General features: G+C 34.9%; 3 protein-coding genes and 1 pseudogene across 5 annotated transcripts; 1 reads left to right on the top strand and 3 right to left on the bottom strand.

Moving 5' to 3' along the window:
• Nucleotides 1-8,575: 8,575 nt before the first annotated feature.
• Nucleotides 8,576-10,894, bottom strand: LOC142627405 (F-box/FBD/LRR-repeat protein At1g13570). 2 transcript variants are annotated; one of them, XM_075801258.1, is made up of 4 exons: nucleotides 10,757-10,894; nucleotides 9,405-10,262; nucleotides 9,115-9,273; nucleotides 8,576-8,992 (listed from the first exon to the last, which is right to left on the bottom strand). In XM_075801258.1, the coding sequence occupies exons 2-4, from the start codon at nucleotides 10,215-10,217 to the stop codon at nucleotides 8,699-8,701; spliced, it is 1,266 nt and encodes a 421-aa protein (XP_075657373.1). In that variant the 5' UTR covers nucleotides 10,218-10,262; nucleotides 10,757-10,894; the 3' UTR covers nucleotides 8,576-8,698. The 2 variants fall into 2 exon arrangements, with proteins under 2 accessions (XP_075657373.1, XP_075657374.1); XM_075801259.1 differs by lacking the exon at nucleotides 10,757-10,894 and adding an exon at nucleotides 10,621-10,699.
• A 15,174-nt stretch (nucleotides 10,895-26,068) lies between these two features.
• Nucleotides 26,069-37,630, bottom strand: LOC142628305 (U2 small nuclear ribonucleoprotein A'). Its single transcript, XM_075802401.1, has 8 exons — nucleotides 37,398-37,630; nucleotides 37,260-37,300; nucleotides 36,975-37,104; nucleotides 36,664-36,869; nucleotides 35,714-35,887; nucleotides 33,468-33,518; nucleotides 33,164-33,334; nucleotides 26,069-26,353 (listed from the first exon to the last, which is right to left on the bottom strand). The coding sequence occupies exons 1-8, from the start codon at nucleotides 37,477-37,479 to the stop codon at nucleotides 26,348-26,350; spliced, it is 861 nt and encodes a 286-aa protein (XP_075658516.1). The 5' UTR covers nucleotides 37,480-37,630; the 3' UTR covers nucleotides 26,069-26,347.
• A 12,109-nt stretch (nucleotides 37,631-49,739) lies between these two features.
• Nucleotides 49,740-50,778, bottom strand: LOC142627743 (uncharacterized; annotated as a pseudogene).
• Nucleotides 50,779-58,212: 7,434 nt separating this feature from the next.
• On the top strand, nucleotides 58,213-62,886 carry LOC142626861 (hsp70 nucleotide exchange factor FES1). 2 transcript variants are annotated; one of them, XM_075800567.1, is made up of 8 exons: nucleotides 58,213-58,595; nucleotides 59,211-59,302; nucleotides 60,006-60,156; nucleotides 61,119-61,246; nucleotides 61,423-61,581; nucleotides 61,661-61,846; nucleotides 62,184-62,390; nucleotides 62,462-62,886. In XM_075800567.1, the coding sequence occupies exons 1-8, from the start codon at nucleotides 58,346-58,348 to the stop codon at nucleotides 62,480-62,482; spliced, it is 1,194 nt and encodes a 397-aa protein (XP_075656682.1). In that variant the 5' UTR covers nucleotides 58,213-58,345; the 3' UTR covers nucleotides 62,483-62,886. The 2 variants fall into 2 exon arrangements, with proteins under 2 accessions (XP_075656682.1, XP_075656683.1); XM_075800568.1 differs by having other exon boundaries at nucleotides 58,218-58,595; nucleotides 62,445-62,886.
• The last annotated feature ends 9,203 nt before the right edge of the window (nucleotides 62,887-72,089 follow it).

Consider the following 72,089-nt stretch of genomic DNA (forward strand, 5'->3'; position numbering starts at 1 on the left):
CCCTCGGAAATGGTCCTACTATGTCCAATCCCCATTGAACGAAATGCCACGGGCTGGAGAGAGGGTTAAGGGTTCCTCCAGGCTGATGAATGTTAGGAGCGAACCTCTGGCACTGATCACACTTTCTTGCATAATCCTGAGCTTCCTTCTGCATATTGGGCCACCAATATCCTTGAGTTAGGGCCCTATGGGTTAGGGACCTTCCTCCGGTGTGGCTTTCACAAATCCCCTCGTGCAGTTCTTCCAAAAGTGCCTCCGTTGACTCGGGGTACACGCATAACAGATATGGTCCGAAGAACGATCGTTTATACAGCGTCTGATCCTTGAACAACCAGAAACGCGTTGCCTTTCGACGGATCTTGTCTGCTTCAGACTTGTCGTTGGGCAGAATGTCATTTTTCAGAAAAGATACCATAGAGTCAATCCAACTAGGTCCAGGCCTTATTAAGTGGATCCGAACTGTAGAAACAGTAGTAAGAGCTAGCTCTAGCAAATCTTCAACAAGGATAGTCCTAGGCAAACTCTGAACCGAGGATATCGCTAAGGTAGCCAAGGAGTCTGCATGTGTATTTCCACTTCTAGAAACGTGTGATAGGATAAAGGAATCGAAGCTAGATTGTAAACGTTTGACCTGGGCCAAGTATTCTTGCATTCTTGGGTCTCTAGCCTCCATGGTCCCAGTAACCTGACCGACCACTAATTGAGAATCCGAGCGCATATGAACTCCCTTTCCACCCATCTTATACACCATGTTCATGCTGACCAGGACTGCTTTGTACTCGGCCTCATTATTGGTAGCCGAGAACGCCAACCTCAGAGATTTTTCAAAGATAATTCCCTTGGGGGATACCAGGACAAGTCCGATACCAGACCCTTTCTGGTTAACGGCCCCATCAACATACACCTCCCAAGTCGGGGTTCCTATACCCGTGATCACGCCCACTGATTTTTCGTCCATGTGTGATTCTTTTACAGCTTCTTCCAACAATGGTTCGGCGAACTCTGCCATCAAATCTGCAAGAACCTGGCCTTTTATTGAGGTGCGCGACATGTATTTGATGTCAAAAGCTCCTAAAATAGTTCCCCATTTAGCCACCCTTCCAGAGTAGTCAGCACTACGCAAAACTGACTTGAGAGGGAGTTGGGTCAGAACTACAACGGTGTGGGACTGGAAGTAATGAGGAAGCCTCCGCGTGGCATGAACTATGGCTAAGAATGCTTTCTCCAAAAGTAAGTAACGCACCTCGGCGTCATTCAGCGTTTTACTAACGTAGTAGACTAGTCTTTGCACCCCACCGTCGTCCCTTATGAGGACTAGGCTGACCGCATGGACGGCCACTGCCAGATACGCAAACAGGACCTCATCCACTTTAGGTCGAGACATAATAGGTGGCCGGGAAAGATATTCCTTAAGTTGTTGGAAGGCTACAACGCATTCCTCGGACCATTGGAACCCCCTCCACTTATTCAGAAGTTGGAAGAAAGGCTTGCATCGGTTAGCTGACCGAGAGATGAACCTGCTAAGTGCAGCGATCATTCCGGTTAATTTCTGAACTTCTTTAGGATTTCGAGGTGGCTGTAAGGTCTAAATAGCTCTGACTTGTGCTAGATTCACCTCTATACCTCTATGAGTAACCATGTAACCCAAGAACTTCCCAGAACTCACACCAAAAGAACACTTCGAGGCGTTAAGACACAACTTGTACTTTCTAAGTACCTGAAAGGTGTCGTCTAAATCCTTCACGTGTGCAGATATCGTCTTACTCTTCACTACCATGTCATCCACGTATATCTCAATGGTCTTTCCAAGCTGCAACTCAAACATTCTAGTCATCATCCTCTGGTAAGTAGCCCCAGCATTCTTCAATCCGAATGGCATCACTTTATAGTGATAATTCCCTGTTGGAGTAATAAAGGCAGTTTTCTCCTGATCTTTTGCTGCTAGTGGAATTTGGTGATAACCCTGGAAGGCATCCAAAAAGCTCATCCGAGGATGTCCGACGGTGGCATCCACTAGCTGGTCGATGCGCGGCATTGGGAATGAGTCCTTTGGGCAGGCTTTGTTTAAATCTGTGAAGTCCACACATACTCGCCATTTCCCACTTTTCTTTTTGACCACAACCGTGTGCGCCAGCCACTCCGGATAGAAAACTTCCTTAATAGCCCCAGCCCTCTTGAGCTTGAGCACCTCTTCCTTAACGGCTTCAGAGTGCTCCCTGGAGGAACGCCGAGGGGGCTGCCTTCTAGGAGGAATAGCAGGATTGACGTTCAAATGATGACAAATGAAGCTTGGGTCAACCCCCGGAGCCTCATAGGGGTCCCAGGCAAAAACATCGACGTTGTTCTTTAGAAACTCCACTAATTCCATCTTCTCCTGGTGTGGTAAACATACCCCAACCTGGAATAACCTTTTAGGATCATCCGATATCAAAAACTTCTCAAGGTCTTCGCATATGGCCTCTTCTACTGTCACCACGTCGAGCGCATCCAGAGTCGTTAATTGCTATAAGTCTTTCACAGCCGAGGTCGAGGACTGCGTTTCGGTCTGATGCAGCACTGCGGCCGATATGCATTGCCAAGCCATCAATTGGCTGCCGAGAATCTCTTTAATGCACTCCCCCGAAGGGAACTTAACCTTAACATGCAAGGTGGAGGAAACGGCTCCCAGAGCGTGCAGCCGGGGCCGAGCAAGGATAGCTGTGTATGGGGAATATGCATCGACCACGATAAAATCCGCATCGACCACGATAAAATTCACCTCGACCGTCTCGGAGCTAGATTGCACGAGCAGCCGAATCTGTCCCTTTGGTATAACGGCTTTCCCTTCAAAACTTATTAACGGCGAGTCGTAAGGGGTGAGGTCCTCTAATTTCAACTTTAGCCCCTTAAATAAGTCAGGATACATGATATCCATGCCGCTGCCTTGATCAATCATTACCCTTCTCACATCATAATTCCCTATCCTCAGAGTAACTACTAGGGCGTCGTCATGGGGTTGGATGGTCCCAACCTTATCCTCCTCTGAAAATCCCAAAACGGGCACACTTAGCTTCAGTCTCTTCGGCTTGGAGCCCCCCTCCTCGGCTTGGGAGTCCGAAATGGCCATCACCCTAGTAGGACATGAGCCAGTCCTGCCAGGCGCAGCGAAGATAACGTTAATCGTTCTCAAAGGAGGCCGAGATGAGTTATTCCTCTGATTATTCGAGCCAGACTGACTACCCTGCCTACTAGGTTGGTACAGGTGCTGCTTTAACTTTCCTTCGTTAACAAGCTGCTCCAAGTGATTCTAGAGGGTCCAACAGTTCTCGGTAGTATGACCCACATCTTAATGGTACTGACAAAAGAGATTCTGATTCCTTTTAGCAGGATCCCCCGCCATCTTACTGGGCCATCTGAAGTAGGGTTCCTTACGGACCTTCTCCAGTAGCTGGTGCACCGGTTCTCAGAATACAGTATTAACTGTCTGAGGTGCCGCCGAGCCAGACTGCCTGGAGTAATCTCTTCTCGGCTTGTTGTTGTGATACCTGTCCGACCTGAAATCCCTTCTCTCCTGCGGGATAACCTTTGCCTTACCCTTCCCCTGCTGTTGGTCTTCCTCGACCCTTTTATATTCGTCAATACGGTCCATAAGACGACGTACACTCCGTAAGGGTTTTTTGGTCAAGGACTTCCTCAAGTCATGATCAGTTGGAAGGCCCATTTTAAAAGTATTGATCACCACCTTATCAAAATCACCATCTATCTCATTAAACATATCCCAATACTTGTCGGAGTATGCTTTCAACGTCTCGCCCTCTTTCATAGCCATAGACAACAGTGAGTCCAACGGTCGAGGAACTCTGCTGCATGTAATAAACCTTGATGCAAATGCTCTAGTCAGTTCCCCGAACGAACTTATAGACCCTGATTTGAGACCGTTGAACCACCTCATAGCAACAGGTCCCAAGCTAGAAGGGAAGACTTTGCACATCAAAGTCTCATTGTGAGAATGCACAGCCATTCTCTGGTTAAAGTGGCTCACATGTTCCACCGGGTTGGTTCGGCCGTTATAAATGGTGAAGGTGGGCTGGGTGAACCTCCTAGGGAGCCTCCCATTCTCAATCCTGCGTGAGAATGGCGATTTGGAGAGCTAATGCAACGCCCGACTCATGGCATTGTTCCCTAAGCCCCTGAAGGGGAGCTTCCTGCTCCTATGACCCGATAGGCTATCCTCTTCGCAAGAGGATGTTCTGTTGGGGGGCGACCATGACCTAGAACTGTAACTACTTCCCTGGGATTTCCCGAAAGAGGTACTGGATGAGGGTGAAGCACGCCTCCGCCTGACGCGACGCAGCTTCTTCTTAAGGTGATCAATCTCCTTCTGCATGGCTTTAGCACCATCTTCATGGACGGTACTGGCCCCTCCACTGTGAGTATGACCCGTTCTAGGATACTCGGTATGAACGCTACCCTCTTCGGCGCTCAAGACGCTCGAAAAGATCCTCAGGTTGCGATCCCTGAGATTCTGCATGGTGTGAGCCTAAGCCTGCCATGGTGTTCGAGTTCTCCCACCCTAGATTCCTACAGACGGCGCCAATTGTATGTGCACAATTGCACCTAGACCCAAAAACATACGTAGGCTCAGGCCCAATTAGCCTTAAACAATTAAATTTGTAGAGTGTAGGTTCGCAATCTAATTCGATGGTGCTCGAAACTTGATGAACGGGCCAAAATATTATAGTATTTATAAACAATGGACAAATAGAGAAAAATGAACCTCTTCGGACGTAGGCTGAGGACCCTTTGTATATTATTTCTCTTTTTCCTTATAAAGGTTACAGCTTTTAGTCCTTCTTAAGTTCTTTTCCAAAAGGCTTCTCCTCTCTGCTACCCCCTTCTCCCCTTAAATACTTCCTTTCCTTCTCCTTTTATCCACGTGTCACCCAAAATTTTCTTCTACCACCTTCTTGAAATCTTTAAATACTAGCTAGAAGGCTGAACTCTACTGTTCAGGGGTCACTTCCCCATTAATGCGGCCAGGGAGGTAGGTGCAGGATCTTTAATGTGGAAGCAGCAGCCTTTTCCTGAGATATTTCTCTTACACAGCCATGTCTAGAGGGTATTTGGATTCCCTCTGTAACCTACAGTCTTTCCAAAACTCTGCCCTGATTTTTCTAGTGAATCTCCAAGTAATCACTGGTCTGTCCGAGGAGTGACTCTTCCTCGGATGAATCCTCGGGCCCTCGGCTTGTGAGCCAACTCATAGCCCTAAAAGCCTTTAGTCAAGAACGAACTAGCGCCCATTGATAAAGCCCAAGGCCCAAATACCCACTTAGGTTCTTTCACTCCCCACACTTATTTTTTTACAAAAATATATGTATATATATATATATATATATATATATATATAAATAGATTATTGACTTTACATATTCATCTTTGTCAGTTTTAACATCTATATATATTTCTTTTTTATTTACGATTTTCCTATATTTTTTTTTACATTCACTTATTTATTAAATATTTACATTTTCTTCAACTTTTCTTCTTCCCTTACCTTTTCATCTTCCCACTACCCTCTATTTTAATATTGCTATTCATATTTCCTTTCATCTTCCTTTATTTGTATCTTTTTATCTCTTCCCTCTTACTATAAATTTGTCACTCTTTTCCATTCTTTGCGTAGTTCTCTCTCTCTCTCTCTCTCTCTCTCTCTCTCTCTCTCTCTCTCTCTCTCAATGTGTTGGTGAATTTTTATTTTTTATTGCATCTCTGCTTTAAGTTGATAAATTTTTGTGTTTTTAAGAACTCCAATTTTGGTTGATACGATTTAGTTTTGTGTTTTAAGTTATTATTATTATTATTATTTTTCTCTTTGATTGTTAAATTTTATCCGATTACATTATAAAAAATTAAAGATAGTAGATAAAAATAAAATAGTATTCCATTACATAGCATAATTTGGATAATTTAGTGTTTATTGTTATATTTTTTCTTTTTTCTTTTTTTTTTCTTCTCTTCTATTTTACTCAATATTGAAATTCAACTACATCCTCCTTATCATTAAATTATTTATATTTTCTCTCTCTTTTTATTTTTTTTAAAAAAAAATGTAATATTTTATTTAAATTCAAACAAAAGAAAATTGTGCTCATCAAATTGTACTCATTTTTTTTTAACATTTACACTTTCTCCAACTTTTCTCCTTCTCTTTACCTTCATCTCCCCAAACATTTTACCTTCATATCACTCTTCCTCTTTCCTTTTATCTTCCTTTATTTTGTTTCTTATTATTATCATCCTCTTAGTATAAATTTGTCATTCACTCTTCCATTCTTTACATAATTTTCTCTCACAAAAAAGTGGTTATTTCCTACTCTTTCTCCCACAATTTTTTGGTGGATTTTTATTTTTATTTTTCTTGCATCTCTATTTTAGTTTGATAAAGTTTTTTTTTTCTCATATCATTTTATTTAACATTTAAATTCAACCACATCCCCCGTATATATCATTAAATTATTTATATTTCCACTCCTTTTTTATTTTTAAAATTTTCAAATGTAATATTTTGCCTAAATTAAATAAATAAAATTGTCCACATTAAGTGGAGTAATGCTAGGGAAACACTCATTCTACCTTCATCTCCCCAAACATTCTACCGTGATATCACTCTTCCTCTTTCCTTTTATCTTCCTTTATTTTGTTTCTTATTATTATCATCATCTTAGTATAAATTTGTCATTCACTTTTCCATTCTTAACATAATTTTCTCTCACGAAAAAGTAGTTATTTCCCACTCTTTCTCCCACAATATTTTGGTGGATTTTTATTTTTATTTTTCTTGCATCTCTATTTTAGCTTGATAAAGTTTTATTTTTATTTTTTTTCTCATATCATTTTATTTTACATTTAAATTCAGCCACATCCCCCGTATATATCATTAAATTATTTATATTTCCACTCCTTTTTTATTTTTAAAAATTTAAAATATAATATTTTGCCTATATTAAATAAATAAAATTGTCCACATTAAGTGGAGTAATGCTAAGGAAACACTCATTCTACCTTCATCTCCCCAAACATTCTACCGTGATATCATTCTTCCTCTTTCCTTTTATCTTCCTTTATTTTGTTTCTTATTATTATCATCCTTTTAGTATAAATTTGTCATTCACTCTTCCATTCTTTACATAATTTTTTCTCATGAAAAAGTGGTTATTTCCCACTCTTTCTCCCACAATATTTTGGTGGATTTTTATTTTTATTTTTATTTTTCTTGCATCTCTATTTTAGCTTGATAAAGTTTTTTTTTCTCATATCATTTTATTTAACATTTAAATTCAGCCACATCCCCCATATATATCATTAAATTATTTATATTTCCACTCCTTTTTTATTTTTAAAATTTAAAATATAATATTTTGCCTAAATTAAATAAATAAAATTGTCCACATTAAGTGGAGTAATGCTAGGGAAACACTCATTCTCACATCTAATGCATGAAAGGAAGAACGAAATACAAAACAAATCAAGTTAAAAACACTAAATTAAAATTTAAAAAAAAACTAATAATGCATATTTAATGTCATAAAATAATCATCAAATTTTGAAAAACGATAGGTTGCCAATGGAGAGAGAGAGAGAGAGAGATGGTATAGAAAAAAACCAATACAAAGTAATAAAGATTAGATAAAGAAAAAAAAAACCAAACTTCAATTAGTAATCGTTGATTGGAAAACAAAGAAGTTGTAAGGAGAAGTAAAAAAATAAAATAGAGATTACCGTATGACGAATATTAAAAACTTTACAGTGTAGTAACATAAGTCGTTAAATTCACTTAAAAAATTAAATCAACAATTAAATACAATCATAGTATTAAATTTAAATTTAAAACTAATCAAACTCTAACTATGGAAACCATATTAATCATAATTAAAAAAGAGATGTTCTTTGATAGTAGAAGAAATTACATAAGAAATAAAGTTAGAAAATTTAAAAATCCATTTTTTGACATTTCATTTAACCTTATTTATAATATATATATATTTTTTTTTTCATTCACTATTACTTTCGAAAATCTAATGAACAATGCTACCTCTCATTTATTGTCTTTGTTATGAAAATCATCAGTTAGTAAATATATGATAATGGTAAGAAACGTTATAAATGAGAGCACTAAAAATAAAATAAAATTAATTAGCCATTATCATTATGGAGTAGTAGTCTATAATTTTAAGCATCCAAAAATGTGGAATATATAGAGTTTTCTTAAAGGTATGTGTAAAGATTCACTATATGTGTGTATAAAGGTAGAAAAAGGTATATTTAAGGTTTTTATTAACTTAAAAACTAATGAAAAGCCAATGGTTAATAACTAAAATTATAATATTAATAAAATATTTAATGAAACCATTCTAAAAAAATTATAACGCGCAAGTATGCAACTAGTATAAATAAATAAAGATGTGCACACTGCACAGTTCTACTTGTTGCAAGATAAGTAAGGGCAAAAATCTGTATAATTTATCTTCAGAGCTGTTAGATTTAACTTTCTCTTCAACAGCAACAATTATGCAATGTATGGCTGATGATTTAATTGGATCTAAATAATATTAACATTTTTATTTCGATGATAAAGTTACACAAATGTAATTGGGAATCAACTCTGCCAAAGAGATTGAATGAGAAACCAAAGAAGCATTACATGAGAAAACCATGTTTAATTCTGGATGAATAGAATTTCTGCTCTAGGAGAAGCCCGCCGAAACCTCACCAACTCAATCAACATATTCAGTCTTCCCTCTGTAACAAATGAACAAGGTGCAATGCTCATTACCTCAAGCACTGGAGAATTTTCAAGCAAAAACTTGATGAATTCCATTTCATGAGGTACACCAGACATCTCTGTCATCTTTACAGCTTTAAGTCTCCCAAATATGCAATGTGAAGGACATTCTTTCTCCCAAAAATCCAAATCAGTTGCTTCCATAGCAGCTGGCGTGTTTGAGGAGCTCTAATAGAAATTAATGTATAAAAAAACATGTTAGTCATAACAAAAACTATTAACAAATGTTTCACAAAACAAATACTAAGACATTCACCAAATAAAGCCTCAACACGTTCAACATAGCTTACCGAGATTTGAAGTTCCTTCAAGTTAGGAGAGTTCGTAATCAAGCGAAGAACAACTAGTATCTCTTTCATATCTTCAAAACTTACTTGATATAATTCAATAATCTTCAAATTAATATATTTAATTGGAAGTCTTCCTGGGTCATCACCTACAGTCAAGTACTAGAGACGGGAAATAAGAAATCATTAAGATAGTTTCGTTTAAAACCTCTAAGTGTCCCTGATAATAAATTTAACTCAAAAGAAAGTAATGGAAGACACACTAGACAAATAAAAACATAACATAGTGTTACCTTTGTGAAGTAGATACGCCCAATGAGCCTCTCAAGATGTGGTGCACCACCAAGAAACTTGATGAAATTACAACTGGAACTTTGTTCCATGTGTTCAGCAATGTCCTCAGTCATATACATAGCAACAGACATTGCGATCAGAAGAGGAGTATTTTCGAGACAAATGTCTTTGAATTCACCTTCAAGGCACAAGTATTTGAGATTTGGGGAACGAATATTAAGCGTTAAACTATCAATGTATGATAATGACAGACTCTCAAGAAGAGGGCAACTAATGATAACACTTTCAATTGCATCAGAGGCAACATAAACTTGGTAAAGCTTAAGGCTCTTCAAAAAAGAGAATCCCTTAAAAGTGGAAGGTGGATCCAGCTCACAACGAGACAGCTCCAAACGGGTTAATTTTTTACAATTAAAAAGACATGAAGGTACCCTAATCCACTCATTTTCATCCAATTCAAGAACTAATTCTTTGATATCTTTCCTTGAAAGGAAAAGTATCCATTGATCTATATCTGGGCAGCTCGTCAAGAATGAAGTACAAAGCTGGAACTTGTGAATTGGTCCTTGATGGAGAAATAGAGCCCGAGTAATAAAGTTTATAAGCTTGTTCTCAACAAGAATTCGGTCATTAGTTGAAGTAACACATTTTTCGTCGAATGCAAGATGGGTGAGTGTAGCCCATCTATACCTCCATTTACTTGACAAAATGCTTGTCCTTACTGCCTCTACTATTGGTAGCCGAGTGAGAATACTCTCTATAATGCTTTGAGGTAAATCACTAATCAAATCCAAATCCGGAGAATCACCCATTTGTGTGTCTCAGCCAAAATGACAATCGAGCAATGCCAACAAAACCTATAAGCAATTGAAAAAAATTTAACCCAAAAATCAACTGCCACACTGCTATGTTTTCATTATATTCCAACAAAATCAATAATTTAAATAAATAAATAAAAACCATTTCATATCAAAATCATTAATGCAATATATCTTCTACTATTCCATCATTAGAATCTGAGGAAACAAAGACCCACTACCCAGATGTCTCCAATATGAATATTTCTTTGTTATATAAGCAATTGGCAACCAAATTCATCAAGAGCACAAAATTAATAATGTTCGACTTCTATAGTATAAGTGCTAATGAATTTGAAACTCAAATTCAGCCCCATAAAGAAAAAGAAAAAAAAAAACAAAAAGAATTAGATCTTACACAAGAACGAGTCATTAAAGAGAAAAGAAACCAACATTTAGACGAAAGCGAAATAAACATTTCCGTAGATAAAAAAATAATTCTAAAAAAAAACATTTGAAATAAAAAAAAAAAAAAAAAAAAAGCAATAGATTACCGAGATTGGAAGAAGAAAGTTGTTCTTATCCGGAAGAAGAATGTCAAATTTTGCTATGTGAAGACAACCGAAAGTTTGTAGTTTGGAAATAACGCGGAAAGAAAGAGAAGCGACGGTGTGGATTGTGGAACGGAATAAACACATTTCAGTACTTTTACTTTTTTTTTTTTTTTTTTTTTATAAGAGTACTTTTACTTTTACTTTTACTTCTTTTTTTTTCTTTTTTTTAATAAGAGTACTTTTACTTTTAAGTTAGGCACAAATGCAAAAACAACCTTCGGATTTGGTTTTTTTTTTCTTTTTTTTATATAAAAACACACGTTTCAATTATTTCTTTTAATTTAATTAAGTTTTTATTCTTCTCAAAAAAATATGTGAAGTTTTTATATTCCCCAAATTGACCCTATAAGTAAATTTTGTTATCCTTTTTGGATAAAATAAAATAAAAAATCACATGATCATCACATAAATAATAACATGAATAAGTTAGTGCTCGTTTGTTAAGAGCTGAAGTTAGTTAATGGATTGTTAGGATGAGCTAAACCAATTTTGTTATGGCTGTTATTGGTAGTTAGTTAGCTGATACAGCTCGTGTTGACATAGAAACAGTTGGTAGTTAGGCATTGTAGCTTCATTGTAACTAATTTTGGCATTATAAGTGTATATAAAGAAGATTATACACATTGTAAAGGAATTATCTAGAATGTTAATAAAAATACTTCTCTCTATTCAATTTTTCTCTCTGTTACCCTTTAATTCCCTAGTAGGCCTAGTTCCCTCAAAGAACTACTCATCTTTCTCTTTAATTCACAAGACTTGGTTGGTCTTATTAATTGGTATCAGAGCCAATTTTATCACCATGACAGAAACCCGATCTTTATTTCCTCTCAATGAAAAAATCAACACTTAGCCATTAGCAATAGGGCAACATGATCAAGAATTTTGCAATGTTCATAAGAAGTCAAATGTAGTCACTAGTATTTTTGCAAACTCTACTAGAAACTGTGCAAGGACTCACTGAAGTTGGGAATGGATGGTAGCAAAGAACTGCACCCCCACCAAGAACTTCATCACTAATGGTGACAGATCATCAAGAATCTCCCTTAATAGCAATTTCCAAGGTAGTGAGATTAGAGTTTTCACGATTTAAGGGTGAGAATCCATTAGGTTGGGTCTACAAGGCTCATTAATTTTTTCAATTATACAACACCCTGGTCAATTAATAGATACTCTTAGCCTCATATCATATGGAAAATAAAGCTTTGATTTGGTTTCAAAATGCATAAGAGGTTGGCTAATTCACTAGTTGGGAGGCTTTTGTTAGATTATTACATGTGAGATTTGGTTCTTCTACCTATGGTGATCCTATGCAAGCTCTAACAAAACTAAAGCAAGTAGGTTCAATGTCTACCTACAAAGGGCAATTAGAAGCTTGGTCTAATCGAATTAAAGAACTATTTGAAAATCCTTAGAACTTAAGTGTAGCATTTGGACTTGCAAAGATCCAAAAAGAATATCTTCAAGCTAGTAAGAAGGTTAAATCATAGAATGAAAGTCCAAGGGCATCAATTCTTGGTCCACCACCAATGATCAAGAACGATGATAGAAGTGCCAAATTACCAATTCAAAAGCTAGCCCAATCCCAAGTGGAAAAAAGGAAGAAGAAGGGTTTGTCTTTTCACTGTCATAATAAGTAGTTTGAAGGTCATCAATGTAAAACCCCTGGAGTTTTCTTATTGGAAGGGTTATAGCAATAATTAACCAGTTCATTTGAGGAAGAAACAAAGGATGAGTCCATAGAAGAAGCTACTACTCATTTGGAGAGTCATGGTAGAAGGGATTACTGAGATCACTCTTTATACTTTGTTTGGTAGCCCATCTCCAAGTACAATGAGAGACCTTATTGTGTATGAGGCCTTTTCCCCAGCGCAACCTAGGGAAGAACAAAACCTTGAGGGACTAAGAGAGTCTTCAAGTTGCCTAAAGAGGACAATATCATGCACACGGGGGGTGGGGCGTAACAAATGGTATTAGAGCCATGCCCTAGCCAAAAGTGTGGGCCCCACACGCGAGGACGCGTGTGCCCGTAAGGGGGGTGGATTGTAGTGGCCCAAAAAGGGGGTCTTGCATTTCATGAAATCCCACATTGCCTAGGGAAGCACATGGGGATGTGCTTATAAGGAATGCCCTCCCTTTGTTATGTATGAGGCCTTTTCCCCAGCGTAACCTAGGGAAGAACAAAACCTTGAGGGACTAAGAGAGCCTTCAAGCTGCCCAAAGAGGACAATATCATGCACACAGGGGCAGGGCGTAATAGGCTATTTATATTTATATGCATTCTAAGTTAGAGCTAAAAATAAATAAATAAAGCGAGTAACTCATAACTAATTACATTGATGAAAAAAAAAATTACATTGGGCTAATTTCATTGCTTTGATGAATTAATGGCTGCATGTCCAAATAATACTCATTTTAGATGGTTGAATCAATGACAATGAATTAAGAGATCATATCCCAATTCCCCCTGGTCTGATCTGAGTTGGGAGGTGGGATTGTGGTTTGAGAATAAAAATAGGTAAGTGTTTCTTTGTCCAAGTTATTTAGTATGTGCACAGTTATTTGTTTTTGTTTATTGTTTCAGCTAGTTCACTCTGTTTAGATATGGTTTGTAAGACACAAGCAAACAACAGCATTATGAGTGAGACTAACTATTTCTGTACTTTGGATAAAGTTGTTGACCATTTGATTTGTTTTCCGATGTCTACAATCAACACCATACTTTGAAGGCCTTTTATTTTTGTTTATTCATTTATATTATAATTTGTTGGTAAGCAAGAGATTGGAAGCTTGACTTTTGACAAAGATGATCAATTAGCTAAGGAGTTTGTTACCGCTACTGCAAAGATAAGGATGTCTTATTTTGGAATCTCTTTGCATAGCTTTTTTGAAGCCAAAAGTATTGCTGTAGAAAAATATTTTTTTGGTTTTCCTTTTGAAATACACTTAGCCTTTGATTTTGTAAATTCTTGTTATCATGTTGTGATAGTGAAAGCAGTGGTTTTACAGTTTTGGTTTGTTTTAATTCATGTTTTTTGACTTCTTGTTATTTGCATATGGAAAGTTCCTTAGAGCATTCACAGTAGTGGAGCTAAATAGCTATATTGCTATTTTAGCTCCACTCAAACCACAAAAACCCACCTGCAGCAGTGGAGGCAAAGCTAAAAAATTTTAGCTTTGCGCTACAGTGCTCATGTATCAATACATGAGCACTGTAGCTGAAAGTTATAAAAAAAATAATATTTTATTCGAGCCCCGATTAAAATAATTCAAAGCCTCTCTCTCTCTCTCTCTCTCTCTCTCTCAGTCACTCTCATCTCTGTGTGCACTGAAGCTTTCAACTCTCTCAACTCTCATCTCTTCTCTTTCAACTCTCTCAACTCACTCAAGCTCACCGCCGCCGGCCCGTCACCGACCCACGCCGTCCGAAGCTCTCAACTCTCTCAAGCTCACCGTCGCCGAGACCCACGCCGTCCGAAGCTCTCAACTCTCTCAAGCTCACCGTCGCCGAGACCCACCAGCTGAGACCCACCGTCACCGACCCACCAGCTGAGACCCACCGCCGATCAACCCTCTCAACCTCAGACCCACTCCGTCCCAAGCTCTCAAACCCACACCGTCACCGACCCTCCAAGCCGCCGATTAGTTCAGACCCACGCCGCCGATCCTTATGAGTTTGATCTGGGTTTTTGGTTGAGTTTGACCGCCGATCCTTCTGAGCTCACCGCCGATCCTTCTGGGTTTTGCTCCATTTTTTTTTCCTTTCTTTTATCATTGTGCCTCTCTCTGTCTCTCATTCACTTTCAGAAAGAAAAGTTCAGAGGATTGAAGAAATGAAGCAAACAAAGAGGAAAAAAAAAATACGTGTATTTGGATGAAACCAACAAATAAGATAAATAAGAAAAATAAAATAAAGAATAATAAGAAATTAAAATTAAGTAATGTTTTATAATATTTTTGTAATAAATTTTAAGCGGTAGATTATTACTATTTAATATTGGTGAGAAAAAAATAATTTTTTTGATGGTGGCGGTTGCAGTGGTGGTGGCAGTTGTAATGGCGGTGGTGGTAGTGACAGTGGTGATGACAGTGGCTGTGATTGTTGTTTATTGTAGAGAATATATTATTCTATTACGTGGCGGCGGTGACGGTGGGCGGCGGTAGCGATTGCGGTGGCGGTGGAAGAGTCGGTGGCGGTGGCGGTAGTGGTAGTGATAGCGGTTGTGGTTGGTTGTGATTGTTATTTATTGTAATGAATATATTATTTTATTGTAGTAGATATATTATTTTATTGTGAGGTTTATATTATTTTATTGTGTTGAAAGTTAAAATAGATCTACTGCTGCAGCATGTTTTGTAAAATGTATAGGTAAAATAGATAAAGTAACTTTTTGTGAAGCTAAAAAGCTAAATTTTTAGCTCCACTGCTGTGGATGCTCTTACAAATGTTAATGAGCATTTAGCAACAGAGTTCATTGTCATCTATGGTTGGTTCAAGAAGAAAAGATGATTTAACTTTTGACAACCCCCAACTAGTAGAAAGATAAAGGATGCTTTTGCGTGTGTGTGTGTGTGTATTCTGTTGTGGGTAAATTCATGGTTGTCCATTTGAATTATTTTGCTATGGTTGGCTTGTTATTAAAAGCTAAAGGGCAAAGAAGATTTTGTGGTTGATTTGTTCTAATCTGATTAGGTTATTTATAGGATGGCATATTGTCTTAGAGAATCCGACAAAGAAGATGTTGTTGATGCCAGTAGAACCTTGAGAAGGTGTGGAGTTGGTGATGATCTTGATGAAGGCATGTAACAAATTATGCAGCAAACCTTGAGAAGGTATGTTTTCTTCTTTGTGTTTAGTATTTCTTGTCATTTTGTTCTCAATGTAGGCTTTTTTTCCTTTGAGATTGGTGTTGTGAGCTTCCTTCTCCAGTTACTAGTGGGACTATGGTTACTGTTGAGGATCTAAAACAAGAACTCTCCAAATACCTTGTACGCAAGGATTGGCTATTGTAAATACTCTTAAGTGTACTATTTAAAAAAGGTTTTGTATAGCATGTAGTGATTCTTGTTTCAAATTTAAAAATGCAAAGGGCATTAGACAGAGTAGTTGATTTATGTTGATTTTTACTACTGATACATTCGATGGTTCTCCTATTTTTGGGGAGGGGGGGGAATTGCAGTAAACTCACCTGTGGTTTGGGACAAAATCACTTTGCCTACCCGTGGTTTGAAAAGTGTCACTTTATCCACCTGAGGTAAGCTCTGTTTGTCTCCAGTTACCCACTTCTGTTAAAAAACAGGGATAAATTTGTATTTTTGCTACCTTTTCATGTCTCTCTCATCCTAAAACATAAAAAACTAAAAAATCAAGGGAAAAGAACATCTAAAAGCTAGGTTTTGCAAAAGTTGAAAACATTCAACCAAAACAATCATCCAACCAAAATTAAGAACAACCAATCTTGATAACTCCATTTTCTTCTCATCATTAGTACAATAAAAATAATCCAACCAAATGATATTTCTTTGCTTTGTGTGTGAAAATGCAAGAAGCAAGATGAGATCTCTTTCAATAAAAGAAAAGGGGAGGGTAAGTGTTGATTTGGGGATATTGTTAGAAGCCATATAGCTACCAAACCCAGTTTCTTTATTAACAATGTCTGCACATCTCTGCAATGCCATTATTTATTTTGATTCTAGCAAGGATTCTAAGTACTTGTCACCTTGTTAATTGTTGTGGTTGTTTTACGATAGTGAAATTTGGAAAGCAATTCTTCAAGCCATTTAGAAAATTTCACGTGAATGGAACTAATGGGAATGTCGATACATGGAGGTCTGATTTTAAGTATAATAACTTGTACAATTGCCTTTCCTTTTTGATATTTTAAAACTAAAGTTTTTCATGCACCAAGAACAACTGTGTTTGAAATTGAAAACCTGCCTATTGTTCGGTTGTTCCACACCTAGAAGGCTAGAACCATGTATGGCCCGACTCTTTGGCCTTTCATGAAAAGTTCAAAAAAAAAAAAATTATTCATGTCTCATACTCTATCAAAGTTTAGATCAAATCCACAAAACCCAACCTTTCTTAAGAACTGACAATGTTATATCTGCCCTCCTCATGTACAAGATTATAGAGTTAGGAATCGAACAATTACCAAAAATTTTTAAAAAAAAAAATTTTGGTGGTGGCTATAGAAGCAATTGGCCCAACTACAAAAATTCAACCATAGAAGCAATCAACCCAACTACAAGAACAATATTATGTTCTTAAATTTTATAAAACCTAACTTCTAGGGTCCGTTTGAGAGTTTATAAAGGAATGGAATGGGATGATCATTAAAAGAATGAAATTGAATTGAATGGAATGGAATGGATTAAGTAGAGAAAAGAATGGAATGGAATGGAATTTAAAAATCTTGTTTGGATGTTATAAAATAAATGAATAGAATGGAATGGAAAGTAAGTAACACCGTTTGGAAGTGACATTGGAAGCAATGGAATGGAATCATTTTATAATAACATTACTATTATACCCCTCATTTTAAAGAAAATAAAAATAATCAATGAGAACTTATAATTGCTTTGAAATGTTTAGTATTTAGTGAATGATGTGAAACTAGTTAGCCACAATTGGGTCTGTGTTAGATTATTGAATTACAATATAGTTTTGTCAAGGTGAATAGATTGCATCACGCTAATCAATAATTTAACAGATGAAGATAATGGCATGAAAAATTGACAATAGCACAATTTCTTTATTTCAATTTGCAAAGTTTTTTTAGGGGCCGCTAGTTTTAGATTGGATCGTTTTTGGCTGGTGTGCTTTACAATGGATTTGATAATTTAATACATCTCCATCTCCCAATTTCTTTAAGGAAAAAAGAAAATTTTATTGTAGCTAAAAAACAAGTTATGTATATTTCTGTGTTGTAAAGCAATTCACGCATCACATATTTATTCTCAACAAAATAAATATTGTCATTTCTCAACAAAAAAAAAATATTGTTTAAAAATGCAAACAAATATCTTTAAAAAAAAAAACTCCAGTAATGAGTCTTGCCAAAACAAAACAAAATAATATAATCCATTCCAAAACTAAGGTTGGCCAAAAAATCCCACACTTTTTTTAATTTTTAGGCCTAGACATCAATGTCAATAAGACACTTTTGCGCTCATGATCTAGGCAACCAAAGAATATCTCCTTATATGTTGGATTTTCCATCAAAAATATGTCGGCCTCAGTCTTTGATATTGGATCTAAGTCCAATACGCCCAAAGCTGCGTGAACTTCTGCTCCATATGACTTTGAAAAGCACTTTGCCATAACCTCAGTCTCCCTATCAATTGCCTTTGATACATTATCAAATGACTGGGAAATTACATTCCCGAGTTTATCATCTTATGCCAGTTCATCTTTTCTTGCTTTTAGAAGACATTGCATCTTGTGATTACACTCGAGAACATGCAACATTAATTTCTGGTGACCTCTAATCATCTTCCACTTCAAAGTTCTCCAAAGAAACTTCATTTTGAGATATCAAATTATCAATCTCATCAATAGTGGTCGATGTAGCATGCCTAGCACGTTTCTCCTTTGCAGTTTCAGCATGATCACATTTTGCTCTATCTTTAGCCCAAAGTTGTGCCATCTTAGAGTAGTTGGGTATAAGTGTTGTCATCCACTTCTTGGCTGCAGGTTTAGATTGTTACAAACTAAGACAAATGGTTAAACAACAAATATAATTATGTAATACAAAATTAAACTCACAAAAAATGATAATTTACTGCTATGAGTGGCTCCCAAACTTCTGGTTCAGCTGTCCACATATTTAAAGAATCATTCCATCCAAAACCACTCAATCCATCTTTAAATATGTCATAGCATTCATGAAAATTCTTCTTCAGTGTCTTCTGTCAATTTTTCACCTTATCCTTGTTAATCTCCATGTCAAATTTTTCAACCAACTCTTTCACTATGTCATCATATGCCTTAGAGGTAAAAATTCCATTAACTCTACCACCTATGATCACCTGATGTAAAAAAGCATCCACTAAAGCATCATCCATAACACTACTTCATTGTACTTCTTTGCTTGGATCTCCACCATTCTTCTTTGATATCTTACCCATGCTATAATTAATAGAAAAAAAAAACACATAAAATATTGTGTAAATATCAATATTAATTATCAAAAGATAGAAAGCAATATCAAAATAAAAAGAGAAATTTGCATAACATTTAGGTCTAAGTAATTGAAACATAGCATAGTCTTAAACGACATGACAACAATAAACCCAAAAGCTATCACAATTGGACATAGTTTTGCCACATGGCTAATGCTATAGAATCTCTTATAATAGCTCCTTGCCTAGTATCCTCATCATCTTCTCTTGGAGTAAGGGCCACACGTTCACGATGAGAATGCAAAACCTCTTCATCAACTTCAACAATAAGACTTTCATCAGGATCGACACCCATTAAATAATTATGAAGTATGTAACATGCTAAAATGATCTCATTTTGTGTGTCAACACAATAATTAGGCTTTGTAGTACTTGCTATGATAGGAAATCTCTTTTTAAGTACACAAAATGCTCTTTCAATAGCAGTGCGCAATAACGCATGTCGCAAATTAAACAATTCTTTGGCATTTTTAGGGGGACAAACAGAGTACTCTTTTAAATGATAACTCACTCTCCTATAAGGTGCAATCAAACGACTTCTATTCATGTATCCTGCATCAACAAGATAATATTTACCTAATAAACAATAACAACCATTAATTATATACTACAAATTTTTTAATTATAAAGAATACACCCTAATACGTATTTGAATTAAATTTACCTTGTGGGATTTTCAAGTTATCGTTTCTAGTTAAAACACTCTTTATTATTCTTGAATCTGAAGCAGTTCCTTCCCAACCTAGTAATACGTATGTGAATTTTAAATCAAATGAGCATGCCGCCAACACATTTTGTGTTGTGTAACCCTTCCTACCTCGATATCTTGGTGCATCCTCATTAGACACTTTGACATGAACATGTGTTCCATCAAGTGCCCCAATACAATCCTGAGATTAACATTATCTCTCAAAAAAATTTACCTTAAAATATATTTGTACTAAACTACTATCAAATATAAATTATATGGATGATATATTTACCTTAAAATATGGGTTGAACCTACTACTTTATAGTATTTCAAGTGGCACTTGGGTTCCATCAGGTTGTCGCAGGAATTGATCCTCTAACATAATTATTGATCTTAACACGTTATGAAAATGGCGACTAATGGTCTCACCTGAACAACAAAAAAAGGACATTGTACGAGTCGTTTGATTATGTGCTAGCATGTGAAGAAACTTGCCAACTTGCTCTTCAACCGTGGCACGTTGTGTGTCTTGAAGATCACCATCTCTCCGCAAAATGTCACACAAACCTTGAAAAGCTTGTGGACCCATGCATATTACATCATAGCATTTTTCATTATTCCTAAGTCGAGACATTAGTTCATCACGAACTTTTTGTCTTTCTATAGTTGATTGTGTAGGAATGTGGAGAACATGTTTTCTTTTTAGTCGTTGCCTTTGATGGATAATGTAACACAAATAACGGTATGCAGTATGAACCGAGGCTAGTTTCCGCATAAAATCTGAAAAATTATGGTCTTCAGTACCTCATCATTCAAATCCATCTAAGTAAAAAAATAGTTATGTTATTAGTCCAACTTAGAAAATTATGGGCACATGTTCTAAAAAAATAGTTACGTTATTAGTCTAACTAATTATGAATGTGTTACAACTAATCTAAAACTAAAACTATTAAACTATAAACATTAATTTTGTCTGGGATTCAAAGTGTTAAATTATAACATTATCTCTCAAAGCACACGTACATTTATTTCTTTGAGAGATAAACTTATAACACTATCCCACAATAATTTCATGTTATGCATTACCATGATAAAAATAAGCACAGTACTAGTCCCAAGCACTGTAGCCCTACTGTAGAAAAGACGTAAATATTATAGGAAAAATTGGCCCAACAATTCATCCATTCATCAAAGTACCCAATGCAACTAATAATGATTCTTTCACCACTGTTGTCTTGCAGACATCCCACAATAACACTAGATTCACAACCATGGAAGCAAAGAAAAAGAGGGGTTTTGTACTTTTTCTGAGGACTAATATGCCAAATACTTTAATAGTAGCAGACAAAGTGGTATAAAGTGTATATCACAAAGTGGCATAAAAAATTTTATATTTAAAAATAATCTACTCCAACTCAATAAAGCAATTCTAAACTACTATTATTTTAATTAGAATACTTTTCATTTTACTTTCTTCTCATTTAAAATTTTTTTTTACTCTTGTTGTTTTCTTAACCACACACCTGTCTTTTGTCTAAACTTGTACACTTGCTTTTGTTGAAATTTTCTCTTAACCATACACATGGTGAAGCCTTGGAGATATTAACTAATTGGATGGTTCAATTAACAGAAGTAAAGAGGAAACAGAGTAAAAAGCAAATCAGTTGAGTTCTCCAGCACTTCTCACTTTCAAATTTACAGCAGTTCTACAACAGTTTTCTAGTAGTTCTCACTTTCAAATTTCTAAATATAATTTTTTTTTTAGCTGTACAGGTAACTTTCTTCGTTTCTTTTCCTTTCATTTTTAGGTGTACAGAATGCTAGCTTTTTTTTTTTTTGGTTTTTAGGTGTACAAAAACACTATATATCACTCTCATGAATGACTAGCAAACAGTTCATTAAAAAAAAAAAGACTAGCAAACAACCGAAAAGAAAAAAGAAAAAGATAGACATACTTGGCTTGAGCAATAACCGAAAATTGCAGCAGACAAAAGAAAAAGAAAGACCAGCGGCAGCAGCTTCACTTTGTAGAGGACGGGCAATATCGTGCAAGAATGATAGCTATATTTTTTTACGTCTGAATGAGAAAAAAATGGCTGATATTAAAGGGGTATTTTAGGGATTTTAACAAAAATTTTATTAAACCTAAATCCATTCCCTCTCATTCCTCCCAATTTTGAGAGGAACAAAAATTTGAGATTTTGAGGGAAAATGGAGGAATAAGCATTCCCTCCTAACTGTTCTATTTCCTCCTACTTAAACTCCCAAACAAGGGAATCGATTTTTCATTCCCTCCATTAAAATTCCCAAACAAGGAGAGGGAAGAATATTCTAAAAATATTCCTTTTATTCAATTCCATTCCATTCCCTCCTCCCAAACGGAGCCTTAGATCTTTTTTTCTCTTGATTTTTTTAGTTTTTTATGTTTTAGAAGGGGAGAGATATAAAAGGGCAACAAAAATACAAATTTACCCATATTTTTAACAGAGGTGGGTAACAGGAGACTAACGGACCTTACCTCAGGTGGGTAAAGTGACACTTTTCAAACCATAGGTAGGTAAAGTAATTTCAAGTGAAACCACAGGTGGGTTTAGTGTAATTTTTTTTTTTTTTTTTTTGGTTACAGTGGATGGTTTCAAGTTCCAACATCATATTGGGCAGTTCTAATATCATATATAACTATTCAACTGTTACATTTAGTGATTCCCTTATTTTTTAGTCACATTAAATGGTTCCAACATTATAGTACAAACATTACATGTGACTATACCATTATTACATTCAGTAGTTCCCTTATTTTTTTAGTCACATTAGATGGCTTTAATGTCACATTGGATAGTACAAACATCACATATGCCACGTACCATTATCACATTTGGTAGTTCCCTTAACTTTTAGTCACATTGAATGATTCCGAGGTCACATTGAGCAATATCTACATCACATATGACTATATCATTGCTACAGTCAGTGGTTCCATTATTTTTTAGTCACATTAGATAGTTCCAACCTCACATTACACACTACCAACATTACATATGACTATACCATTATCACATTAGTTAGTTGCCTTATTTTTTTTAATCACATTGGATGGTTCCAACCTCACTTTGAGATGTCACGTGTACTATCAAGTGGCTTAAATAAAATTTATAAAAATGTTAATTTAAATTTTCTCACTAATGTGCTTCTCTCATATCTCTCTCTCTCTCTCTCTCTCTCTCTCTCTCTCTCAAGAATTATAATAATCTCTTTTTAGTGAGAGACAATTTTAGATATAGAATAATGTACATTATAATACAATACAAATAGATATTGAACAAATCTTAATAAGTGGTGTGATTAATCAAGTTTATTTATCTCTAAAAGAAATTATGTTCATGTTTTCACATGCATCGCATGCTAAGTAAATTTGCATACCGGTAAATATAATGAGAGCAAAGTAAACTTTTAGCCCATAAAATTTGGGATTGTTTTCACTTTGACACTTAATATTTTAAATAAATTTCATTTTAACCATTCATGATTGATTCTGTTTACATATTGACCTTTTATAATTCAAAATTTTCATTTTGGTCCTTCATATTTGATTCAAGTGTAATATTAGACATTCGTGTTTAATTTAGTGTTTTGTTTGGCCCTTCATCAAAATGAAAATTGTGAAATGTAAAGGGCCAAATAGAAATAAAGATGAAGGACTAAAATGAAAATTTTAAAACTCAAAGGCCAATATGAAAACAACCCAAAACTCTATGGGCCACGGGTATAATTTAATCAAATAATGAATTAACCTGGAGATTTTATTTTCTAAAACATGTGAAACAAAAAGTATTCACATACATGGTTATCAATATACCAATCCAAATTAAGATCCTAAGATCCTACACCCCTAAAACTTTTTTAATCTCACTAGGATCTCTACTTATGTGAAATCTGTGTGGGATCCCAATCTCATAACAATACTAAAGATCATGTGCTATAAAGGAAAATTCAAAATTTTCTTTTTTTGCTTATTTCAGGCATCCATATGGAACCCAAAGGCCCAAAACTAATAAAAAAAACGTAATAAACAAATTGGCACAGTGGCTCTAGCACAAATTGATTAAAACAAAAAATAAAACACTAAGGCTCATGTCAGTCGTCACCTTAACCTATTAAATAAAATCACTGAAGATAGAAGAGAAAAGAAGAGACTAGACTACTAGAGAGTAGAAGGTGAGGGCAAAAAAACTAAGAACAATGACGCCACTGTGAGAGAGACCATTGACAACAAAGGTGTTCATCTTTTTGTAATTCCGCTAACAATGACGAGAATGTTATTTATAATAATCAACCATACTTTGAATAACACATTCAAGATAACCAAAACTTTGGTCTTGATGATTGAGTGTGTTTGTGGTGTTGTTTGAAATATTGTTGTTTGTTTTTTGTTATTTATGTGAGACATTTGGTTTAGGTATTGACGTTGTTATTTGCTTTTGAGATGTTTATGTGAAATATTATATATGTTTGGAGATGCTTAACTTAAAACTTGGTATTTGTAAGTTGTAATTTTTTGAACTTTGAACTTTCTTTATGTATTTGTAATTTGGTACTTTGCCTTTTACTAATAATTTCATTAATTTGTATCAAAATTTGCTTCTTTTTCAAGGGTTTTTTACTAATATATATTATGAATTATAATTATATGTATTTTTTAATATTTTTTCTAATCAGAAAGTAATATTTTACGATTCTCATGCCGCTCCTATGAACCGATCCCTGAACCTTCTTACCGATCCCGTAAAATATCTCAATCCTAATAACCTTGCTCTAATCCAAAAATAAAAAAGCTAGGCTTGTCAAAAATTGCATTGTGACATTCACAATGATAAATAAAAAATAAAATAAAATAAATTACCCTAAGCCACTTTCAACAGCTGACCCACCCCATTATGCCTCTAAAATTCAAAGCTGAAAGCCCTTTATAAATGGAAAATATTAACAAATGACTAAGAGAGCATTTGTCAGTAAATCATTTTAGAAAATTTTTTATGAAAAAAGAGAAATAGCAAAATTTAGTTACAAAATTGATTAACCTTACTTAATAAAATTCATTATTACATATTTTAAAAATCTAACTATTAAATTGCATGTTCTTTGCACTCTTAATAGTTAATACACATCAAATTTTTTGTCAATCGAATATTATTTAATATATGATCTATTATCCTATATTTTATGCATAATTTCAAACTACAAAAATTGCAATTTAAACAATTTATTGATAACAACTATTGATCTTTAATTTTTTAGAAATTTTGCAAGAATAAAGAATATAAGAAGAAAATGTAATTCAATGATAGATTTGTCAACATTCACCTCAAATAAAAAGATATTGAATAAGTTTATAACTTAAGATTACAACTAATTTTGTAACTAAACTTTGTCCAAAGAGAAAAAACAACTAAAATTTAAACAACTTTTTCAACTTCCCATAAAAGTGATATAAAAACTTTTTAAAAATAGTTTATTAACAATTACCTTAAGAACATCCGCTAACGTAGCTCTTTAGCTCTTTACAAATGAACGTAAAGAACTACAATTGCCACTCCACCCCCAACCGTGCAGTAGCTCTTTTAAGGCCAATCTAATTGAAATTCTTCCCTTTATAAATTGGGGTGAAACTTATGTGTAACAAGAGCATAGAAGCACTGGATGGGGGTATTCGAACAAACACACGACCATTTTAGAAGTGTCATGTCCATGTCACCTCCAATGCATAGAACTGATAGAAGCATAAAAGAGAAGCCAAACCCTATAAATTGTCTTGAGGCCTTTCCTTTGACAGAGGAAAACTCCACTTGACCAGAGAACATGATAATCACAAAACCAAGAATCAAGCATGCACGTAACCTCGAACTCTCAAGTATCAACTCCAACTATTTAACAACCTTTTAAATCAACTTCAAAATTGTCACAAAATACTCTCAAGGTCATACGCAAACTAACTCATTTGCCACCTTTCACTAACTAAAACCTGCCAATTCCAACCAAATGCTGTCTAATTAGAATCAGAAGATAATTGCTTAATGGCAAGTTGAGAACATAGTCCATTGATGTAGGACTATAACTGAGACAAGCTGAATTAAGCAATGGATCAAGGTCTGTTCCATTAAGTTAATCCTCAACCTATCAGCAAAAATATAGTTCTAATAATAACAATAATATAAATGAAAATACATACATACATACATACATACATATATATATATATATATATATATGGCAACAGTCTGGCTGACTCAACTAGACTGGGTCGCCCTTTGTCATCAAATAAGACCGGGATTCCAGTCTGAAACCCACACCATCCAAAGGCAGAAATGTACTGTAATCAGCTCTAGACAAAAATAGGTAAACCTGTATAAATCCCATCAAATTCAGGTAGGAATCAATACATGGACCCCTCAGGAGAAAGAGAAAAAGAAGGGGAGAAGGAAAACATCAAGAATAACTCAATGAGGGAGCACTATTTCAGGCTTAGCATGTGCACATAATCATGAAATCTAAAGTTCTCAGAACTATCCTAAAAAATAAAAGTTCAACTGTTAAATAAGCATCAAGGAGTGAAAAAGAGACGAGAAGCTTTCTTGAGGAGACTGCAATCCAAAGCCACCCTTCTACTCCTGCAAGGACAGGAAAATGGCATTAATACTAGAAGAGCTTAACAACAACAAAAATACTAGCTAAATCAATGATCATTCAGGTGAAATAGTAACAGACATTGCCACCAATATACCATCTGATCCCCCAAAACTCCTGAATTGTGCACTCAGTGAGGAATAAAAAGCAGCAATACACAGATCAGTAATGCAATTAAGTTCTATGGCTATTATCAAGGAACATGGAGATTAACCTAGTTCCAAGTTTTTTCAAACCAAATAAATAAATAAATAAAGGCGCTCTTGGAAGCCATTGCAAAATATCTAAAACTCATTCTAAAACACCAGGAAACATAAATGAAGATTGAAGTTTTAAAATGTCAAGGAACTTTATAGGGATAAGGAGAAGAGGCAACCATTATGGAGGCATATCAGTTACCTTTGATGGGCTAAGTCCACCAATTGAGAAAACACTAGCAATCACAATATACAAACAAAATTCGTGCAACCAGCATCTATCAAACTAAAGCATTCAATAAGCCATTTGACCCACCAATCCCTCAATATATCTATTTTTAACCCCACGAGGAAAAAGGCATGCCTCTTTTTTTTTAATTTTATTTTTCAATAAGTAATACTACCTCTTTCCCAATTTGTTATTCCTGTTTAGAAAACTCTTTTTTTTAAGGGAACATCATTTATTGTCTTGTCTCTTGAATAAAAAGACAAGTTTCCAAAATTACCCTTAAACAAAGTTCTCAAAAAAATTTATCATTTAAACTGCTTGTGTTTGGTAGGGGCATAATAGGAAATTCAATAAATTAATGATTTTTAATTTTAAAAGCAGGACAATTTTGGGAAATCCCAAAATGGAATACAACAATTTGGGACAAATGAAGTAAATTTTATTGATATAGAGAAAAAACTTGACGTCCACAGTTCTACAAAGTTCTCCTAAAGAATTACATGAAAGATAAATCACATTCTAAAAGAAATTGATTATATAAAATCTACAAGCAAATTTGTATCACTAGTTTCCAAAGTGTGGGATCACTTGAACAATGATCTCAAAAACAAAGATTTTGTGCCACAACTAAGATCTCCAGTACCTTAAAAACACAATTATTCCTCTCCTCCATATGTCCCATGATAAGAATAAAGGGGATAAATTCCAAGCAAAAGAGCTTCCGTATTTACCTAACCAATTCCTCCATGTTAGAAGTAGCTCCACAACGCTCTTAGACATTCCAAATTAAACCCCAAACATAGAAAATAAAGTCCACAACTCTCTTGCAACTATGCAGTTGCAATAAAATATTACCCTACCCTAAAAATAGAATGTCACCTGGAAGGACTTTCCCCCATGTTGCTGTCCACACAAAGAATGCAACTCATTTTGTAGTCGTAGTTTGCCAAATACTCGTCTAAGGAAATCTCCCACCACAAGACCCGTGCAAAGCCTCATAATAAGACCAAACATCAAACTTACTGTTACCATTCAAACTCCATCTCAAGCGGTCAAGGCTCACTCAAGATGTTGGAATATAAGGTGTCAAACATAGTCAATTTGGTCCAATACCCAATAATTAAAATCACACCCAAATATGATATTCCATGACCATGGCCGCCTTGCATTTGGAATCTCCAAATAGGAGAGAACAGAGCCATCCCTGTCCCTTTTTATTGAACACAAATCTGGATATAATTCTTTCAAAGCTCAACTCTCACACCATATGTCATGCCAGAACCTCAAACTATGACCACCTCCAACCTGATGATGAATGAAAACAACAAAACTCTCCCAGTCTATCCCAATGCTTCAACATAAGCTGCAACCATGTGTGCTTCTAATTACTCTGTTGTCTACTGACCCCAAGCTTCCCATATTTCATGCCAACAACTCTTCTCCAAAGATGATCCCCATTCTTGTGTAAATTTAGATTCTTTTTGATAAGTCTTGTGTAATTTTAGATTCATCTCCCATCCTCCTCTACACCAACACCCCCCCCCCCCTTCTCTCTCTCCAAAAAGAAATTTCCACTACAATCTCTCCAACGATTAGCCACATAAGTAACTTCCAAACTGTTATCACCTTGTATGAAAATCCAAACAAATTGAGTTTTAAAAGCCAATTATCAAACAAATTTTCAGACACACCAGTCAGAGCCATTGGACCCATGAAAGTCTCCTTTTTTTTTGGCTAGAGCAAAGCCATGTCTATGGAAGGAGCTAACTCTTCCAGATTTAAAACACTATAATAGAATACAATTATGCATTTCAAAAATGTTGGCATAGAAAAATTTTGATAAAGAAACATCATCTAATACCAAAAGAAACAAAATAAGGTAACTTTTTTATTTTGATACAAGATAGAATCTACTGTAGCCTAATCTAAGTGTATATGTGTATGAAGCTCCCTCCTGGAGACTTGAACCTCGGTCCTTGTCTCCCACACCCCACAAGCACTTATACTTGTAGAGTGACCATCGCACCAAGGGTATATTTTTTTATTAGCAAATTTCCTAAGGCACAAGTTCCTAGGTGCCAAATTACAGTTTTGAATCCAATCTGTTTGGCATCAGCTTTTAGCATCAGTTTTTAAAGCCTCTTTTTTTCCACTTTTTCTCACTTTTTTCAAGGTATAAGTATACTTTAACACACTTTCAACAAAAAGTTTTCAGCAAAAGACTAAATAAGTTGTTTTCAAACGGACACTCATTTGAAATGATCAAATTTACATGAAGTCACATAATGACAAGGCTATCAAGCAAGAGACACCAGACACTCACCATTAACAAATTCCTAGAAACCACAATATATGTACTCTGTTCCCAAAACTAATTATGACAACTATGACTAGAACTTTAACACACTTTCAACAAAAAGTTTTCAGCAAAAGACTAAATAAGTTGTTTTCAAACGGACACTCATTTGAAATGATCAAATTTACATGAAGTCACATAATGACAAGGCTATCAAGCAAGAGACACCAGACACTCACCATTAACAAATTCCTAGAAACCACAATATATGTACTCTGTTCCCAAAACTAATTATGACAACTATGACTAGAATCTAGCATAGTTATTAAATCCATACCAAACCACCGGTTAAACCGTGAAACCCGTGAACCAAAGCATTATCCGAAATGGTTTGATGTAAAATACCGGATATGCAATGACCCATTTTATCAAACCGTGTAAACTGATGGATTGCACAAGTAAATCTTTTTAATCTGCGGATAAAACGAAAAAAAAATGTGTGTATCTTTGAAAAAACTCAAAAACATTGAACTAAACTACTTAAGTCATTGAACTTTGAAGTCATCAGTTTTTTTTTATAGGTAACCAGAGAACTATTATTAATGAGTAAATAAGGAAGATTACAAGTTAATCATGATGATGAACAGCAAGAAAAAGACAAAACAAACAACAAAAAGAAAAAGAGGGCAATCTGGAAACTAATCTAAGGGAAAACGTAAACTCAGAGAGAAGAAAAATCAGTAAAACCCCAACAACAAAACCACTCAAAAAGACTACACTGGCATAAAACCTTTAACTCATCCAACATCTTCTCATTGTGCTCAAAGGAGTGATGATTTCATTCCAACCAAACAATCCACATTAAGCACCTTGGAATCAAATTCCAAATTTTCGAATTATGCTTCCCAAGCCATCGATGCCAACAAGATAACAATTCCACTACCGATCCTAGCATAACCCAATGAATACCAAAATCCTGAAGCATAAAAGTCCATAGGGTATGTGTAACAGAACAATGAAGAAGAAGGTGGTCCACCGACTCTCCATCACAACAACACATACAACACCAATTTGCCAAATGGCGACCCCTAAGCATGAGATTATCCAAAGTGAGAATCCGATCATGAGCAACTGCCCACAAAAAGAAAGTCACTCGCTTAGGAACCTTTGGTTTCCAAACACCCTTCCAAGGAAACAAAGAATTCGAAGTACCCTGAATTGCAGGGTAGTAAGACCGGGTGTCAAACTTACCATCAACTTTGAGCCACCAACAAAGTGACTCTCCTATCACCCCAAGGAATATAGGTTTGGATAAACTGAAGTAGAGAATAAGATGTAGCTAGCTCCCAGCCTTCACAAGCTCTATAAAACCTTAAATCCTACTCTAACGGTACCTCCTTCCAGAGTCCATAAAACCTCAGAGATACGAGCATCATTGGCAACTGAACACACATAGAGCTCAAGATAGAGATCTTTTAGAGCATCCACAGCAGTAGAGCTAAAAATTTAGCAATTTAGCTTCACCAAAAGTTACTTTATCTATTTTACCTACACACATTCTGCAGCAGTGGATTTATTTTAACTTTCAACACAATAAAATAATATAAACATCACAATAAAATAATATATCTACCACAATAAAATAATACATCTCACTACAATAAAAACACCACAATAAAAAGGTAATGTGAACACAAAATAAAAAATTAATTTTTTTTTTAGCTCTCATGAACAGTGCACATCTATCTATAGATGTGCACTGTAGCAATAAGCTAAAAAAATATAGATTTAGCTCCACTGCTGCATGCTTCTTTTTGGTGTTTTGGTGGAGCTAAAATAGCTATATAGCTATTTAGCTCCACTGTTGCAAGTGCTCTTAGGGTATTATCACCAATCCACCTATCATGCCAAAAGCGAACACGAGTGCCTTCACCCACTACAAAAGACAGATGCTTAGAAAATCTCTCCTACCCTTCATGAATACTTCTCCAAAGACCACATCCATGAGTCCTCCTACAAACTTTAGTAATCTACCCCCCTTGACCCTCACCATATTTTGTGGAAATAACTCTCCACCAAAGATGGGTAACTTCATGACCATACCTCCACAACTATTTTCTTAATAAAGCTTAATTAAACACGCCTTTTCCAAAGCCACCAAAGGATATTTGAAACTCCCCTCAAAAGACCCCCAAAGAAAATTCATCCGAATACTTTCCAATCTAAAAACCACAACTTTAGGAAGAGTAAAAAGAGATAAAAGTACGTTGGAGGACTTGAGAGAGTACTCTTCAGTAACGTGAGCCTACCACCCTTAGATAAATAGAGACTCTTCCACCCTGATAGTTTCTTCTCCATCTTCTCCAAAATAGGATTCCAAATCGAAGTTGTCTTAAAAGAAGTTCCCAACAGCATCCCCAAATATTTCATAGGCACACTGCCCACTCTACAATGAAGAATATTAGTCAGTGCATCTAGATTATTCACCTCTCCAACAGGGACAATCTCACTTTTCCCAACATTGACCTTCAAACCCGTAAAAGCCTGAAAACAAGACAACGCCAACCTTATGGACAACATCTGTTCCCTAGAAGCATCACAAAACAACAAATGGGAAATACGCACACCGATAGTATTCACTGCTCCCACAAGAAAACCTCAAATAAGATTACTCTCCTCTGTCTTCCTCAAAAGTCTGCTTAAAACCTCAATTATCAAGAGAAACAAAAGCAAGAATAATGGGTCTCCTTGTCTCAACCCATGAGAACTTCCGAAAAACCTTCAGGGGATCCATTTACCAGGACCTAAAAACAGATAGAAGTAACACAAACTTTAATCAACCCCCTCCATTTCAACCCAAAAACCATCCGACCCAACAAATAAAACAAGGCCTCCCAGTTCAAATGGTCATATACTTTTTCAATATCAAGCTTGCAAACCACACCTGGCAAACGGCTCTTCAACCTACTATCCAGGCATTCATTTGCAATGAGCACTGAATCCAAAATCTGTCTTCCGCCAAAAAATGAATTTTGAGTCTCAGAGATGAGATTATCCAAAACCACCCTCAACCTATTAGCCAACACCTTCGAAAGCAACTTGTACAAACTACCCACCAGACTGATAGGGCGAAAGTCCTTAATGTTAATGGCATTATACTTCTTAGGAATTAAAGTGAGAAACGAAGCATTAATAGACCGTTCAAACTCAGAGTACCAATGAAAATAATCAAAAAAATCCATGACATCCTTTTACCACAACACTCCAACATTTGTGAAAAAAGCATCAGTTGTATTTGGAGACTTAAATTATTTTGTTATGTTCTAAGGTTTAATGATTAAGCTAAAAATTTATTTTGAATTTCTATGAGATAAGTTGTTTCAAGACTTTTGGACTATATAACTTGGTTATTGGATGATTTATGCGAATGATGTGTTTTTTTTTTTTTATTCTCGAACTTTATGCCATATGATGTAATTTTTTTATTGTTATAATTTATTAAGTTAGCTAAATGAAGTATTTTTATTTTATTTTAGCTGTTTTTTATTATTATAAATATATTATTTAATTAATTAATAAACCTACAATTTAACCAATGAACCAGTTAACCAATTCTTCAGCTGGGTCAACCTCCGGTATGGTTATCATAACCATGGAATCTAGATCAAAATGTGGTAAGCTATGACAATTGCAAGGGCAGATGATATCAGAATTATCCTCCTACTAAGACACATGTAATTCTTCATCCAATTTATGAGACAGTTGCTTATTTTCACATACCTATGTTCTCCAGTCCTACAGTTTTAGAAATTCTTTCAGACCACTATAGTAAAATGCTGAGCGGCCAACTGTTAATTTGATATCCTTAGCCTAGTTAATCACAACAGACACCTGACATTATCCTGTCATTGAAGCATTATGATCTCAAACCAATGGGGAACAAAATAATACAGGTTCTCAAGGTCATTGCACCTCTCAAGGTCTCACACACACATTACACTCAGTGGTACATTAGAGATTAGAGTGGGAGAATGCACACACACACTCCAAAAGCCACAAGACAAAGTCATACCTGTTCCATGGCTGTAGGTTCACTATCCCTCTGTTCCTCCGAATCTTCTGGCCCACCATCATCCTCATTCTCACTATTGGAGACCATATTCTCATCCTTCTCTTTAACGCCATTTGCCCCAGTCTCAGCATCTAATTTCAAATCGGAAGGAAGCTGACCTGACTTTAATGCCTGCTCATCAAAACCAAGTTAACTTGTGCCTTGCATTCTTTCACTCTTCATTACACTCAGTGTAATGTTACTAGCATAAAAAGAAGACAGTCTAAAATAAAAAAGTAATTTCAATTAATCAAAATGTAAGGACCTTTTCAAGTCTTGCAACCTCTTCAAGAGTCTGGGAGTTCACAATGGCAGCCTACATACAGTGAAAAGACGTTAAAAATTGGGAAACCTTGATTATAATCTTAAACATGAATCTAATGACAATATACAGAGGCATATACAAACATTATATGAAAATAACATTGTAACAAGAAGTCTCAGGGAAAAAACTTGGCTCACTAATTCAAACTAAAGTTGAAAGATGTCTACCTTTACTAATTATAGATTTGAACAGTTTTGGCCAATAAAAGTCTTATGTGCGTGACTGTGTGATTGTGAAGGAATAATATTGCTAAGAGTTCAAATTCCCAAAATCCACAACCACTCAAAATTTCAAGTACTAGGAATTGTAAATAAAATAATGTCAAAAAGGTTTTTTTATGATTAAAAATAATTTATTAAAACAAAAGACTAGGAGATTATATAGGATGTGTAACTTGCTACTCCTAAGCAATTACAACCAGAAATTCAACAAATCTAAGAATCTTAAAACGATATAACAGGGATGTTGCCCAATACATTCATCCAATCATACAAAAGATCATAACAGGGACTGTTTAATATTGTGAATTCGGTGTTCAACACCATCAAAAGCCCTGCCATTCCTTTCTTGCCATATAGTCCCAGAAGATGCATAGAGGCGCAGCCCTCCAGGCTCTTAACAAGCCAGGATTTTAACTATTGTATTTGGCATATCCCAAGAAACTCCAAATAAAGCCAACACAAGAGATCATGACTTTCTACAAACCTAACAATGATCCACTGTCATCTGTCCACCATTCTTACACATACAACACCAGTCCAAAATTATAATGTGCTGCTTACACAAATTATCAACAGCCAAGGAAGAACTAGACACTAAAAGAATGCCATAAATATGCTATATAAGGATAAATTTACTAAGAGCTTTTATTTCCAAGAATTGCAACCACTTGAAATATTTTATTTCCAAGAGACACCAATAGATGATAAACCTCACAGTACCTAAAAAGAAAAACAAGAGAGATACTAGACCTCACAATCCTTTAGTGGACTCTGAAACAACGAATGCACTACCTTTAAAACTAACATGCACGATAGAAAGAAACTATATCAGCCATAGATATTATCTAATCAACATCTTGAAAACATAGACTCCAACATTTTATGAGCAACCTCAATGCATCGAAAGTTCAAATATTCAACTCTTGCCAAGCATCCACATATGGCAATGCAAAGAAGATATTAAATCTTGTATCTCTATCTTTATAAGCAATTTAATTTATTGAAGAAAAGGAAAAGGGCCTTGAAGCTCAATTGGCACTTTGTGGTATTTCCAACATAAGTGTCCAGGTTCAAATCCTCACCCCCCCCCCCTCCCAAAATATGTATTATCACCAAAAAATAAAATTAATAATAATAATGATAATAATAATAATTTTTATTATTATTATTATTGAAGAAGAGGACTACCTTATGTACAAAAGTAATACACAAGATAGCCTACAGAATTACATCAAAAAAATTACGAGCAAATGAAAGAGATTCTTTAAAGTCTACAATGGAACGATTATCATTGAGACCCAATACAATAAACTATTCAAGTAGAAATCTAAGGAAAGATGTCTTCAGCTGCATTTCCAAAGCTTCAACATCTTCAAAAGGGCACTAATTCCTCTCCCTATACAATATCCACATCAAGCATAAGGAGTTTAAATCTTTTTTTCTCTACTTCAAACCTATGAAAATACTGTTAATAACCTCCAATCATCCACTAAACAACAGATAAGATTATTTACCTTAAAAAAAACAGAGCTTCTAAGGCCATTAAGTAGAGGTCAACAACACCTTCGCTTAGATAAACCCAAAATGCCTAGGACATGCTAAATATCCCATAAGGATAATTTTACAGACTAATCATTTCTTCACTTCACTAAGATAAAACAAAAAGGGCATATTAATAATAAGAAACTTAGTATAAACACTAAAAGAGTTGCTACATGCATGTGACTTTATTTATACATGTATGTGATTCATAGAAAAGTACATGTACACATGCAATATCTGATATACCCCAACCACAGAATAATAAGCCTTTTCATTATATTTATAGAGAGAGAGAGAGAGAAGTGACAACCTAAATAAGAAAATTCACAACCTTCAATCCCTAAATGAGGCATATGCTTTATAATTAACTAGATCTATCACGCATTGCTATGGATACTAAATGCTTAGATGAATACAAAATACCTTGATAGCTATGATTTGCTCAGGTGTTGGGGCAGTCACTTTCTGAGTTTGTTGTTCCTCTGCGACTTCTGATACATTGGGTACCTCACCTGGTGTAAAAGTTGTGGTGGATTCCTTTTTAGCCTCTTCTTCAACTTCTTTAGATGCAAACAAATTTCTTGCTTCCAGTCTCTCCTATTATTATGGAATATGATCATCAAAATGAACGCAAAAGAGGAGTAAGAGATGTGAAAAAAATAATAATAAGAAGGAAGCGTTGTATTGAAGTTGTGGAAATTCCATCAAATGTATGAATGAATACTCAACCTATATGACAGTAACTTCTTAATTTAGGTTTGTGTGTGTGTGTGTGTTTTGACAACATTCTACTCAAGGATATGACACATAAATATTTAAACAGAAATAGTGAATACAAAGTCTGGAATCAATAGAGAAACACAAATTAGAAGAAAAAGTAGAAGGATAATGCCTGAATTTTCTGCTTTCTATGCAGTGAAGCTTGGGGTGGGGTCCAGGCTGTTGCCCAACATAGAGTCATAGATGCCCAATAAATATGCCAAATAATAAGTGTACAGTAACATAGCTAAATACACCGTTTCTCTATTTCACTGTTTACTCTGTTGATGGTTTTTTAGATTCTTATCTGATTTAGTACCCAAAAAAAAAAAAAAAATACAATACATAGTTGTTTAGAATTTCCAGAATGGTTCAAGTTTAATAGTGCTCTTATTTTGAAGTTTTAAAGTGAAGGTCCAAATTTCAGTTGAATTGGGAAGAAAAGGTTATTTGGATAAATGAGTCCTCCTAAGAATAATGTAAAAGCACTTGGCAGCATTATGGTTCTAAGAGGCCAATAAACAACGAGCTTTATGGTAAGCTTCAGATGGTGATACCCATAACTATTGCAAGAAAACAGCAAACACAAGCTTGGTGCAATTAAAAAGCCTCACCTTGTTTTTCACCTTTTTGAAATCTAGAACCCGAAGCTGCTTTAGCTTGTGAATCACATATAGCCTATAGTTGGGTTTCTTGGTAATGTTATTATCCAACAGACTAAGAAACTGTAGCTTGGGAAGGGATGCAAGAGGGTCAATCTCTACCAAGTTGACAAGCCTATTGTTCGTAAGAACTAATGTGTGTAGCTTTGGCAAGAACTCTGCAATACATTAAACATAGTACTTCCAATGTTAATAAACGATGGTACAAGAAACATAACGAACGGAAGTGCTGTGTTTAAATCTAATCTTATAGTTATAGTTACCTCCAATGTTGGGATTGATACGCGTAATTCTATTATTATTAATAATCAAAGTACCCAAACGATTAAGGAGCGGAAAGTTTTCAAGCTTAACAATCTCATTGTCAGACAAATCAATTGTGTCGAATTGGTCCTGCCCAACCATGAAAAAAAAAAAAGAGTGAAAAATTAGGCTGATTGTTCAGCCAAAACCAAGCTGCAAATACATACATAAACTTGAAGTTATAGTTTAAAAAAAAAAAAATCAAAATTTTCATCAAATTTTAATAAAGAGGGAAAATAGCTGACCTCAGTGGCACCCAAGTTTTCTATCACAGGAATCTTGTTACCTGAAAACCCAAATTAGATATTTTGGGTAGGAGTTAATTTTATAGGGCACAAAAGAATTAATTAATTTTAGGGTTTGGGGAAAGAAAGAAAGAATACCTCGAAGATCTAACTCACGCTCCTTGATGGCATTGAAAAAATGAGGGCTTTTCCAAATCAAGTCGGCGGTGAGCCTCACCATTTTTCTTTTGAACTCTACTACTGATTACTTTGAAGCAGGTTAGTCTACTGAACAACAAAGTCGGCTGCCTACACATACACCGAAACAACGCTGAGGCGATGCGGGGTCACACTCTTTCTCTCTCTCTCTCTACTACTCGCCCTCCGGGTTTGCCCTTTTTATATTTTATTTACTTTGTTACTTAACTCTCTTTCTTTTCTTTTCTTCTTTTGTTTGATTTGCCAATTGCGATGAAACTACTGCTACTATTTTTTTACGTACTTCTTTTTTTCTTTTCTTTTCTTTTTTTCTACCTACAAAATCAAACGTACAGCCAAAATGAAAGAAACATAAAGAATCAAAATGTAATAAATAACCTCAAACTTTACACACCCAAAATGTTTTTGAAGCGATTGATAGTGCCAATATGAAAACAAAATCAAATATACATGGCAAAAAATGAAAAGTTGGAAACATAAAGAACTAAAATGTAAATAACCTTGATTATAAAAAAAAATGTAAATAACCTCATATATATATATATATATATATATATAGAGAGAGAGAGAGAGAAGTTATGATCAAGCTACACCACATGTGTAATTTCAAATATCGTTATAGCACTTGATAACATTTAATTAAATTAATATTTTGAAAATCTCACAAATAAACTCCTCATCAATTGCATGGGGTAGGGTCAAGGTCATTCCAAGAGGGGGTTGTTTGACGATGAGATATAGACCTAACAAAATTGGAGTCGAGCCAATTAACTTAACCTGAACAAAAAGGAAAAATACACAACCCCAACCTGATATTTTTTTAACCAAATGAGTTGACCCATATTCTACCTTTTTGCCTTGTCGGATCGAGTCAACTCATCTCACTCACAACCCTTCAAACATGTATATATAAATATTTTTTTCAATGACCTAATTGCCTAGCTAATATTTAGACTCCCAAATTTTAATTACAGCTTAGTCAATTTAAATTAATTAACAAGTAATGCAAAATTTACATAACTTACCAAATTACCTAAGCATATATTTAGCAATAACATGGACAACAATATTGAAGCAATTCAAGCAACACAATAATGAAAAAGGCAGAAGGTAATAAGTAAGCTAGTCCAAGTAAACACCCATTGACCATTGTGTTTACCAAGAGGAAAATCGAAGAACCCAGCAAAAAAAAGCTCTTCGCAACTAGATCACTGAATGATCTACTAGTATGAATAGTTTTAGTACATGGATAAAAACAAAGACCCTCCAAACCTATGCTACTCAATATACTTCAGCCTTTCAAGCTCTTGCTACAATGGACTTCTCAAAGTCTTTCTGTTAGTAATTTGACAACTTAGTACTAGATAAGTGGCATCTATTAAACTATGTGTCACCAGACTATTACAGTGAAATCAATAATGTGGTCAACATGAAAACAAAATCCAACATAAATGGCCAAAATGAAAATTTGAAAACATAAAAGACCAAAATGTAAATAACCTCAAACTATAAGTGCTAGAAGTGTACTTTAGTTCAAATTATATTTATATATATATATATATAGAGAGAGAGAGAGAGAGAGAGAGAGAGAGAGAGAGAGGGGGGTTATAATCAAGTTACGCCATATGTAATTCTAAATATTGTTACATGACCTAATAACTTTTTTATATTGAAATAATATTTTGAAAATCTCACTAATAAACACCCCTTCATTGCATAGGGTGGAGTCATGATTTCATTGCAGGGGGGCTGCTTGATAGCTAGATGTAAACTTGGCAAAATTGGAGCCAGGCCCGTTAACTTAACTTCAACCAAAAGGAAAATACACGATTCAAACCTGAAAATTTTTTAACCGAGTGGATTAACCCATATCCGACCCCTTTTTCTAAGGTCAAGATCAAGTCCACCTGTCTTGCTTTCAATTTGACCTGATTTTTAAATTGCTTTATTTTTTTTAATAAATATAATCAAACCAGATAAGCTAGCAAATCACTCCAAATACTATACCATATAAATGTAACTTGATGTCAATCATCCATAAATAATGACTACATTGAATCATATAGCAAACACCAAGAAGATTCACTTTGTCCATGGGGTATATATGTAGTACATGATCATTTGTTAGTCACTAGTGTCATTTGGCCTGCCAATAGGGGTTTAAATATCAACTTGTCTACACTATTCGTAGGGTTATAATATATGGCCATCTATGTGCCGCATGCCTATTAATGATTTGTTTGATTAACTATTTGCATATGTATACTTATAATTAGAGGTGTTCACCAAACCACATAAACCATCAAAACCGCATCAAAACCACCCACAAAATTGCATAATCACACCACACTACACTGCATGTAACAATACACCGCACCGCATGGTGCAGTGCAGTTTGTGGTTTTATAATAAGAAAACAGCATCGCACCACACCCTCTCTATTTATTAATATATTTATTTTTTAATAATAAATATATTATACATAGCATAATAACCCTAGTTTTAAAAAAAAAGTTTAATAACACTAGCAAGTGTTGATTAGCAAAGCCAACAAAAAAAAAAAAAAAAGTAGCTCAATAGTTTAAAACTTGGCCAAAAACAAAAAGAACAATCAGTTTTAGGCTGGGTAAGAAAAGCCTAAAATTTGAAAATATATTAGTTTCAAACTATTCAAACCGCATCTTATACACCACATCGCACATGTGACCGCAAAAATGAGATGCAGTGTGGTTATAGTTTTGACTAAACTCTAAGACTACACTGTACATGTGACCGCAAAAATGAGGTACGGTACGGTTATGGTTTTGGCTAAATATGGACACAACGGAATTGGAGTCACCACCTAGTTTTTGCAATAGTCAAGGAATCATATATATAGTGTCCTCTCGAGGAATGACCATTAATCTTACTACCAGAGATATGGATTCGGAGTTTAGGTATGTTCTTGGGAAGGTGTTAGGCACCCAAGACCATCCAATCCTAAAGTTGGCCTCCCATCATTATGTCTTACGTTTTCACCTCAATAAAATCATGTTCAATACTTGTATTCTAACTCACACACACTAGCATACATCTAAGTATATAACATGACATCATTCATCCCAAAACACATACATATCTATCTATAAAGCAATAAGAAACCAAACCACGCACATATACAAATCATAGCATTCATCTAGCATGTGAAATTCCTATTGTTAAGGACTCTTTTTTCGGCCATCATGGTATTACTTCATTGGTAACCCATGCCACATTAACATATTATTGATTTTTTGTGTAAAACTCTTTAAATCTCAAAATAAGCTCATATCTCATTCAACTACATGGATTGGGCTCACATGGCCCGCGAGATCCTTACTTCAAGAGGCAAATTCATGGTCCACATTTTCTTTTCATCAATTGGGATCATAACCCCACAACATCATCAACATCAACATATAAATCAGGTTTAAGCAATGAATCAAAGCTCACGATCCATATTACCTCTCTTACACTCATGGCAAGCGGCTTCTTCAACAAGAGCCCATATTTACACAAAATGACAATAAAACCCGTGGTACGTCATCTTATCTTCCGCTTATGATCCAAGCTCATAAGTCTTTTTGGGGAAACTTTGGGAGTCGTGGTTTGAAGGGCCAAGAGGTATGTTCAGTAAAGCTCCAACGATTTAAAGTTGATAAAAGAAACATGTTGATTGGCGTGTCTTCTCCAACTCCCTGAACTCTGACGAGTTCGTATGTAGCAGATAACATATGGTACGCATCTCTTATCACATAGCTCTTTAGATAATAAAATTTCTCGTTGCTCTTTTCCTAAAACTTAATGTTCATCATGTGAAAAATACTCAATATCCCCAGCCATATAAATGCTGAGAAAATAACTGTTCATTCAATCCCCAGCTGTTGCTATACAAATTTAGAAATTTCATTATATTATTCTACATAAATCTTATTACTACTTTCAGCTAAAATCCAACTCAAACACATGGCCTAATCTGATTGGCTATCTTTAATATTCAACTATATGCAAAATATTCATGATATCTCTCATATCCAGCTGTTGTTTGCCACAATCAAACCATATTTTGCTCTGCCAGCTGCCAGAGCAGAGCATTAAATACTCTTCTTGCTCACCAAGATTATGTCACAATACAATGAGACATTGACTAGATCTCTAAAGCTTCATTAACTTTCAGTCAACCCTTCTATTACTTACTAAAAATGTGTTGTAATGGAACCTTGGACCAAAAACACAAACACCCAAAAAATGAAATATTTTCAGCTGAACCCCAGCAGTGTATTCAGCACTTGACACTTGGCTGGGAGTGATATCATCAGCCATTTAATGCTAAAATCCCAACTTGTCAATTGCTATACTCAAAATAGCAAGATACCCTTAAAGGAGATTTTACCATTTTCAGCCAAATCCATAAAATAAATGTTGAATGTCCTTTCCAGCAGTTTGAAATCACCCAACTGACCTCATTTGCTTCTGCCCAAAGCAACAGCTGTCTTATGACAACTGTCTCATGATGGTTGTTACAACTTTTCCTGACAGCTTGGACAGCTTTTTCAGAACAAATGTAACAGCTGACCCAACAACCTTGGCATTACTGATTTTTCCCAGTTGGCTAAAACCAAAACCAACTAAAATAACTATCTTTTTCTTGCTAAAATACATTCTTTTTCTGCTGCTCTTTCACCATCAGCTCTTACCCAAAACAGTAAGAATACCTTAAAGCTAAACATACCATTTTTGGCCAAATCTTAAGATCGATTCTCTAAATATTCATTGCTATTTGGGACAGATTTTGGCTGATTTTCTTTGCTAAAATACCCCCTTAAACTCAGCTAAATAGAACCTCCTATCAACACCTCAAGGGGATACCAATGGAGAAGAACAACTCTTTCATAAGCTTCTCTACTCTATCCCTCTAATGATCTTCTCAAGTTCTTAATGAAATTCTAAGCTTCTAAGTTTTTAGTTTCTAAATTAGGAACTAAACTCTTCAGCCCTCAGCTCATAAACACATCTTCATAAGCCCTCATACATCCCAACAGAAAATCCCAACAGTAAATCCCAGCAGCTTTGCTAAACACACTACAGCATTATTACCCCTCTTATACTCATTCTCTCACTCTCCATATTTAGAAAATACGTCTATCTTACTACTCCTATCTCCAAATACCTAAACACATCTTCATACTCTTCTCTTACAAAATCTTTCCTCTTAGAAGGCAATCTCTACAACTCCTCCAGCAGTAAATCCCAGCAACATTGCTAAACACACTACAACACCATTACTCTCTTATACTCATTCTCTCACTCTCCATATTCAGAAAATACACCTATCTTACTGCTCCTATCTCTAAATACCTAAATACATCTCTATACTCCTTTCTTACAAAATCTTTCCTCTTAAAAAGCAATCTCTACAACTTCTCTAACGGTTGTAATCTCATATTTTTACTACCTTTAACCTCAATATCACTCATACTTCCATATATCATATATGTTACAAATGCTACATCTCACAAAACATCTATATCTTTTACCATCTCCACACTTCTTAAGAGATATAAAACACTTATACTAAAAGTCATTCTCATAGAAGGCATAAACTTCTAATGCTAAAGTCCTTCTCCTAGAAGGCACCAAGATCTCATATCAAGGTCTTTCTCATGGAAGACACAAATCCATCTTACATAAAGCCCTTTGTTTAGAAGGCACCAATACTCCATACAAAAGCTCTTCTCATGGAAGGCAACACTATTCATAACTTCACAACAACTAAAAGAGTATTGTCAAGGGAAAAACTCATTTAAGTGCATGATAAAAGAGGCAAACTTAATCAGCCTCTACACACAACTGGACATACTCTCTCTCCCTCTAGTTGCGCCAATTTTTCCCCTCAATCTTGAAGTTATCATGGCAAACTGCCTCTTTATTGCTGGGGTCACTCTGCTGGGATATTATCAACTCACAGAAGCTATACAGCTGGGCTGCAAACCATTAGAGATTAGTGACTCTGCTTCCATGCCTTTAAATTTACATCATGGAATACATGATTACTTCACATTTAAATACATATTACTTTATTCCAACTGCTATTACAACTATTAACCAAGACTTAAACTCATTTAAATGCATGATAAGAGGAGTAAACTTAACTAGCCTCTACCGCTGGCATTCTGCTGGAATCCTATCAGCTTATTGATGCTACACAGCTGGGGCTACAAACCATACAAAGATAAGTAACTTTGCTTCCTTATCTTTAAATTTACATTATTGAGTACATGATTACTTCACATTTAAATATATATTACTTTATTCCAACTACTATCACAACTATTAACTAAGGCTTAAACTCATTTAAATGCATGATAAGAGGGGCAAGCTTAACTAGCCTCTACCGCTGGCATTCTGCTGGAATCCTATCAGTTCACTGACGCTACACAGCTGAAGCTACAAACCATACAAAGATAAGTGATTTTGTTTCCTTAATTTCAAATTTACATTATTGAGTACATGATTACTTCACATTTAAATACATATTACTTTATTTCAACTACTAATCAAATTTATTATATCAAACACATATTACATATTTATTCAACTATTATCGTTATTCTTAGACTTTGGCTTTAATGGCTTTGTAGGCTTAAAAGTACACCAGTAGCCATTGGACCACGTGGCCCAATGCTAAGTTCCGGACGCAACTCCTCAAACGAACCCGAGTCTAACAAGGTCACCCCTCCAAAGGACCACATATGGCCGAGTAACCGCAAAAAGGCCCCCGAACACCTATTATATCATACATCTAAAATAAGACAGCAACTCAATCATGGCAATCACAAAATTATATAAAGCATGCAATTGAAATTAAAAGACATAAAACAAATATTCAAAAAATATGCATCATCAAATGCATGTTCATACCTATGCATGACTTACCTTTACTTACCTTTCAGCAACATAACACCTATGACATCATGCATGAGCATGTGAATGCATGTACATAGCATTTTAAACAAGAAAACCCTAACTAACAAGTTAAAAGCAAATAAGCAAAAAAAACATGTGAAATAGGAACTCAAATACAGATATGTATGTAAAAAGGATTTAAACAGAGGCAAGATAAGTGAAACAAGCAAACCAAACAAAGCAGAAATCCTAATTAGAGTTTCTAGGCAAATGCATGCATACGCAGACAAAGGCCTGCGTATGCAAGATTTGACCTACGTACGCCTACTCATGACATGCGTGCGTAGGATTGCTCAAAAACCCTTAACCCAGAAACACGAAATAGAAAAACAGAGCATAGAGGAAAGACATAAATCTAGCAACCTAGCATGCTTTTAAACATCAAACAAGCATAAAGCTAAACTAAACAATATATAAACATAAACTAGACAAGAAAAACATATTAAAATGACAAGAGAAAGACAGGAAAAAAAAAGAAGCTAGAAGAATACCTTTAAAGCAAAAAGCTCATAGCCTTTATTTTTTACCGTTTCCCTCAGTCAAATCTATCACAAATCAATAAGAAAGTGATTAGCAATGTTAAACTAAAGGGATTGGGGCCAGAAAATGTTTAAATCAAATCAAATTGACTTGAGGGTGTTTTGTAAAAAACTTCCGTTTGATTAACTATTTTCTAGTGAATCTTTTTTTTTTCCGTGGGATTTCTATGTGTCTTGAACATGTACCATGTAAGGCTTTATATAGTGAAAAAAATGGGGTTTGAAACAACTCCCAGATGATGTGGATTCATTCCAAATCTCATCTATTATTGCAGAAAACTTTTTTTTTTTTTTTTATGTTTCTAAAACCCTAGCTGTGTACGCAGGAATGTGCTTGCGTACGCATGCTTTGAACCACGAATGCAAGTTGCTGCCCACGTATATGGGCTGAGGGCCACTTAGATATTTTATTTCCAAAAATAGAATTTTGCTCATTTAAAAGGTTGTATTTTTCATTTTAACACTTCTTAAGTCAATTCGATATCTAATTGGACTTTAAACTAGCCTTGAGCCTTAGAGTTTGAGCATCATTGGGGAACAGGGGCCCGAGTCCTAAGGAGTATAAAATGCGGTGTCTACAAATACCCCTTTTTTTTATTCGTAAGTTTCGCTAACGGAATCAAAAGAATAAGAGACAAAACATTTTGTTTCAACATACAACTCGAGCCCAACCTATGCATACAACATCACGCATACATGGGGCGATATGCAACTTCGGAGAGTTGCGTGGGATTTGTATGTCCGAAGTCCCACCTTTGTTGCTTGGGAAACGAGCAATGACAGGTCCACTATCCCAAAACTTGTTTTACCACTTGCAAGTAAATGGCGAATAACTCACTATCCTAGAGTCACTTAAAAAGAAAAATAAAAACAAGCAAGGACACTTTTCAAGCTAATCCAACAAACAACAATAGGATACAGTCTCTGTGGTGTCCATTCGGGGCTTTTGCCTCAAACTTCTCTGGGTTACTTACTCCTCTTATCTTCTTCACTTATTTCTCTACCTTTTCTAGTGAGGCTCTTGTCTCAGGTTGACCTTGGTCTCTTTCTTTATCTCTATCTCTACCTTTTTCTACTGTGCTACATGTTCAATTCCCGAAGGATATGTGCACAAGTAGTCTTGATTGTTGGATCCACTGGGGGCGGTAAAAACTCGCTGAGGAGTTGGTATGTATGGGGAGGAATCTTCTACCTATTTTATGACTTACTTGGGGATGAGAAACTCGCTCAGGAGTGGTAGAAATGGACTTGCTGAGGAGTAGTGTAGCTTTTGTAGGTGTATGATCCACTAGGGAAGAATCTTTTGCTTCCTTCGTGGTATGCTGAGAACTTTAAGGAAGAATCTTTTGCTTCCTTACTGGAATACTTTAAGTGCACTTGATTCATTGGGGAAGAATCTTCTGCTTCCTCATTGGGGGCTGTTTAAATATGCTTGGGTCCATCAAGAAAGAATCTTCTGCTTCCTCCATGGGGATGATGTTCTAGATATGCTTGATCCACTGGAGAAGAATCATCTGCTTCCTTACTGGGGATGGTGTTTTTGAATTTATGTGATTTGCTGGAAATGGTTTTGGGATGTACATACTTAATTGGGGGGAAGAGTCTTCTACTTCCTTTATTGCTCGTTGGAGAGTCCTTGGTGACTTTGTGCCTATTGGGGCAGTCTTAAGATGTTTTTCCTTTTTTTGAAAAAAGTTTTTTTTTATTTTTTTATTTTTTACTGTTCATGACTAAACTACACGCAGTTTAGTGGTGAGGCCTAAACTACACATAGTTTAGCCATCAGGTGTGTTCTTGCCTTTTCATTTTTCCCTACGGTTACCACCCGTTTCTTTTTCTTCCTCATTCTCTTCATCTCCCTCATCTCTTCACATTCTTCATAACTCTTTTTTTTCTCTACAAAAGCTTCCCTTTTCTCTCTTTTACTCACACCATATGATTCTCTCATTCTCTCAAAACTCCCTCATTCTCTCATTTTCTCTCTAGACTTTTTCATCTCCTCCAATGGCACCCAAGGCCAAAAAGTCTTCCTACGTCCTTTCCTCCAATGCATTTCTCCCGACCCGCTAGAGTGGAGCAGTGAGATTGATGGGGCCTCCTCCATTGACATAACGGCTGGAGAACCACAATCCCATAGTTGAATCTGTAAGTTTTTCAAACTTTTCTCATTTTCAAGTTTCTCTTTGATCTTCCATTTTAATGTGTTTTTAGCCATGTAAATTCTTGGGCTTTGTTATGTGATGGGTTTAAATGAAAACCTGACACATTACGAGGGGTAGGAACATGCTTAGGATTGATTTTGGTTGATATATGCTGGAAAATGTCAAAGGATACCTCTTGTCTATGCTTCTACGTGCGTGGGCTTGAGCCTGCGTACACAGCTTGGATTTACGCATATGTCGTTCTGTTCTTGCATACACAGGTCTGTTCTTGAGTCTCTATGTATGTGGGGATGGACCTGCGTACACGGGGCCCTGTTTGTGTATGTGAGCTTTGACCCACGTACGTGATATACCTGGTAGAGGTCGTGCTATGCCTCGCAGAGGCCTTACTCTACCCATTTTTACTTCAATTTCAACTGTTTCACCTCTATATGCAATCTTAACACCCTTTTTGTCATTTTTTCATCTGAACATCAATGTATCCTTCATCTTTATACTTGCATCGAAAACACCATTTGTCATCATTTTTGCTTGAATCAAGAATCTAATGCTATTTTTTTCTTTTGCAGTCCTCATCCCCTTATGCTAGTAGGGAAAGCACCGACAAGGTGGCGGAGTGGTACAACCTTCTTGTCCCCGAAATCAGGGCCTACATCCAGGAAGTGGGTTTCAAGCTTATCCTTGGCCTTCTACTACAACGGTCCATAAGTGCTACCTTGGTGCAATACCTCATTAAGAGGTGGTAGGACACTACTCATACCTTCCACATTGCTAAGCGGGAGATGATGGTGACTCCCTATGACTTCTACCGCATGACCAGCCTTAGCTTCGAAGGGGCCATCATCAATTTGGATGGTGTGTTGGGCATCTAGTTGGGTCTTGACATGTAGGGGAGGAAGTACGCCAACGAGACTATCTGCTACTTTGACTTGGAGTTCGATTACATGCTTCTCCCATAAAGGACTACGGAAGAGCGCGTTCATATGGCTAGGGCCTTCCTTCTACACTTGTTGGGAGCTTATCTCTTCATCAATGGTGGGCAAACGATGTCCTTAAGGTGGTTGACCATTTTTCAAGACTTTGGAGATGCACAGAGGGCCAATTAGGGGCATGCATGTCTCGCCTATCTTTACTCCACCCTCAAAACCCTTAGCCGGGGCACCTTGCGGCGGCTTGTAGGGCCTTGGAAGCTCCTTGAGGTTAGTTCATTTGTAGCTTGTAGCCATTGCAAACTGTATCATCTTGCAACTTTCATCTTTCAAATCGTCATCTTGCAAACTAACCTATGGCTCATGCTTCCTTTTGCAGCGGTGGGTTGTTAGGTATGGCCTTATAACTCCAGGCGCTAATCTAAATTTGAGGGAGTTCTCTTAAGCGAGGGCCCACCTTGTTGGGTTAACCTCGAATGAGGTGAGTTTAAAAGGGTTGTATTAGCTATTCCTTAGTAAGTGCAATAGTTTCAAAAACTTAGGGCACATTTAGTAAACTGTAATGATGATTACATAGAAAGAGGAATAGATATTACAAGGAATGCAAGATATTGTAATGTAATAATTATTCATATTCAGTTGTTTGGTAACCCTATAGTAATAGAACCCTAAATCTGTATTCCACATGGTTGGTGCAACATCTTAAGACAGTGTAATGAACAAATTGCCTAAAATGCCCTTATGATAATAATAAATACATTTTTGATAAGGATTACTTTAATGAACCCAATCTTGAATGGAGACCTCTAATGAAAAAAAAATCATTTTCTTTTTAATAATAAAGTTGCTTTCATTTCATTGCATTAAAATTAACTTGTCTTATTCTCTCTCAAACAAGTTTTGCTTCTCTACGTGTCCTGTGGTGGGAAATTGGTAAAATCCTCAATGGTCATGCTCATGTCTCACACCTCTAAAATTTTCCCAACAAACACTATCACTATTTCGTTATTCTTTTTCAACTTTAAATACTATCAACAACTAAATATCTCAGTTTGAAATCCCATTCATTCATTTTGGCTGCTGTATGTTCTTTGTTTCTATTAGGAGCTTAGGGGAAAGAGACTAAATCTTAGACCCTGCCCTAGTATTATAGGTATCTTTTTTCCCTGATAATTTTTATATATACCTTTACCATATTATTAACTATAAGATAATAATCAAGGTCAACGACAACTCCATTTATCTAAAAAAAACATAATCCAATCACTGAAAAGTCTTCTCTTTTTTCTTTTTCTTTTTTTTTTTTTTTTTTGTCTTTAAGAAACCAAACTATAAACTTGGGAATATATTGAATAACACCAACCAATGAATACCAAAGCCAACTATAGGTGCAATGTCTTCGGGCATGACCTCAAACCAGACCTGACACCCCACCATGTTCCTAACTCTTTTAGCTAAAGCATCAACAACAAAATTACAAGTATGGTGCACATGAATGAAATCAAAGAACAGGAAAGATGAAACTAAATATTGAATAACCACTGAAAAGTCTTAAAATGCCCAAAGTACATCAAATTTCAATAACATAACATCCCATTTACCTATAAAAAACACCACAATCATCCAAAATTCTTAGGAGCCCCGTGTTCAAATGGGATAAAAAAAGACGAAGCATAAATGCAAATTGAATTTTCCAACCTTTGTCAACCACTCAAAAGTCACCATTAATAAGGCCTTTCACCCATTCTTCCTTCTCAACATCCAGCATGCTCAGGAAAATGTCTATTAGTTCATGTTTACAAGCAATTAATTTAGTTGCCTGGTGACACTCCTTAGTTGTAAGGCCAAATAGTTTTAGTAATTCCTTATTGATTTTGGACCTGCTTTCAGCTACTACTACTCTAATGACTGTCTTGCTAAGTTAATCTGATGCATCCTTAAACTGAGCAGCAAGAATGATTGTAACTTCTTTTATTGCTTCTACCATATTATCTTCACCACTTTGAATTCTTCTTTTCTTTTTTCGAGCATTTTGTTCTTCCCCGTTACTACCAGGGGTGGGAATTTGCGTACAATCCACATCTTTATGAATATCATCTAATTTGTCATCATTTTTCTCTATTTCTAATTCTTCAACAACATCTGCAGGTGCTTGATCGTCTTTACCAGTAACATGGTCTTTTGCATACAACGCAAAGGTCTTCATAGTGTGGAAATGATTTGTTTCTACAAGCAGCTGCCCCCTTATGACTCTACAAAACAATTAACAACAATATGAAAATGGCAAGATAAAATTAAATAAATTATGTTAAACCAAGGGAGATAAAATACATGGATCTCTAAGATGGTGAACTTTTACCTACACATATGCATCTCATACATCATTTTCAATAGTAACACACTTTCTCACAGTATCCCATCCAAACCCACTTGTGTTAGGCCCAATCAACATTTCATGGATAACTTGAAATTCTCTTTTCAAGTCCTCATTCTTGACTCAATATGTGGTTTTGCTCTTAACCCAGCATTAGGTAATTTGGTAGAAATCTTTCCTTCCAAGATTTTCAAATATCCAGGCTTAAACTTATTCTCAGGGTCCTTCTTTTTTATGGTGATATTCTACCAAAGCCTCCACTAGTTTTATATCTTTAGCAGGAGTCCACTTTCGTTTAAAAGGATCTTGAAGATCAAGTGCAATCGTTTCCATATCTCTCCAAATACTAACAAATAAAATGGCAAGATGATAAAATATAATGTAATTAATATGCAAAAGTTTAGACACACATAATAAACAGTTTAACACCAATGCAATAGAAAAATTTATTAACTCAAGAAAAAAATACATGAAAAAGTCATAAATCAAAGTATTATATTATTAAACTATATTTCTCTCCTATTTCTCCATGAATTAAACATTTCATTTGCCAAATTGGTTCTCCACGCACTCCATTCATTTGAAGTCCAAATAAACAAACTTTCCATATACATCTAACAATTATAGAAATAAAAAATCATAAAAAATAACATATATCTCTCTTAAATTTAAAAAATAACAATTTTTAAGGAGATATAATTGTATGAATAAAATATTTCCTAAAATAAATTTTAAGTTTTGTTATATTGTTATAACTCACAACCAAACTTATGAATAGGTTTAGTTATTATATTACAACACATTTTATTCCTAGTAATAAAGATTACAATTTATGTTGTAATCCTTATGTAGTGTACCAAACGTACCCTAAATGTTGTGGACTATGTAAAGTAATCAACCTTTTTAAGTGCCCTTGTTTGTATTGTTGTATGTAAAATAATAATAAAGTTAAATTATCTAAAAAGATAACTAAATAAAAAATAAAACATAACATATTAGGTATACATACATACATACATATATGTGTGTGTGTGTGTGTGTGTGTGTATATATATATATATGTGTGTGTGTGTGTGTGTATATATATATATGTGTGTGTGTGTGTGTGTGAATTGCTCCTCAATCTAATAAACTTTAATAGTAAATCTAGTTATGTAAATATTCATACTTGACCAGCTTTTTTAGGGTCAGTTCTGGTACGGGTTACCCTAGTCCCACACGACATTTCCATAAGTTAGGTACAAGTTGCCTCGTTTTTCTATAAGTCAGGCATTTTTCTTTCGAATCATGTTGGATTGGCTTAACAAATTTTTTTTTTTTTTTTGAGAAAGAAAAAGATTGTATTAAAAACTAAGAAAGGACAGATAAATAAGCCTGATAAATAGAAACAACCTGTGAAGGAACAGACTTCATCCTCACAATGAAATCAAAAATAGTTATTGCATGCCTAGCTAAACTATAAGTGACCATATTTCATTCTCTCTTAACATGAGAGTAACGTAATTGATAGAAATTAAGGGAAAAAGATTTTACAGCCATAATTAAAAGACCATATGAAGATAAAGAAACACCCACCTTAGCAAGAGCGTTCATTACTACCTGTGCAATACCCAGCTTTGAGGCAAACTCCAAAACTCTCACCGCAACTAAGGCTTTGACTTCAACAGCTTGAAATGCCTCGGGGAGCAGTTGAGATAGAGAAGCAATGACCATGCCTTGAGAATCTCGAATAATAACTCCAATGCCAACCTTATTTTCAGCGACAAAAGTAGCTCTGTTGAATTAATTTTGAAACATGCAGAAGGGGGGGTTGCCACAAAGCATGGGACCACTGCTGGGGCAAAGAGAGTGGAACTTGCAAGTGTGGACACAATGAGGGGAGTCGCCACTTAGTTTTTGTAATGGTCTAGGAACTATATATATAGCGTTCTCTCGAGGAATGACATTTTTTATCTTACTATTAGAGATATGGGTTCGAAGTTTAGGTAAGGTCTTGGGAAGGTGTTAGGCACCCAAAATTGCTCAACATTAGGGTTGTCTTCCTCTCATTATGTCTTATGTCTGTTGATGCTCATTTTGGCAAAAGGGCCTAACAGCAGGAAGAAGCCCAACAATATGGGAGGAAAAGAGTTAGTAAATTGAGTTAGAAAACCATCAAACCCAAATGGCGAGAACGATAGATCAAAGGCCTAGAAAATAGTAAATGGGCCTCAAAGAAAGCAAGCGGACCTAAGGGAGCCCAGAGAGAGAAGTAATAAACCCATGGACACTATGAGAAATAGAAAGTAAACAAGAATGGACCAAAGAGACCCGAAGTAATGAATTAAGTAAGTAAGTAAGGGGTTAATAGGAAGCCCATAAACCCTAAAGGAAAAGGAAATGGAAATTTGGGACAAGGAAGCCCAAAAGACTTAGCAAAAGCCCATGGGAGTGAAGAATTGGAATGGGCCGAGGATGCCCAAGAGAAGGAAATGGGTCGAGGATGCCCAAATGGATGAGATGGGCTAAGGAAGCCCGGAAGCAATGGGACAGGCCAAGGAAACCTAAAAGAGCATGAATACTAGCCCAATGATAATACTGGACTACTGGAATCAAGCAAAGGAAAAGCATACAGTAGGCCCAAAAGAGGTTCAGCAAGCATAGGGCAAATAATGATACAGTAGGAACAACCGAATGGTGTGGCAGAAGTACCAACAGGCTTGCCAAAGGAATAAAGAATGAATTAGAGAAAGAAAAGCCCACAATCAAGCAAGGCCCAGTCTAGGAAGGAAGCAAGCTATAAAGAAAAAAGGCTCTGAAATCCACTCATGCCACAAAAGCCAAGAATGAGCAGCAAAATGCATAGACGAGACTTCAAGTCATGGCAAACGCATGAGCAGCAAATAAGTAATGGACACACATGGAAGTGGAGCATGCACAAGGTTCAGGCACCACCAACTTGTACCCAACCAAAACAGGAGTGGTGGGCCACGGGCCAGAGGTAAGAGAGGGTATGGTTTGGCAGTGGGGAGAAGGGGAGAGCCTATTCTGTGGTTCCCGCTCAAACTCTTTTAGGGGAAATGTCCTGCTGAGATGATATACCACCCAAAAAAGGGAAAAACGAGTTGGAATCGCTAGATGCATACCATGAGGGACCGTAAGAAAGAACGCCCACCCCTATCCAGATGGGAATGCCACAGTGGGCAAGCAAACAAAATAAGACTTTTGTCTGGTAATGGGAGGTGGCATGGCTAGTACAGGTAAGTGGTGCTAGCTGGACAGCTAACAGACCAGAGGGTGGTCTGGAAGGACACCCACACCTAGACAAAAGCAGTTAAAAGGTAAAATAGTAAAAACCCATCACGGCAAACAGTATAAAAGGGTACTCCGCCGTGCACAATTAACAACAACGAAAGAATCACAAAAAGGAACAAGAGAGTAAAAAAATAAACAAAGCAGAAAACTTAGGAAAAGAAAGAAAAACAGAGAGTAGGCAAGAGTGTGGCATGCACCAATAGGTCAATCCCTTCTCTCCCTCTAAAAAGCCTACCCTCTAGTAAAGACTAAGGAATTTGAGCTTAAGCCATTTAGGCTCATTCTCTCAAAGTGGGCTATTTCCGTGGCAGGTGATCTTTGTGAGATACCCACATTGAAGAAGCGGTTTCCTTCTTGGACTTAACTCTGTAAGGCAAGCATGGCAGTCTAACCATCCTTTCTTTCGTTTCGTCGATTAAGCATTGGTGCTATTTCCCTTTATTTGTTATATCATCATATTCATATCGCATTTATATTGCTGCACTGATTCTCCCTTATCTCATTCAGTATTCTTTGTTTTCTAGCTGACATCTAACATACTTCCTTTTATTGTTATTATATTATATCTGTTTGACATAATTTTCTTGTAGCAGTTTTTATCTGCCATGGGTGAATGATCAACGTTTCAGCAAAAAAAAGGGCTTTAGTTTGCGCACAAGTAGGTTTGAGACGATTTGTGATCAGGCCGGTCCTGACTCTTTGACCCAAAACCCTTGGGCCATAGCATGGCAAGAGGTAACACAGACCGCAGTCACAAAAAAGGCCCACCACACCCTTTATTTGTTATATCGTCATATTCATATCGCATTTATATTGTTGCATTAATTCTCCCTTATCTCATTCAGTATTCTTTGTTTTCTGGCTGACATCCAACATACTTCCTTTTATTGTTATTATATTATACCCATCTGCCATAATTTTCTTGTAACAGTTTTATCTGCCATGGGCGAGTGATCAACGTTTCAGCAAAAAAGGGGCTTTAGTTTGCGCACATGCCAGTTTGAGGCGATTTGTGATCAGGCCGGTCCTGACTGTCTGACCTAAAACCTTTAAGCCATAGCGTGGCAGGTGGTAGCCCAGCCCGCAGTCGCAAAAAAGTCCCACGACAATTTCTTAACCCTATTAAAGGCATACTCAATATTGCATTCTAACTCACACACACACACACACACACACACACGAGTATACATCTAAGCATACAACATGGCATCAATCATCCCAAAAAGACCTAATCATTCATCTATCACGGCATCTACTAACATTCATCTAGCATGGCATCTCACGTCAACCTATCATTCATCTAGCATACTTCTCACCACACCATGTTACATCATCCAAGGCGGCAACATATGAACATTAGATCAAAACAGAAACATAACAAACAAATCATGTTATCACCCAAAGCATTAAGAATGCAAACATGTTTATTCAAATCATCATATCATCAAACCTAAACAAGATTATATTGCAAACAAATGCATGTGCATATGAATGCATGACTTACCTCACAGCAGCTTAGCACTTATGGCATTCATGCATGAACATGTGCATGTGTGTTCATGGCATTAAAACAAGGGAATATAATATAAACCCTATTTAAGTTGTGAAAGGCAAACAAACAAACATGTGAAATAGAAGCTCAAAAGTTACGAATACATAAATAGGATCTAAAGCAAAAGAATTACATGTGAAATCAAAAACAAAATCAGAAAAATTAGGGTTAGGGTTTTTGGGCAGGATCATGCGTGAGCATAAACAAGCCTGCGTGTGCATAATCCAACCTGTGCATGCAGCTAGGATTATGCGCACGTATGGTTCAACCTAAAAACCCTAGCAACATAGAAAATAGACCAGAACTTCAAGACAAAAAATCTAACATCCTACCATGCTTTAAAACATAAAAACTACATAAACCTAAGCTATATAAACATAAAGCAAGCAAAGAAACAAATAAAGACAAAATTAAACTAAATAAAATAAAAGAAAAAGCTTAGAACTAATACCTCAAAGCAAAAACTCTTCAAGCTTGATTTTTTGACCGTTTTCCTCAGTCAAATCTATTCATAACTAACAAAATGAGTGATTAGTAATCTTAAACTCAAAGATCAAGGCTAGAAAAGGCCCTAATTAAAAGAAAATTAACTTGAGGATGTTTTGTGAAAAACTCCTTCTTTGATTCACTATCTTGGTGTTTTCTCTTAGGATTTCTGTGCGTTTTGAAAATGTACCATGTATGACTATTTATATTGTGAAATGGGGGTTTGGAATGGCTCCTACACAATGTGGGATTCATTCTAAATTTCAGTCTTTAATATAGAAAACTTGTCTTTCATAGTTTCTAGGACCCTGCATGTGCACATAGGTTGATTCCTACGTACGAATGCCGAGGGCTTCCTTGGCCTTATTTTTCCAAAAAGATTTATCTGCTCATTAAAAGTTTTTTTTTTTTATTTCAACATTTCTCAAGTCAATTTAATATCTGATTGGGCCCGAAACTAACCTTAGGTCTTAGAATTTCAACATCATTGGGAAATGGGGGCTCGAGTCGTAAAGGGTATAAAATGCAGTGTCTACAGCGTGGCCATGAACTCTTCATTTCAATCCTTGGAGACTTGCGCCAAGTGATTGAGATTAACGTTTGGCTAAGCTAAACAGACTTGATTCCGTTGAGTCCAAATCGACCACGCTATCATGTCAAATAGTTCTAGATTCTTATCCTGCTGTATTATCCAAGATAGGAGTTCTTTGAAATCCACAAACCGATGGGTTCATTTCTAATTTTGCAATGTAGTCCTCCCTCTTAAAATTTAAATAAATAAAAAATAAAAAATAAAACCACATGAAACCCTATTTCTTCCTTTCTTTCTACTTCCCCTCCATCCAAACAAACTCCTTGATGAGTTGGAATTGAGGTGTTTATATATATATAATTTGGCATGTTGTAATTGGCCCAAGTCAGCCTCATTCAAGGAATTGCATATAACCCAACTGCAGGTGACACGCTCTATCACCAGTCACAACCTAAGTTACGCTCTGTTTGTTTCAGCATCAACATTTTCTGGAAAATTGTTAATTTTCCAAAGAGCATTTTCTAGAAAACTATATCATTTTCCATTGTTTGATAACGACCTTGAAAATAAGCTTGAGAATGTTTTCTGGTGTTTGATATGCAAATTTTTATTTTTATTTTTTATATTTCTTGTGTAATTTAAAACATGTGTATTATGTAAACTAACTAATGTAATCAATATTAAAAAATAAAAAAAACCAAGGATGAATTTGGTTTTCATACTAAAATTTTGACAATATATACAATAAAAATTAGCTGTCAAATTTTCATGATCTCTACCACTCATTTTACTTATATATATGGACAGGAACGTCCACACACACACACACACATTTATATATATATATATATATATATATATATATATATATATATTAACCATTTGTCTATATACGTAAAATTGACAGGAGAATACATCTTTAATAAGTACAAAATAACAATAACTTTTCATTGTCTACTCTTTTTGCTAGTATACTAATTGTCTACTATGGTCAACTAGAAGTCTTTAATATTACTCAAAATTATGTATTTATATAATGTATCTACATAATATATCATCACTACATAATATCTGCATAATGTATCTATCAACAAAAAAAATTGTGTTATGTAAAAGTAATTTAGAGCCATATAGGCACTATGTTTAAAATTTTCGTCTTTTACTTCATTCATTCATTCTTTCTTCTTATTTATTTTTTATATATTTTTTTAGCACTTTTATGTGCAAAAAAAAACTTATACATGGAATCCATCAAACCAAAAGTTTCTTAGAGAAAAAAATAAAATCAAGTTTGAAATTCAAAGTAAAGAATTGAGATTTTGATAGAGAGGAATGAATAATTACCGCTGCAAATATGTTCTCTTTTGCAAGTTGGTAGAGAGGAATGAAATAATTACTGAGTAATGAAGGAAAAAAAATCTACTCAAAGAATTGTATTATAAAGGGGAAGAGAAATATGGAGAGAGAGTGAGGGAGAGAGATCTAGGAAGAGGAGAGACCAGAGTGAGTGATAGTGAGGGTGTGAGGAAAGAAAAAGAAAAGGGAAAAGAGAAAGAGTGAGAGTGAGAGAGCGTATTGTGAGATAGAGATTGTTTTCCAAAAAAAATTTTTGGAAAACAAGCTATAAAAAATAAGCCTTATTTTTATTAGGATTTTTCATTGACTAAAGATAGTTTTTCATTGACTAGTTTTTTTTTGTGCTATCAAACACTGAAAAATGTGAAAAACTATCTTTACAGAAAATTTTGCAGCAAAACAAACAGAGCGTTAAACGCAATCCCGCTTGGCTTGACTTGAGAACCTTTCGATCCCTGATGAACGGTACATAATCAATTAGGGAGTACATCATGAACATGAACATGAACATGAACATGAACATCCCGTTCCCGTGTTTGGTTAAAAAGCCACTGTAAAAATAATCACTAGTCATATAATAGAAAGAGAGGACTCATAGCATATGTATGTTCCAGTCCAGATAGCCTCCCACATCAAAATACTAAATATCAAAATCACACACCATAACTTATAGCATAGCAATGAAGAGGAGTCCAGGAAGCAGCCTTGCAATATTATTATGCCTGTTATTCCTCTTTGGAATATTGAAAGTGAGCGCTAGTGCCAACCGGGTTCTTGAAAACAACAACAATAATGGTTCTTCTTCGTTGTATTGGTCCACTGCAAAGGATGAGGTGGATCTGCTTAGCAAGCCACAAGCGCAGCAAGAAGATGACTCTGACTCTGATGGTGGCTTCTCTTCCATCGAAGGAATGCTTCAGTGGGCTATTGGTATTTTTATTACTCTTTTTTTGTACACAATTTTCACTCTCTTTTTTTTTCTTCCCTATTTTAATTCTAATTATAATTATAGGGTCCGCGCCGTAACTGAGTTCTTTTATTTGATTTGTGCACTTAAGTGGTCATTTTCATCATTCAATTTGGAGGGTTTTTCACTTTTGTTGTTGTTGTTTAAAAAATAAAAATAAAAATTGTCTTAGGCCACTAGTTTCATAACCCAAGATGATTGTCTCAAAATAAATTTCAGAATTTGAAGTTGGATTATTTTACTTGCAAAGTTGAAAAGTAACTATTGAATATTGACTTCTGTGTGAATATTTACCTTACCTTGCCATTACAACATTATTCACTTTTTTTTTTTTTTAAATTAACTTTTTTTTCTTATGTTGAATATATAATTTCGTATCAAAATTCAAAAAAAAAAAAAAAAATCATGGGTTTGAAAGTGTCTTCGGTAAAGTCTGTTTTGTAAAATGAGTAAGAATCAGGTCATTTGTTTAGAGATTCTTCTTTATTTATTTCTATTCATAAATGTTCAATGAGATGTCATATATATATCTTAACTGAGAGTGGCTTTGTTTCTCTTGTAATTTGTAAATGAATCAGGTCATTCTGACCCTGCAAAATTGAAGGAAACATCTCAAGATGTTCAACGACTATCTCCTACCGAGCTAAAAAGGCGACAAACGGAACTAAAGGTGGGAAATTATGAGGTGCTGGAAATTGGAAATCATAAAATAATACTGTAGTTTATTTTGTCCATTCTTTTGTAAAATTTAGAGTTTACTGATATGATATTTTGAGAGTAAAAAAAGGGTTGTTACTTCTAACTCAATTTATGTAAGCATTGATACTTACTTTATTATGGGATTGTGATTGTGATTGTCTACATGAATCTTCTCTGCTATTATGCACTATCTAGTGCAGATTATCTTATGATGTCACCAAGAGCCTTGTAGCTCAGTGGCATTGTCTATTCTTCTTTATTGGGATTTAAAACCCCCTTCTCGCTTGTTATAACAATTGAATTATTAAAAAAGAATGATGTCTTTTCTCACTTTCTCTATGTTCTTTTTAGTCTTGTTCTGTAACTGTTGGTCCTTGTTGATTCCAATCATTTTTTTCATATTGATGCATTTTGTCACCCATGTGTGTATTGTTTAGTTTTTGGTTATTATAATTTGTGTAGAATGCAAATTTTCTATGTTGGTAGTATAAAATTCTCTGCATTATTGTTATGAATGGATGAAGCCTTCAATGCATGCATGTACATCACCTCTGCCTGTTCCTTGGCATATGTTAATTTGACCCTAGCAACTGTGTTTGTGCTTCTGTATATGTTAACCTTCTTGTTCAATGTGCTTTTTTGAGATATCTGATATAGGTATAATGCTTACACAGGAACTGATGGAAAAGCTAAAAACGCCATCAGATGCACAATTGATGCAAATTGCACTAGATGACTTGAATAATTCATCTGTATCTCTGGAAGATTGCCATCGTGCGCTACAGGAGCTTCTTATACTTGTTGAGCCAATAGACAATGCAAATGGTATGTGTGAATACTTTATTCTCATAGAGCTGTAATATTTGGTAGAAGACATGCACCACTAGTTTGCTTGGTGCTGAACCGTATTGAATAAATGTGTTCTTTCCAGGATAAAGAGAAAAAAGAAAAAGAAATTAATTTTTCTCAAGATGATATGGGCTTTGATGCAGAACTATAGAATTTTTTCATTTTGATTGGAAAGTTACACTCTCACCCGGTGGGTCTTGTACTTCTATCATACCCAACACCCTCCACCCTATTCATTCAACAGAAGAGATTCCATTTGAGCTTGAGCTCATAGTCTTGTTATAGAAATATAGGTAACTGGTCAATTTTTGAGGACAACCACCGTCCTGACCTTACACATTAATATATTGTGCAATGCACTGGAGCTTTCACAGAAGGGACGAGACTTTGAAATCTGGCCATGTGAGCTGCGATTTGAAACACATGCAGACCCTTTGGTGAGCATGTCAGAGTAGTGCCACTGGGGGATCCAAAATAGTTGGGTAGCTTCAGTGCTAAGTAAACCCTGCGTGGTGCAAAATAGGATTGTTTGAGACAGCTACCCCTGCCCTTTCCCCTCTCATGGGTGATCAGAGTTCACAAAAGGTGTTCCTACCAATAAAAAAAAAAAGTGTTCCCGAAAGGTGTTCTTGTTATCCATATGAGCTAAGGGCCTTCTAAAATTTATTTTTTTCCAGTCACAACATTAATAGCCACTGTCATGTCATATTGTTTCTATAACTATAATACTTGAGAAACCAGTGAGGCAGCCGTTGAACGCATCACTTGCCAACCTTTTCCTAAGATATGCATTAAGATAAATCATGATAATCATCGCAGTTTAGTTGTTGGTGTGATGACATTTCTTCCGAGTTTGATATCTAGAATCTTGAGGTGTTCTCGTATTTGCTTTCTCCTGCGAGATTAGTCACTCACATAGTTAATCTTATATTTGTCAGATTTTAACAAACTTGGGGGCTTTGCCGTGGTTATACAAGAGCTCAATCACCCTGACTCAGATATACGGAGAATTGCTGCATGGATTCTTGGGACAGCCAGTCAGAATAACCCAGTTGTTCAAAGGCAGGTATGAAATGTTTCTTTTCTGAACCTATTATGCCACAAAAAGGTTTGTGTTTTATGTTTTAACTTCTTATTTGATGGTGCATATTTAATCAACATGTTCTGCAGAAGATTTTTTTTCACACAATTAAGTGATATGTACTTGACATAATCTGATTTAAAAATCTGCAAAATTTTCAGATCCTGGAACTTGGGGCACTGGCACAACTAATAAAGATGGTAAAATCCATTTCCGTAGAAGAAGCCACCAAAGCATTATATGCTGTTTCAGCTTTGATTCGAAGCAATGTAGCTGGTCAGGAATTGTTCTATGCAGAAGCTGGAGATTTGATGCTTCAGGTAGCATACATTAGAATGAGAAAAAGATTTGAGATATTTGTATAGCTGATTATTGCAACTAACAGTAACTGTTTGTTAGGACGTTCTGAGTAATTCAAGCATTGATATCAGACTGCGCAAGAAAGCTGTGTTTCTTGTGGGTGATCTGACAGAGTGTCAATTAGAAAATATGGAAAGAGCTGAGCTGCCCTTTTTTAGCAATCACATTTTATTGAAGTCTGTGGTTGATCAAACTGCATCAGATGATCTTGATCTACAGGAGAAGGTGATTGACCATTTATATACTTTATTAGACACTAAAAAACTATCAAAACTTTTTATATAGAATGTTTTGTTCTCTGCATATGCAGTTACTTTTCTGACCAAATGTACAATGGCAAGAATGGAGTTCAATTTATTTGATGGCATGCTCTAGGTGGCACCCCCTCCATGTCTTTTTTGATTTTATTGACTCTCTTTCCTTTTGAGTTGTATTCTTTGAAAAGGGCTTGTACACATCCATTTTTGTTTCTTTTCCTTTTCTTTTTCAAATAAAATTTTTCCTTGTAAAAAAAAAAAAAAGGATCTCGTCTATGTTATGCTGATTTTGTGATGTATTGCAGGCACTTGTTGCGATTAAGAATCTTCTGCATATCAGGATGGCTGACCCTCTGGTTTTTCAAGAATATTGTGGTTTGGATGCTGCATTAGAGAGAATGAGGCAGCAACTCCATAATTTAATGTCAGATGAAGTTCTAAGAGATTATGCAATGGATATGGAAAGCCTCCGTGGTGAAGTAGAGCTGATTTTCCGTAGAAAGTTGGGAGAGGTAGTAACTAGAACTTAAACTTGGTGAATGTCATTTTGATGAACTTTCAATTAGCTTGAACTTTGTGACAGGTGACACAAGTTCCAACATGACTATGTATCTAATCTGTCCTTCCCCAACATATGCTTCATATCTGGCTAAACACTTCTCATGCTGTGGTTACTGTGGATCTATACATCTCAGTCGTTTTCTTAGGGGGCTTCCACTGGAGACGGACAAGGGCTTTGTGGCTCTTTGGGGGTTGTTGCAGCTGGCTTCTTGGTAGAAGAGAATTGTGAAATCTTTTTTGTTTTTGGTGGTGTTGACTGTTGATAGATAGAAAGGGGGGAAAATCTACCTACAAGATGTGTTTTATACATTTATTATGATTTGAGATAAGACATCTAGAGAAACCTAGATCTAGGACTAGGATCCTCGTACATTTTGTTCTAATCGTTTATTTCTGTACTGCTCAACTTTGCTTTTTCATTCCTTGTAAAATAGCTAATTATCTTAACAGTTTTAATTAATGAATTAAAAAAAAAAAATCATAGAGAGAACAAAAGCGAAATCTGAAGACCCCAAAAATGTGTTCTCTAATTTCGCACAGTGAATTTGAGAACGACGTTTTAAAGTTCTGTTTTTAAAAACACCGTGACAACCTAAGATTTTTCTTCGTAGAATCCACCTCGTTTTTTTGTTTTCAAATTTGGCTACCAAACAATGATTTTTAATTTTACTTTTTGGAACAATGGTTAGACACTTCGATAGACCTTGCAAAATTGGATCTTCACATTTAGAGCATCCGCATTAGTGGATGTAAAATTTGTCTATTTTGTGTTTAAGAAAAACATATTTTTTCTATTTTATACTCATTTTTATAAAACATCCACATTAGTTTGTTTATTCTACAATTTTTTATTTAAATAATATTTTTATCACATTTTTTCCTAATTTCACACCTACCCATTGCCCACCAACTTTAACACACATGCCAACTCTATTTTCTCTGAACTCTCTCTCCCTTTCTTTTTCTCATTTTTCTTCTTTTTTTCATCTTTTTCTTTCTTCTCCTCCTCCTCCTCCTTCTTCTTCTTCTTCTTCTTCATTCTCTCAATTCATATTTCTCTCTTTATCTTCTCAATTCCCTCAATCAATCTTCCTTAATTTACTGCCCCCATCAACCAAACTCAGTCAAAGGCAGAGGCTCAAATTAACACCAAAACAAACAAAATAAAGCCCACAAAATTTCTCAAGCTTGAACATCAATTCTAGCAAACCCACAAAAGGCCACCAAGCTTGAAGCCAAATAAGAGAAAAAACTTAGATGGTGTGTGTCTTGATTACGGGTTTGTGTAGGTGAAGTATTTGATGTTGAGATTGTGTGGGAATTTTGTGTTTGGAGGAACAGATTTCAGTAGCTAAAGTATTTGATGTTGAGATTGTGTGGGAATTTTGTGTTTGAAGGAACAGATTTCAGTAGCTAAAGTATTTGATGATGGGTATGTGTGGAGATTTTGTGTTTAGAAGAGAGCATGTCTAATGAGGTAGATAGAGAAGAGAGTGAAGGGAAAGTGATGAGAGAGAGAGAGAGAGAGAGAGAGAGAGAGAGAGATGTGGAGAGAAAAATAATAAAATATAAAATGCAAATGAACAGTAACTATGTAAATATATAAGGTTACTATAGCAATTTTGGATATTTAGACAACTTTGGCTTGACTGACGTGGAAGATTTTTGAGACAGAATGCGTAAAATTAGTTGTTTTTTGTATTTTACAAAATTTTACAAAGGCTGGTGTGATTGCTCTTAACCTATTAAGAAAAAGAGGTAATAGAAGTCAGAACACGTTTTTGAATATTAAAAATAGACTGGTCCAACCTGGATAATTTGCCATGTCTCTATTATAAAATTTAAGCTAAATTATATATATATTTTTTTGATAAGGTAAATTATATATTTCGTACTTAACATTTACAATGTAGTTTAATTTGCTCTTTTAACCTTTCAATTCCTAATATTTTAATATTGTATCAAAATGGTCATTGTTGTTAAATGATGGATGAAAAATACTAATGAAATATTATTTTAATCGCTGCCACGTCAGCATAAACTAAAAAAATTTAAAAAAAAAAACTAAAACTAAAACATACTCTCTCTCTCTCTCTCTCTCTCTCTCTCTCTCTCTCTCTCTCTCTCTCTCTCTCTCTCTCTCTCTCTCTCTCTCTCTCTCTCTCTCTCTCTCTCTCTCTCTCTCTCTCTCTCTCTCTCTCTCTCTCTGTGTTTTGTACCCAATTGTAGGACTGGTACACACCTATGACCCACTCAACATGAGGTCCGATTAGAAAAAGAGACCATAGATTCATGGGCGACGCTACAGCTAGCCTAGGGGGTTCATTTGAACCCCCCAACTTGGTCAAAAATATATATATACAAAAATATAAGTTATATATATATATATATTTTTTTTTTAACCCTAAATAAAAAATTTGAACACCCTAAACCTAAATTTTGTTTGAACACAACTGAAATAAATTTAAATATAATTATCTTAATGCTATTGTCACAATATTTTCACAATAATTTTACAATAAAAGTTAAGCGATATGTTGTAATTGATTTTTATCTAGACTCACAACTAACATCATTTTTTTACAAACCTTTAATAACTTGCTACCTAGATTTTATTATGAAAGTGTTGCATCAGTAGTATTATTGTTAAAATTGCTTCTTCATCAAACAAAATAAATAAATAAACTTTCTCTCCAAACTATTCCTAGCTCCGACACTATTGACCTGAAAAAAATCTTGGAACCATCAATGCATAGATTACAAAGAACTAAAAAATCCAATGATTATTTTGTACAGTGCGGCCAAAGTAGCTTACAAATGTCATCTAATCTAAGGCATTCATTTGCTAGGTGTAAACTTTTGGGTGCTTACATTAACTTAATAGGTGGCTATTTAGTAAAAAAAAAAATGGCAGCCTTTGAACATTCGAATGAGTCAACAATGGTTCACTGGTTACTGATAAGAGAAAGACAACGGAAGCAAGTCTCCTCGTTCAACACGAGGTGTTGACGGAGATTTTCTATGTTCATCAACAACTTCTTCAATTTCATCGGTGATACGAGAAATTAATCGAAGATAAACCATCAACTTAAATTATGTTGCTCAGTAGTGTACTGGCCCTGCAATTGGGTATAAACCACAGAGCCCTTGTTTGAGGGGAGGGAATGAAATTGAATGAAAATAATAATTTTTAAATATTCTTTCCTTCCTTTATTTGGGAGTTTTAATAGAGGGAATACAAAGTCCATTTCTTTGTTTAGGAGTTTAAGTAAAAGGGAATGGAATTGGTAGAAGGGAACACCCATTCCTCTCTATTCTCTTAAAATTTCAAATTTTCATTCCCTCGAAATTAGGAAGAATGAGAGGGAATGAAATTAGATTTAATGAATTTTTTACTAAAACTCTCAAAATACCCCTATATATTCAACCTTTTGTTTTGAAATAGAGATCTAATAGTAATATTGTCATAAAATGATTTCATTCTTTTCCTTCTATGTTACTCCCAAACAAGATTATTTACATTCCATTCATTTTCATTCATTTCCATTCCTTTATTAAAACATCCAATCAAGGTTACTTAACTTTATTCCATTCAATTCCATTATTTTCTATTCATTTCCCTTGCTTAAATATATTCTATTCCATTCCATTCATTTTCATTTCCTTATGATCATTCAATTCCTTTATGAACTTCCACATGAAGGAAGAGGGAAAGAGATAGAAAAATTATGTTTCAGTTTTTTATTTATTATTATTATTATTATTTTAAAGTTTATGGTGATGTGGCAACGCATATAGCATGAAATAATATTTTATTTTGGCCGTTAGTCACATCAGTATTTTTCATCTATCACTTAATGACAATAACTATTTTGACATAATATAAAAAAAATTATTGTCCAAATTGACATATTTCAAAGGTCAGGGACCAAATTGAAATTTAGTGTAAAAGTTAGAGACTAAATATATAATTTAATCTAAAATTAAAAATTTTATTTTTTATTGACCAATTTTATTATATACTAAAATATTAAAATTTGTATATTCTAGACTAAAAATACTAACAACATTATTCATCGACTTGAGATGAAATTTTCAATTTATAATATTTTTTAGTTTTAAATTTGCTACTAACATTGAGTATGTTTTTTTTTCAAATATATTTTATGTTTCTTCTTAATTATTTTTCTTTACTTAACTTGTGGGCGTAAAATATATATATATATCCTGACTAGGAATACAAACAATATCTCTGGGATGGTGTTTAATTGACAATCACAATTAATTTATCTAAAAAGGTAGGGATAAACACTCCATAATGGGAAGCTCAAACAATTGATCTAATAAACTCCACTTGTATTTCAGGTGAAATTAGCAAATTACAATAGGAAAAATTCTATTTCCCATGGTATTGCACTATAACAAATTGGTAGTTTTCTCTCTCTATTCCCTTTTTCTAATCCCTTTCTATTTGCCTATCCCCCCCTTTATATAGGCACATTTCCTGCCCTTATTCCTCCAATTGCCTTGTATCTAGCCGGATTCTCAGTGATATTTTCATTTTCATTATCAATTTCCTTCCCTTCCTTATCCTAGAACATGACTTTTGGAGGTGTTTGTACTTTCAAGTTGTCTCATATGCATTTGATGCGGTAGAAGTTAGATGAAAGTTCCCTCATTAATGCGAAAGTAAAGATCTTTGCCATTCTTATGTTTTCTGGAAGATTTCTTGTGGTTCAAGGTGCCAGCTGTAGGTACGCCGTGAATTATCCATGTACATTTCCGTAAATAAGACTTTGCTCCATGTATTTTATTGCCAACTTCGTGGGAGTGGTCTATGAGGATTCCTTTTGCCTCTTGGATGCTCGGGCTGGCCTTATTCCACTTCACAAGTTATTGTAAGCTATTGGGTTTTACCTTAAGCGTGTGGATCTGGTCCATTCCACTCCACGAGATCCAATAGGTATTTGGGTCTCAGGCCTGGGCGAGGACTTTTCCACTCCCCACATAATTATTCTTAAATTTCTGTATATATTTAATTATTTTTATTTCATTATTTTTATACAAGGGTACCAATTTTCCATTATTCTATTGTGGGATTAGTGAACCATTAAAATTATTATCAAACTCTGAACTTAGAGATTTATACATATTATTCATTTTAGGTGCTTTGTTATTTTGAAGGGCTTTTTTTTTTGGATTCTCAAAAAAAAAAAAAAAAAAAGCTTACTGTTTTGAAAGAAAGAAAAATAAAGGAAAATAAAATAAAATAAAATAGTTTGTTAGGTCAGGTCAAATCCCCATAACGACGAACTTCAGTTTAATTGAAGACCATAATCGTGGAATTGGAGGCCCACCCGCTGCGCTGGCACATAGGTGAACAACGCCCATATTATTCTTAATTCTTATCATTAAATTTTTTTATAAAAAACAAACCCATATTATTAGGTGTTTTATTTTGGCTAAAATATAAAAAAACACATCCTCTAAGTTTCATCAAAATTTCAGTTATCTAACTTTCCTTTTATTCATTTCAGTTCTCTAAATTTCAAGTTTATTCAATTAAGGCCTCTTCATCAATTTTTGTTAAATTCTTTTTTAAAAATTCTAGAAAATATTTTTTAGTCATTAATTATTTTTTTAATTTAAAAATTTTGAAAAAAAAATTAAAATTTTAGATAATTAACTACACCATTTAAAAAAATTTGATGGAGAGATCTTAATTTTATAAACTTGAAATTTATGGCATATTTGGTACACTGAATAAGAATTACAATAGGAATGGTAATCTGTATTTATTGAAGAAAAAAAAAAACGTATTGTAATGAAAAAACTAAACTCTTTTTTTTTTTTTTTGTGGAGAAGATGACATAATTAAACCTATTCACAAGTTTTTGTTTCTTAAAAAAAAAAATAGTCGTAAGTTTGGTTATAAGTTGTAACATTATAATAAAATTTAAAATTTATTTTAGGAAATATCTTACTTATATAATCATATTTCCTAAAAAATAATATATATATATATATATATATATTTAATTTGAGTGAGAGTCTAAGAGATGGATTATTTTTTGATGATTTTTTATTTTCATATTTGTTATATTCATATGGAAAAAGCTTGTTTATTCTTAAATATATTAATTTTAAAAATGATTACATATACTAAAGAAAAACTATTATAATCGTTTTAGAGAGGAATAATTATTTTTTATTTTAGAAAATAGTTATTCATAAGAATTGATTATTTCCTGCAATAAAACTATAATCAAACAACAAAATAACTAAACCATATGAATAGTTATTACGTTACAATGTCTATTATATTTTATCAAACATGCTCTTAAAGGACTGAAAGTAAAATTAGATGATTGAAATGAATTTAAGTGAAACATAGAGAGTAAATTTTGCATTTTAGGGTTTGCTTGGTAAGAGTATTTAGATATAGTTTTTATTTTTGCAATCCAGAAAATGGTGAGTCCCACACTTGAATCTATTGTTTGACAATATTCTCTAAATATAGTTTTTAGAAAATTGTATCTTATTTTTCTTATTCAAAATATGATTTTGGAAATAGTTGAGAGGGTGTTTTCAAGATATAGACCCTACAAATTTGTCAAAACTCTTCCATATCATAGATTAAGGACCTTATCTTTATCACAAAAAAAAAAAAAATATATATATATATATATATTATCACTCTTCAAATTTGAAACTTATCATTATTAAAAAAAAAAGTACATGAGCTCTATTCCTTTACTATTATTTATATATATATATAATGGGTAATTCTCCTATACCCCTTTTTGTTCGAGGGTATGGTACCCACTATTAGGCAACATGGTATACCAAATTACCAAACACATCATTTTAATGGTACCATCCTCACATTGTATAGTACTAACATCACATGTGACTATACTTTTGTCACATTCAGTGGTTCTCTTATTTTTTCTCACATTCGATGGTATCATCCTCACATTGTGCAGTACTAACATCACATGTGTGATTGTCACATTTGGTAGTTCTCTTATTTGTTTCTCACGTTTGATGATACCATCCTAATATTGTGCAATACCAACATTACATATGATTGTACTGTAATCACATTTGGTGGTTTTTTTTTTCTCACATTTGATGGTACCACTTCACATTGTGCAGTACCAATATTACATGTGACTGTACTTTGTCACATTCGGTGGTTTTTTTTTTTATCATATTTGATTGTACCATTCTTACATTGTGCAGTACCAACATCACATGTGACTATACTTTTATCACATTCGGTAATTTCTTTATTTTTTCACACATTTAATGGTACCATCCTCACATTGTGCATTACAAAATCACATTTTACTGTACTTTTGTCACATTCCGTGGTTCTCTTATTTTGTTTTCTCACATTTAATGGTGTCATCCTCACATTGTGTGATACCAATATCACATATGACTGTACTTTTGTCACACTTGATGCTTTCCTTATTTTTTCTCACATTTGATAGTACTTTCTTCATATTATGCAGTACCAACATCACAAGTGAGTGTATTTTTGTCACATTCATTGGTTCCCTTTTTTTTTTTCTTACGTTTATGGTACCATCCTCACATTATGTAGTACCAACATCATATGCGACTATACTTTTGTCACATTTTGTAGTTCCTTTATTTTTTCTCACATTTGATGGTGTCATCCTTACATTGTACAATACTAACATCACATGTGATTATACTTTTGTCATATTCGGTGGTTCTTTTTTTTTTCCTCACATTTGATGGTACCATCCTCACATTATGCAGTATCAACATCACATGTGACTGTGCTTTTGTCACATTTGGTGGTTCCCTTATTTTTTTCTCACATTTGATGGTATCATCCTTACATTATGCAGTATCAACATTTCATATAATTGTACTTTTGTCACATTAGGTGGTTCCCTTATTTTTTTCTCACATTTGGTGGTTCCCTTATTTTTTTCTCATATTTGATGGTATCATCCTCACATTGTGCAGTACCGACATCACATGTGACTGTACTTTGGTCACATTCGGTAGTTCCTTATTTTTTTTTCAAATTTTATGGTACCATCTTCACATTATGTAGTACCAATATCACATGTAACTGTACTTTTGTCACATTCGGTGGTTCTCTTTTTTTTTCTCACATTTGATGGTACCATCTTCACATTATGCAGTACCAATATCACATGTGATTGTACTTTTGTCACATTCGGTGGTTTTCTAATTTTTTTTATCACATTTGATGGTACCATCCTCACATTGTGCAGTACTTGTGGGGGGTAAAAACTCTTGAATAAACATTTGGGCTTTGGGCCTAATTGGCTGTTCCCAGTTTGTTTTGATCAGGGCTTCTAGGCCCACAAGTCAGTCTGCACTGTGAAGATTCGAGGAGTTGTCCTAGGAGGAATGTCTCCTCGGACAGGCTCGGCAATGACCCTGGGACTTACTAAAGGGGTTAGAGGCAAGCTTCTGGAAAAACTGATGGGTAAGAGGGTGATCCAAGCACCCTTTAGAAGCAAAGACTGTGTGAGAAATATTTGAGAAAAAAGCTGCTACCACCACATTAAAGACCCTGCATCTACATCCCTAGCCGCATTAATGGAGAAATGACATCTGAACAGTAGAATTCAGCCTTTCTGCTATTGTTTAAAGACTTCAAGAAGGTGGCGGATGAGACAAGTATCCAAGGTAAAGATTTGTGTGACACGTGAATGAACCAGTAAAGAAGAAGTATATAAGGAAACGAGAGAGAAAAGAAAGGGGGGACTGCACCTTCTGTTGAGGGAAATAGGAACTAAAGATTGTAAACTTTAGCATAGAAAGAAAATATTTATACAACTCGTCCTCGGCTTACGTCCGAGGAGGTCTTTTTGTCATATTCGTTTATCATTTGCACAGATAGTGGCATTTTAGCCTATTAATTAAACTTCCAACATCCCGAACCTAGATTTCAAATTCGTACTCTATAAATTTTATTGCATAAGGCTCATTGGGCCTGAGCCCAACACTTGTTTTTGGGTCCGGGTACAATTGTGCGCTTACAGTACTAATATTACATGTGACTGTACCTTTGTCACATTCGGTAATTTCCTTTTTTTTTTTCTCATATTTGATGGTACTATCTTCACATTATGCAGTACCAATATCACATATGAACTTACTTTCATCACATTATGTGGTTCTTTTTTTTTTTACTCACATTTTTTTATATGAAAATAACTCTTGGTGTGTGATCGTTTGTTCTAATCATAGTTACAAATATGATTTACAATGATTTTGTAGCCAAAGCTTATATTTCTTTACTTTATTGTTTTATTTTATAATTTGTGCCTCATTTACTTTTATTTCCCTTGTCCTTGTCTTGCATCACCACCTCTTTATAGTTTTTTATTTTTTATTTATTTATGAAACAATGATTTTTTTATTAACTAAGAAAACAACCAAAATGCAAGGTAGAACACCCATCAACAAAACAATAGGCTATGATAGCTTACACTCGTCAACAAAGTGCCATGATCTCAACAAATCAAGCTAAAATTGGCCACTCGTAAAACACAATCTACAGCAAAACTTATACATTAACATCGTCAAGCTATCACAATTTCTTAACACAACAACAACATGTTACAATTGAG

This window comes from Castanea sativa, chromosome 3 (assembly GCF_040712315.1).
Source record: "Castanea sativa cultivar Marrone di Chiusa Pesio chromosome 3, ASM4071231v1".
Taxonomy (NCBI): Eukaryota; Viridiplantae; Streptophyta; class Magnoliopsida; order Fagales; family Fagaceae; genus Castanea; species Castanea sativa.

Coding starts and splice junctions, on each gene's coding strand:
- LOC142627405 (XM_075801258.1), bottom strand. CDS start 10,217: ATGGGTGATTCTCCGGATTTGGATTTGATTAGTGATTTACCTCAAAGC. Junction 9,274..9,404: donor GGCGTATCTACTTCACAAAG/GTAACACTATGT, acceptor TCCCGTCTCTAG/TACTTGACTGTAGGTGATGA. Junction 8,993..9,114: donor TGAAGGAACTTCAAATCTCG/GTAAGCTATGTT, acceptor AATTTCTATTAG/AGCTCCTCAAACACGCCAGC.
- LOC142628305 (XM_075802401.1), bottom strand. CDS start 37,479: ATGGTGAGGCTCACCGCCGACTTGATTTGGAAAAGCCCTCATTTTTTC. Junction 33,519..35,713: donor AGCAAATCATAGCTATCAAG/GTATTTTGTATT, acceptor CACTGTATGTAG/GCTGCCATTGTGAACTCCCA. Junction 33,335..33,467: donor AGGTTGCAAGACTTGAAAAG/GTCCTTACATTT, acceptor TTTGATGAGCAG/GCATTAAAGTCAGGTCAGCT.
- LOC142626861 (XM_075800567.1), top strand. CDS start 58,346: ATGAAGAGGAGTCCAGGAAGCAGCCTTGCAATATTATTATGCCTGTTA. Junction 61,247..61,422: donor ACCCAGTTGTTCAAAGGCAG/GTATGAAATGTT, acceptor CAAAATTTTCAG/ATCCTGGAACTTGGGGCACT. Junction 61,847..62,183: donor ATCTTGATCTACAGGAGAAG/GTGATTGACCAT, acceptor GATGTATTGCAG/GCACTTGTTGCGATTAAGAA.